This window comes from Cupressus sempervirens, chromosome 7 (assembly GCF_028749045.1).
Source record: "Cupressus sempervirens isolate cs-2001-9-10 chromosome 7, ASM2874904v1, whole genome shotgun sequence".
NCBI classification, from domain to species: Eukaryota; Viridiplantae; Streptophyta; class Pinopsida; order Cupressales; family Cupressaceae; genus Cupressus; species Cupressus sempervirens.
The window spans coordinates 614,855,567-614,927,655 of NC_143124.1; the positions used below are offsets into that span (position 1 = coordinate 614,855,567).

The 72,089-nt window shown below is 34.4% G+C and overlaps 1 protein-coding gene and 1 long non-coding RNA gene across 2 annotated transcripts; one reads left to right on the forward strand and one right to left on the reverse strand.

Moving 5' to 3' along the window:
• Positions 1-21,789: 21,789 nt before the first annotated feature.
• On the reverse strand, positions 21,790-25,925 carry LOC149548215 (cytochrome P450 86B1-like). Its single transcript, XM_089792259.1, has 2 exons — positions 24,849-25,925; positions 21,790-23,135 (listed from the first exon to the last, which is right to left on the reverse strand). Exons 1-2 carry the CDS (start codon positions 25,607-25,609, stop codon positions 22,310-22,312), a joined length of 1,587 nt encoding a protein of 528 aa, XP_089648385.1. The 5' UTR covers positions 25,610-25,925; the 3' UTR covers positions 21,790-22,309.
• LOC149548216 (uncharacterized) lies at positions 21,924-27,075 on the forward strand. Its single transcript, XR_016354003.1, has 2 exons — positions 21,924-22,177; positions 26,289-27,075. It is a non-coding gene; the product is annotated as an uncharacterized LOC149548216 (long non-coding RNA).
• The last annotated feature ends 45,014 nt before the right edge of the window (positions 27,076-72,089 follow it).

Sequence of the window (72,089 nt, forward strand, 5' to 3'; positions counted from 1 at the left end):
GATTTTAATAGAAAACTCATTAAGGTCCCTCATACATCCTTGAAAGATCTCTTCATTTCTCTTCTTCCAAATGAACCATAAAACCTCATTAGAAAAAATAGACCAGAACTTATTGAATTAAGATCAAAAGAATGAACAAATTTAGAAAGGATTTGAATCCAAGTAAAATTGCAAGGCTTTTTCCAATTCACAGTTCTGCCAAAAGAAGAGGACCAAATCAACAAAGCAAACTTGTATTCAAAGAAATAATGTTCAATGGTTTCAAGGACAAAGAAGAGAGCACAAAGTACTGGGGGCAAGCCAAACTGACAAATATAGTTACTGACAACAAGCTTTTCTAGTAGAAGGCTCCACCTAAAATAGACTTTTTGGGGCTCTTTAGTCTGATGCCATGAAAAATCAAGGGTAACATGCCAATTAAAAGTTGGCCAATTGAGAGACTAGTTCCTAGTTAATAATTCAAGAATAGATGGTTCCTCTTTCATCATGCTATATATCTTTTTAGTACTTGTATCAGAGAATGCAGATCCATCATTCCATTTAATCCTATTGCACATATCTGAAGAGTATATCAATTCACTTGGGACGAATGCTCCAATAACTTTATTAATAATAGTATAAGTTTTCTAAATATCAATTTACTTTTGAGCTCCTCCCGTGTTCCCATATTACCTTTAACAAGAAGGTCACCAATTAGATTGATGTCTTTGTCAGCCCACCATTTTACAAAGAAACTCTGAGTAAGGGCAAGGGATTTATCATTTAATTGAATGCCCCACCATATAGACCTATCAATAAAAAAGAAGCAAGGAGGACCATCCACTGCACCCTTAAAATACAATAATCTCCTTACTTGAGTCCAAGCTTTCTAGATAGAACTAAAAACATTTAAGCCAAAAACCTTAATTTCAAAATTACTCAAAATAATGTATGTCAATGGAATATCTCCCTACTTCTTTCCCTTTTTACTAGTGGATCTCAATATATTATTTCTTCCTAGAATCTTCCAAGGTTCCTTCCCATGGAGAGCACTAAGAATCCATTTTTAGGCTAGGGCTATACCATGGCCTTTCAAATCCCTCAAGCCAAGACCCCTCCATGTTTTGGACATGCAACACCACTTCCAATTGACAACATGTCTTTTCTTATTCACACTACTATATGACCATAAGAAATCCCTCAAAATTGTCCCAAATTTTGATAGCTATTGAAAAGCCATGTAGAGGCAAAGTAAATTGAGTGGGAAGAAGGAACTTTTCGAAACAATTTGAGCTCTACCTGCCAGTGAAAGATGATGAGATTTCCACTTATGATGCTTCTTTTCAATTTTAGAATACACCAAGTTCCACATGTCCTTTATGGAGGGAGAAATAGAAAAAGGGATTCCCATATATCTAACAATACTGTCAGGTCCTTCCCAAGTCCACCCTTTGGGTTCAAACCTTGAAGGACTCAATTCATTCCAACCAATTATGATAGACTTATGAGGAACAATTTTGGTACCAGAGGCCAACTAGAAGAATTGAAGTCTATTAACCATATTCTCAAAGTTGTTCTCTTTGATCTCAATAAAGAGAGATGTGTCATTAGAAAATTGAGTATTGAGAAGGGGTTCTAGATTGGGTAAGGAGATGCATATGAGGGGAGGGCCAAGAGATGGAGCTCTCAATATATAATATATGGCATCAACAACAAGGAAAAAGAAGTTTTTATAGGACATCCCTCCTAGATAGATCTTTCGAGGACAATTGGTTCAGAAAGATCACCATTAATATCGAGAACAATAGAAGAGTCTTTAAAGAGGACTTTAATCCAATTGTAGAAATAGGGAGGGAAGCCAATGATATAAATCATCCACAAGACAAACTTCCACTCAATCTAATCATATTCTTTTTCAAATTCTAACAGGATGATAACAACCTCTCAACCACTCTCCTTGGCCCAGTAAAGTGCCTCCCATCCTGTTATCAAATTTTCTAAGATGTATCTTTCCTTAATGAAGCCTATTTGATTTTTTTCACTACCTCAACAACAAGTCTAATAATTGAAGGAGGCTCTGGGTAAGATCTCCTTTAGTAATATTATGGCTGGTGAGGCCATGGATTCTGAGGGGGCATCAGGAGGTTTGCTTACTCTTTTTAATAATAAACAATTTAAAGTTACTCCCTTGTATAATGAAGGTAATACTCTTTTATGTAAAGTGTTTCATATGAATACCAATGATACTTGGTTTCTTTTGAATGTCTATGCCCCAAATACTAAAAAGGAAAGGAAGCATTATTGGACTAAGCTGGGGGCTTTAGTCCATAACAGTAATCTTAATAAAGGTATTATTATGGGGGACTTCAACACTCCTCTCACTGATGAGGAAAAATTAGGAGGTTTGGCTTCAGAGCTGGAAAGTAAATTGGACCTTTCTAATTTCATAAATAGCTTGGCTCCTTTGGATATTGATCTCGAAGGTGGAGACTACACTTGGTCCAATAAAAGAATTGGGAGTGAGTGTATTCAGGTTAGATTGGATAGAGCTCTCATTTCTCTCAATTCATTGAATTCTTTCTCTTGTAGGCTATCCCTTCTCCGTAGAGTGGGATCAGATCACTCCCCCATTTCTCTCTTAGTTGATTCTCTTGAGCCTAGGAGGAATTATCCTTTTCAATTTGAAAAGATGTGGATCTCTCATCCAGATCTATTGAATAGGACATCCAATTGGTGGAGCATGGAAGTGGAAGGAACTGCTATGTTTAGAGTTGCTAAGAAGCTGAGTAATGTGAAGTAGATGATCAAAATCTAGAATAAGACAGATTTTGACCATATCTTTTAGGAGAACGAGGAGATCTCAGATGGGCTTTGTTCTATTTAGGATTTAATTCAGTGGGATGGGTATAATGAATAGTATAGAATATTGAGATGTCAATTTTAATTGATTTGCATAATATTATAAGTAAAGAAGAGAATTTTTGGAGGTAGAGATCAAGGATTAATTGGCTTAAAGAGGGTGATTAGAACACCAAGTTTTTTCACCTTTCCACTCTTAAGCACAGAGCTAATAATAGGATATCAAGAATTAAAAAGGGTTAGGATACTTTGACTAGGGAGAATGATATTTTTGCTAAAGCTATTTCTTTTTTCTCTTCCCTTCTTTCCTGGGATCCCTTGTTATTAGTGGTGGATCAAAATGAAATTGTGTCTTTTCTCCCTCAGATAATCCAGCCTCATCACAACAAAATGTTGAGGGCAATTCCTAATGCTTTGGAGGTGAAACAAGCTTTGTTTTCATTACCAACTAATAAAGCCCTTGGGCCGAAAGGATTTCCTACTTTCTTTTTTTAGGTATATTGGGAGGTGGTTATGGAAGATGTGGTCAAGGTTGTTCAGGAATTTTTTGGGGCTAGATGTTTTCTTAAAGAAATTAATTCTACTTTCCTAGTTTTAATTCCCAAAGTTCTAGGCGCAAACACTATGAAGAAATTTAGGCCTATTAGTCTCTGTAATTCTTTTTACAAGATCATTTTAAAGGTATTAACTATTAGAATTCTAAATATTCTTCCTTTGATCATTTCTCAGCAACATACTAGTTTTGTCCCTGGCAGGCAGATTTTGGACACTATCATGATGGTTCATGAAGTTATTCACTCCCTTGAAGTAGGTTAAAGGGAAGGGTTGCTACTCAAGCTAGACCTTTCAAAGGCCTATGATCAGGTGGACTAGACTTTCCTTGATTCTATCCTCCAAGCTTTTGGCTTTGATCAAAATGTTCACAAGCTTATTTCTCAACTTATTTCTACTTCTTCGCTTTCCATTATGGTCAATGGGGCTCCTTCTAACTTCTTCAAACCTTCAAGAGGTTTAAGATAGGGTGACCCTCTCTCTCCTATTTTTTTCATTATTATGGCTAAGAGTATTGGTAGATTGATTGGGAAGAAAAGACAGGAAGGGAGATTAAGAGGGATTAGGCCCTCCTCTGGGAATGTTTCTTGTTCTCATCAACAATTTGTGGATGACACTATTATGGGAGGGGAATCTTCTGTTAAGGAGGCTAAAGCAATGAAGGATCTTCTAGATGTGTATAGCAAAGGATCAGGTCGGCTAATTAACTAGGAGAAGAGCTTTGTCTTCTTTATCAATACTCCTGTTCATAGACAAATGAAGATAGCTAGGATTCTTGGGTGTGGGATTGGTAAGCTACCCTCAAGCTATCTTGGTCTCCCAATGGGAACTAAGCCTCCTAATTCCTTCTGGAATGGGATTCTCGACAATTTTAGAAAGATGTTGGCTAGGTGGAAAGGAACCACACTAAGTCAGGCAGGTAAATTTCTTTTGGTTAAGTCCACTCTTCAAAATCTCCCGATGTATGCCTTTAGCCTCTTTGGGATACTAGCCAAATTTGCTAACAAAATGGAAAAGATCTAGAGAAAATTTTGGTGATCTAGTCTAGAGGAATGTAAAAGATATCCTCTAGTGACTTGGGATAATGTTTGCCTATCTAAGTGTTATGGTGGTCTTGGTATAAGGAAATTAAAACCTCTTAATAAGGCTCTCCTAGCCAAATAGATATGGTGCATTTTCAACAGTAAGGGGGAATGGAGAGATGTTTTAGTGGAGAAGTATATTAGAAGACCTTTTCTAAAGTTCTTGCTTAATAATGATGACATACCAAATGATTTAGTCATTTGGAATGGTATCCTTAAGGCAAGAGATTTGGCCAAAGCTAAGACTAAGTGGAAAGTGGGTAATGGTGATGACATTCTCTTCTGGCATGATAACTAGTTGATTCAGGGTCCTCTAATTAATGATCCTATTTATGGGAATTGGGAAAATGTTTGTATCAAGCAATTTGGATTAAAATTTAGGGACTATAGAATTGATCAAGGATGACCTATCTTCTATCTTGAATGATCTCAAATCGATAATGTTAATGTTGAACTCAATGATTCTTAATAATAAGAGGGATGAACTAATATGGGAAGATAATCCTAATGGTTGTTACTTGGTTGCTTCAGGATATAATTCTCTCTGGAGCTTGAAGGAGAAACCTCCTTGGGCCAGGGCCTGGGTTCCTGGCCTTACTCAAAAGATTAATATGTTTTATTGGTTGGCTTTACAAGATAAAATCCTTACACTAGAAAACTTGAAGAAAAGAGCCCATTATATCCCAAATAGATGTACTTTGTGTAAACAACAAGAGGAGTCTATTAATCATATGTTTATCCATTTTCCCTTTTCTAAGGAAGTTTGGGATCTTATTACTAAGAATTTTGGAGTTAGCTAGTGAAAGCCAAGTAATGTGCTAGATTTCTTTTTTCAATGTAACAACATGTATAAAAGCTCGAACTTGTAGGATTTAAGCACCTAGTCTTTGCCTCACTTCTGTTGGGGAGTTTGGAAGGAAAGAAACAATAGGATATTCAAAGATAGAGAGGAACCTGCTTATGCTTTGGTGGATAAAATCAATAGACATATGAAGAAAAATTACCAAATTAGAAAAGGGAGAGACATTGAAGATGGGTGTAAGAAAAAGAAGAAGGAAAAGGATATGTGCTCTAAAAGATAGGAAGTGAAATGGAAGCTTCCACCTGAGGGATGGCATAAAGCAAACTTTGATGGTGTGGCAAAAGGGAATCTTGGTCCCTCAGGATATGGAGGTATTATAAGAAACTGCTATGGTGAAGGGATTGTTGCTTTATCTTACCCACTGAGACATCAAACAAACCATCATGCCAAAGTTAGTGCAACTCTACATACGGTGAAATTAGCTTTGGATAAGGGAGTTAAAAAACTATGGTTGGAGGGGGACTCAAATAACATCATTAGATGTATTAAAGGGGATATCCAACCATCATGGACAATAGCTAACATTATTGAAGAAATCTGTTTAACATTTGGTAAATTTGACAACATCCATGTCAGTCATGAATATCGGGAGGCGAACTTGATGCCTGATTGGTTGGCCAACGAGGTAGTAAAGAATGACATGGTGATGATTTGGAATATTGGTGGGAATATTTCAGTAGGTGCAAAAAGCCTAACTGAACTGGAAAAAATCTAGGGAGGTATAGGGGAAATCCACAGATAATTATGGATATTAATGTGAATATGGGTGTAAGGAAGTGTAATAATGGTAAATACAAATAGAATAGGTGGATTATGTTATCAGTGTCAAATCAACACATTTTATGGGTCAATTTTTGTATATACCATTTTAGTAGTATTGAAAGACAAAATGGAAAAAATCAAAGTGGTTTCCTTCAAAGTATTCACAAGGTTGAGAAAGGGTTTTAGAGGAAGGAGTTTATTAGAATAGTTAGTGCTGAGATTATAGAGATGGTGGGGAAAAGAAGTAGGAAAGAACCAATAGGCAAGGCCAAAAAATGGAAGAAAAGAACTAAAGTGTGGGGGAAGTTAGAAAAGGGAGGAATTGTCAATTATATAGCCAAGCTCCATGGTTACGACCCAACGATTACTAACCTTATGGTGAATTCATGGAACGATGGAAGGGTTAAAGTCAATGGGGTCTCATATCAGGTGACTGTAGACATCATTGCTCATATAACTAAAATTCTGGATGAAGGACTAAATTTTTACAGAGATAAGAAGGTGTTTGCGAATGCTATGAAAGATTTTGCAAAAAATATTGAAGAAAAGAAAGAACTAGTCAAGAGCGAAACAATCTACAAGATGGATTTGATGAAGAAACTATGGAGGTATTTTTTGAGGGCTATTATCGAGTATATATCTTTAGACACGAGATTTGATAGAGTTAGGACACACCATTTTGTTCTACTCAATCATTTTCGTTATGGGATTAAGGTCTCTTTTCCTTTCTACTTATATACTTCTATGCATAAGAATATTTCAATGCACAAGAAAAAGCCTACTTCGAATCCAACCCTGCATGAGGGTTTGTTGCTTTTGATTTATGAGCATTTCAAGGCTCAATCTTGAAGCAAAACCCCCACCCAGGCATATGCAGCATCTGAGGAGATGGGGAGTCTAAACTTCTCGTCTAACTCGGATGATGTTCAGAGTATTAGTTTGGAGGATGAAGATGTAAACCCTTCATCTGGAAAGAAGGCTAAAGAAGAAATCGCCTTCGTCAACTAAAACCCCGTGCAAGAAAAGTCCTAGGGGGATAGGGTTTAAAATTGCTCGATAAGGAGAGGAGGAATATAATGAGGATGGGGATGAGATGGATACTGATGAAGAGAATAAGGAGAAGGAGGATGTTAAGGGGGAGGAGCCAATAGCTTAAAAACAAAGGAGGTCTAAGGAGGAGGACGTGCCCCCAGTGGGGAAAATGGATCTTGGGCCGGAGATCACAACCATTCCTCTTTCCCCAATTTCCACACTTGAGGAACACGATAAGGAGAAGACAGAGGATGACAATAGAGAGGCAGTTATAAAGGATAGGTGCATTGCTTGGAAAAAAATTAATGTTAAACATCAAAAATGGGAATAGTGAGAGAAACCATGAACCCTCAAATCCTTGAAGGTAAAGAGGGAAAGCTCCAGATGGAGGAACTCATTGGTCTAGCCCTGGTGGCTATTACTAATAATGCAAGGGAAATTGGCATGAATTTGATAAATAATGCTAGAAATAGTATGATAGACAATTTCAGATCAATTAAATGGCTCTACCATGAACTGGAGGAGGTCAAAGAAAGAGTGGGTTAGTTGGAAAACTAAGGGAAGAAGTTAGAACATGGAAACTTGATAGATAAGGGGGATTGCCTCAGATTGGTGGAAAAAAGAATTCAGAATCTGGAAAATTACAATCATAATTTGGCAAACCAGATGATTTCAACATTGTCTTCTCTTAATGAAAATATCTCTTCTCTTGTTGGAAAGCTAAAAGCCAAGGGCTTCCTAGAGGATAATGAGGAAAAAGACAGAGTCGGAGATAGGATGGATGAGGACATGATTATGGGCATTACCTTTAGCAACTTGGATCAAACGGGTCACAAGAAGCAGGAACATATCGCTGAGGAGATCCAAAAGGCCTATGAAGCAGCAAAAATGATGCAGGAGATAGAAAGAAAGGAGTAACAAAGGTTTTTCATTTCCTATCTTTTGGTTTGTCTAGTTTCTATAGTGTTTGGCTTTTAGCTTTTTGCTTGTTCATTGTTCTGGCCTTTTGGTTAGCCGTAGTATTATGTCTAGACCTTTGTGCTTATTATCAACCTTTTGATATGTATGGACTGTGGCTAGGCTTTTGTTGCTTATTATCAACCTTTTGATATGTATTAACTTTTGGGTTTCAGGATCCCTATAAAACCTATTTTTCTAATAAATAAAAAGAAGTTCAATAATTCTCTTAGGAAGCAACTTTGCAATAATTTTGTAAGATAGGTTAAGTAAAGTAATCGATCTCTAATTACCAATTTGAGATTTGTCCTCTTTTTTTGGAATAAGCTTGATTATGTTAGATTAATAAGATATTGCCTTATTAATTAAATCATTTTGATTTAATTATTAAGTCACTTATTATCTCTAGTTTACTTAAGCTAAACTTTAGACATATAATAATTAATTATTTTATTAATTATTATCATGCAACCTAGGTTTTACCCTATTAGGGTTTTGATCTCCATTTATAAGGATTGATCTCTTTGTAATTTATTAATTCACTTTTGATAATAACAATTTCTCTTTTTGCTCATAAAAAATGTCTCATCTATGGATTTGGGAATTCTAGCCTCCATAACTTTTTCTTCTCTTTCTGTGATAGGTGTTTGCATGAAGGAGATTCTTAGGAGTTGTGGGGTTGATCTTTCATCAACTTCAACATGGTATCAAAGCTTCAGATCTTCATGCCCTTGTTCTGTTTATGAGAAGTTTGTCTTGACTTTCAGATCTGTGCTTTTTGATCAGAGGGTTTCATTTTTCAGAGTTTTTTTGTATTGAATCTAGGGGTCCACCATTTTTTAGTGCAGTTTGAGCCCAAATGGAAATCATTGTTGAGCTCAGAGCACCCAAAAAGCCCTATTTTCATATAAAATTTTCCACTTTGGACACAATTGGAATTTGAGGCTAAAAATTTTGCTCTTAGATTAGACACGTTTCTCAAGCCGACAATTTTCTAATTTTTGGCACATTTCTTGAGGTGGAAAATTTCTAAATTTTGCACGTAAATCAAATTTTTAAAAAAATTGAGATTTTTGGCACATTTCCCGAATAGGTGATTTTGTATTTTTGGCACACAATTCAAGATTTTGGAGCACACAAATTGAGATTTTTTAAAAATTCAAGATTTTTGGCATGTTTCCTGAGACTATGATTTTGTGCTTTTTTGCACAAAAAATGAGATTTTTTTGCATGAAAATCAAGATTTTGGGGCACACAAATTGAGATAGTTTTGGTACATAACTGACATGCTTCCCAAGGCAATTTTGTACTATTGAGTACACTTTTTGAGACATTTTAGTATGCATCCTAAGGTGGTAATTTTTTTTGCTTTTCCAGTGCTTTTTTGACCTACACGTGTTATTTTGGCCATAACTTGTTCATTCAGACTCTGTTTTTCGATCCAAAAGAGTGCCAGAAAGATGATTCTGAGCCCGTTATGATTGTGCAGCTTATTTGGATTTTTGATGCTAGTTGGTGGCTTATTTTGGCTATCAAAGTCAAATTTCTACTTTGCACTCCAAGAGACATATTTTGAGATATTCTATTTTTCAGATTTTGCTCCACATCCCATTCATTTTTTTGTTTTTCTTCATTCTGATGGATATCTTAGTTGTTTTAGGTCTGAGGATTGATTTTTTTGTTTCAAATAATTTTTCTTGAGTTATACTATCTATTGTATCGGCCTTATGTCTCTTTTGATCTTTGTTGACATCCTTTTGTAGTATTTTTGCAAACACACTGAGATAAAGTGCCACTCTATTGCATTTCAAGATCTTGGACATCTTTGTGTTTTGTTGAAATCACAATACTTTATAAAGTGCCTTGGGGGGTTTTATATTGGCCATATTTGCCATCTTCCTTTATCAAGTGAGTGTTCCTTCCATGATGTTATCCTCATTATGTGTCGATGACACATTCTAGTAGAAGTGTTTGTACTTCTTTTGCAGTCTTGATGTTCCTAGTTTTGCTTTTTGCATGAGATATTGCATTCAGTTTTAGTGTTCATGTCTTACCTCTCAGCATTAGAGGGGGATTATGTTGGTTCTATTGCTTTCTTGATTCGATGGAGTGAGCTATGTATTCAGTATTTGATCCTATGTTCTAGGTGATTGCAGTGGTTGGATACTTATGCATTTCAGTGAGATGGATCATTTACCATATAGACATTCTGTCATTCCTATTTTTGGAGGCCATGAAGATACCTTCAATCTTCAATTGATCATCTCTTCAAACTTATTCTTCTCCACCTAGTCATGTTCTATATAGTGGAGGTTCTTCATAACAATAGTTTGGCAGTGTTTGCAACTTCATGATTCAATGGTGTTCTTCATGATCATCTTTTGTTCCTATCTTTTGGAACATTCTTTCCATCTCTTTTTGGAGTAGGGTTTTTCCCATGTAGTTTTCTCTATTTCTCCTCTTTACAGATATTTGGTTATGCTTAGGTACCTCATCAAACCTTGTTGTCAGGACCCAAATTTGCTTTCAGCAATAGTTTCTAGGTTTTTAGCTAATTCCTAAGTTTATCTTAAGGGGGGGTGTTAGAGTAGAAATTAATTAAATCATTTTTATTTAATTATTAAGTAACTTACTATCTCTAGTTTACTTAAGCTAAACTTTAGACATATAATAATTAATTATTAGCATGCAACCTAGGTTTTACCCTATTAGGGTTTTGATCTCCTTTTATATGGATTGATCTCTTTGTAATTCATTAATTCACTTTTGATGATAATAGTTTCTCTTTTTGCTCATCAAGAATGTCTCATCTGTGGATCTGGGAATTCCAGTCCCCATAGTTTTTTCTTCTCTCTCTCTATGACAAGTGTTTGCATGCAGGTGATTCTTGGGAGCTTTGGGGTTGATCTTTCATCAACTTCAATAGATTACTCCTCTATTTGTGTTTTCTCCTAGAGACCCCTTAAAACATGGCTCATTATATAGATTAAACAGTTCCAAGGATATCCACTCCATGTTCTTGTAAAATTCTGTTGGCAAGCCATCAATGCTAGGTGATTTGTCATTGGCCAATTCCTTGAGGGTAGATTTAATCTCCTCGATATAGATTTCACACTTAACTTCCTCTTCCAGTCCCTAGAGACCTTATCGAGGATTAATCTTAGACAATTGATAAATCTTCTTCCTGAGCTTCATTGAAATCAGATTTAAACAACTTATGATAGTAATTTATAAATACTTTTTTGATCTTGATAGGCTCATTGGTGGGAATAATTGGTTCTAGGGAAGGAAAATGAGAAGCAATGAGTTGCTTAGTAGGGGTCTTCTTAGTCGAGGCAATGAGTTCTCCCTCTGTGAATGAATTGCTTAACTTCTCCTTCAAAATTTTAGAAAGATATGACAGTAAACTTCTCCCTCTTTGACAACACATACCAAGACAATTTTGATTAGTATTAATGTACCTTGAGTACAGATTCATCTACAATATGTCCTTGTCAATACTGCATCAACTGATTGATCTTCAACTTGGTTCATTTTAATGCATCATTAAACTTTAATTAGTCAGCTTCATATAGGGGAATGACCCCTAGCTCACCTCTTAGATACAAAAATTCATGCTTAGGTAATGGCTTTGTCAATATATCTACAATTTTTTCTTTTGTATGCACATATTCTAATCTGATTTCTTTGTCTTGTACTGATTCTCTTACAAAGTGATATTTTATAGAAATGTGCTTTGTTTTGGAATGCATTACTAGATTCTTACATATGTTGATTGCACTGGTGTTATCACAATACATCACTATTGGCTCTTTGATTTCAACCTTCATTCCATCCAACAACTGTTTGAACCAAACAATGTTAGAGAAATTCACTGTTGCTACTGCATATTTTGCTTCTGTTGTAGATTGCAACATGTAGTTTTGCTTCTTGCTTATCCAAGATACCAGCCTTTTACCAAGAAAGAATGCTCCACCACTAGTGGTTTTTCTATCATCAAGATTTCCTATCCAATCAACATCAATAAATACTTTTAGGTCAAGGTTGCCTCCAATTTTGTACCATAAGCCATAGTCTCAGTACCTTTCAAATATCTTAAGATTCTTTTTATTGCCATCATGAAGTTTTTTCTAAGTTTAGCTAAGAATCTTGCCACTATCCCAACCGCTAAAGCAATGTCATGCCTTGTATGTACCACATACTATAGTTTCCCAATCATTGATCTACATAAGGTCTGATCTACTTTTTTGGAGTCATCATCTTTTGTAAGCTTAAGTCCAGTACACATGGGGGTTCCAACTGATTTTGAATCTTTCATTCCAAATTTCTTGAGTATCTCTTTGATATACTTAGATTGAGTGATATAGATACCATTTATGTTCTGATGTATTTGCAATCCAACAAAGAATTTTTATTTCTCCAAACATGGACATCTCAAATTATTTATTCATTTGTTCTGAAAATACTTTGCACAAATCATCATTTCCTGTGAATAGAGTATCATGCACAAATATTTCAGACAACACAATCTTCTTATCTAGTCCTTCCTTGATGTATAGGCTGATGTTATCATTTGTTATTTGAAAACCAATCTGTATCAAGTAGTTATGTAGTCTTGCATACTAGGCTCTAGGAGCTTGTTTCAGACCATATAAGGCTTTCTATAATTTGCAAACCATGTCCCTTTTTTCTGGATCAACAAAACTTGCTGGTTGTTCAATATAGGTCCTTACTCATTAAGAATTCTATTTAAGAATGCATATTTAACATCCATATGATATAGTTTGAATCCTTTGTGAGCTACATAAGCCAATGAAGTCCTAACACCTTCTAATCTTGCAACAGGGGAAAAAGTTTTGCCATAATCAATACCTTCTTCTTGAGAATAACCTTTACATACCAACCTTGCTTTGTTTCTTGACACCTTTCCATCTTCATTCAGCTTATTTCTAAATACCCATTTTGTACCAATTACATTTTTATCTTTGGGCCTAGGTACAAGAGTCCAAGTTTTATTTTTTTCTATTTGTTCTATTTCTTCATTCATGGCCTCAATCCAACTTTCATTTTCCAATGCATCTTTAATACTTCTAGGTTCAAATTCAACAAGTAAACATGTATCTTTTAGTTTGCTTCTTGTCATTGTTCCTTTAGATTTATCTCTAATGATTTGATTAGGTGCATGATGTCTTCTGACATATTTAGCCAATATAGATTCTTTTTTTGAATGAACTGCATTGTCTTCATTTTGAATTTCAACTTCTAGCTCAGGTCCTTCTATCTATGGCTCAGTTTCTTTAGACTCGATATGCATTCACTCAGTAGCCTCTAAATATGACTCGGGTCCCTGTAACTCAGTTTGAACTTCCTACAACTCAGTAGCTGATGGAGATTTGGTCAGCTCAAGAGATGAAGTCTCCTTTTTGTCAAATGTGTTTGGAAATTTATTAGGTTCATAGTAGACAAATCTTCTATAATATTATGGTTCCTTTTTGTTTTCTTCTTTAGTCTTTTCTGCAAACTCATCAATTCTCACATATGCACTTTCTATGATTTTGTGAGTCGATAAATTCAGACATTTGTATGCTTTACTTCTGTAGGAATATCCTAGAAATATACCTCCATCACCTTTTGCATCAAATTTTCCTTTTCTAGATTCTTTCAAGATATAACATTTGCTGCCAAGTACTTTCAAGTAACTTACATTAGGTTTGTAGCCATACCATAGCTCATAGGGAGTTTTCTTTAAGTCCTTCTTCAACTGTACTCAGTTCAAAGTATGAACTATAGTGCTAATAGCTTCCTTCTAGTATTTGATAGCAACATTATTCTCAATCATTAGTGTCCTTGCACAATCCATGATGGATTTGTTTCTTCTTTTAACTATTCCATTCTGCTCAGGAGTACCAAGGGCTGATACTTGTCTTTTGATTCCTCTTTCAATGCAGAAATTGTTGAATTCATTTTAGATGAATTCACCACCTCTATATGATCTTAAGCATTTTAATCTTTTTCCAGTTTCCTTTTCTACTCTAGCAAGATAGCATTTGAATTTCTCAAAAGCTTTTGATTTTTCTCTTAAATACATAACAATCATCATTTTAGAGTAGTTGTCAACAAAAAGAATGAAAATATTTTCTCCACTATAAGTTTCTATTCCAATGGGTCTACACAAATCAGTATGTACAATTTCCAAGACATCTTTTGACTGATAATTTTTTCTTTTAAAACTAGTCTTTCCCATTTTACCAATTTGGCAATTCTTGCATAATCCAATATTAGGTTTCTTCAAATTAGGAAGACCTCTTACTCTTCTGAGTTTTCTAATCTTGACCATATTATCAAAGCTTACATGACATAGCCTTTTGTGCCATAACCAACTTTCTTCTATTCGAGCAATGAAACATGAACAATCACCAAGATCAAGATAAAATAGGTTACCTTTTGTTTGCCTGCCTGATCCAATCAGATTTCCTTGGTTATTCAACAATCTTGCCTTGCCATTCATGAATTCTACCTTGAATCTAGTGTTGTTCAGCTATACCACACTCAGTAAATTATGTTTTAGTCCTTCAACCCAATAGGCATTGTCACATACAAGTTCATTAATTAATGAGATTTGGCCTTTCCCTTTTATGCAACAAGGTTCATTGTTTTCAAACCTTACACTAACTCCATCATAGTGTTCAAAGTGTTTAAACTTAGTTTTGTCTCCAGTCATATGATGAGAACATCCACTATTTGTGATCCATGTGTCATTCTTGCTAACATGAGAGACAAGTGCCATCTTATCTTCTTCATCATCAGATTCAACTTTAATAGCAATATACACTATTTCATCTTTATTATTATCAGAATCTTTAGCCATAAAAGAAGTTTTCTTACCTTTGTTTTTGTAGGATTTGTGACCTTTGAATTCCTTCTTACCTTTGTACTTGTGGCTTTTCTTCTCTTCCTTGTCTTCTTTGTTTGGACACCTAGCAGCAATATGACCAATCTCTTCACAAGAAAAACATATTAGAGGGATTTTACCTTTGTACTTTCCTCTGCTCCTGGACCATTTCTTTGCAAGTAAAGCTTCAACAATTTCAAGATCACTATCTGAACTTTCTTTAGTTTCTTCTTCACTTTCTGATTGACTATCTTTTATTTTCTTGCCTTTTTCTTTGAGTGGGAGTTTAGCTTCAAATGCAAATTCAATATTCTTGGAAGCAGGAACATAGTTGTCAAAGTTGTCTAGTTCAAAAGTTGTTAATCTTCCTACTAGGGCATCCAAACTTAACTTGTGATTTAGATCACATTTCTTTTCTTGAATAGTAGATACTCTAATTGCATAGATAGGAAGCAAAGTTATGAGTACTTTACTTACAACAGTTTCTTCCTTGATTTCTCCTCTAGATGCTCTGATTGCACTAACAATGGCCTTGATTCTTTCCACATGTTTTGCAACATTTTCGTCCTCTCTCATCCTCATTTGATCAAATTATCCTCTAAGGATTTTTGCTTTGGCTCTTCTGACATTGTCATCTCCTTCATAGATTTCTTTTAGCTTGTTCCACATATGAAAAGCAATTTTATAATCTTTGACCTCATCAAATTCAACATAACTGAGAGCAAATGCAATGTCAATCATCATGATGTTATGGTTCTTCTTCTTAGCAGTATCATCAACTGATAATGTTCCAAGGAAATTTTATATTCTTCATCAAGATATTTGCATCATGAATCACTAATGGTAGCCAGATGAAGCCTCATAAGTTCTTTCCATGCTGCAAAGTTATATTTGTTCAGCTTTGGAATCTCTCTCTTGTAAGACATCCTGATCTTTTGCTTAGGTCCTTGAAACCTTCTCTGCAAGCACCAAAAGCTCTAACACCAATTGTTGGAAATATAAGAGAACTAACTGAGGGGCAGGGGGGACTAGGGGGGGGCGTGGTGGTGGTGGGGTGGTGAATCAGTTACCACTAAAATAAATTCAAATCCCTTAGATGTCAACTATAAAATTCAAACTGGTTATTGCTAATACTTGGTAATCACACAAAAAATTGTTATAACTCGATAAGTGCAGAGTGTAAATTACTTTAATGAATCTTAAGATGTTATCAGTAATTATTTTGCAAGCATGAGAGAAATAACATGAACACATGAGATACCATGATTTAACTTGGAAACCCAATTTAGAAAAAACCACCAATGTAACTGGTTGCTATTTTTCACTCTTATGAAGTGAGCCCTATTAGAAGCCAACCTTGTTAAAGGTTACAAAACACACTATTAGGTGTGACCCTGTTAAAGGATTTAATCACCCTGTTAGGAGTGGCCTTGCAAAAGGTCTTGAAACAATTCAAAGGAATTGCCACCTTATTAGAGGATTTACAAATGGATGTTAAACCAACTCTATTAAGAGATTTTAGATCACTGCTATAATGGTTAGAGAGTAACAATGAAATGACTTGATTATGATGCAACTAAATTGCTGATTACAAATTTTTGCTCTGGTTTATACTTGATCCTTCCTAATCGAATAATACTTTTCTGCACCATAAGGATATCTCTTTATCCTTCAAGTTCACTTCCTCTTCTTATCTTTTTCAACTTATTCAACTTGCATCCTGCACACTTTGAAATCACAACTTGACCTTCTACTTATACCTTCTAGATTATCAAGTTTGCTCAAATACAAGGGTAAAAGCACAAACCTGTGTCACCTTTTATAAAGGAGAAGTGATATCAGAATTTAAAGTCTTCAACTTTAATGACATAAAAGTGGCATTTGTGCTTAGAATTTGAAGATGATGTAAACTAATGAAATGTGTAAAATTAGATGAAGTTTATGTCTGTAATTTTTTTGAAAAAAATTGAGTGAAAATTTTATCTATTTTTAAATTTTTTAAGTCTATTTTTTAATTATTTTTAAATGTTGAAAATATAGAGTTTTGTTCCCGTCAAACAAATATATGAAAATGTTCATATTTTGGTCTGATTTTGGAATATGTTAGAGTCAACATGTATACCTAGTGCACCAATAAAGAAAAATTGAAATTCAACTAATATTTTTTAAGTTATAACTGGTCAAAGTCAAAGTTATCAGAAATTGACAGTTTTTTTCTCCCGTCAAACTTTTTCCATCAAATCTACATATTTTTTAAAACAAATCGCATATTCTTGAAGAAGACTCTCTCCTCTAGTGCAGCATTAAAAAATAATAATTTTTGAACATGATTTAGTATTTTTTTCTTATTTTTTAATAGACATCTTCCTGAATCTTAAAATACCTACTTGTACTATTTTCAAATTATAACATATTATCCTTAATCAAAATTTTAAAAAAATTATATAATCATAATCTTGAATCCGAGACCTACAAAACTATATTTTTAGTTTTAAAAAAAACTTCAATTTAGTAAGTCAAATTGGCCTTCAAAGTTAGAATTTTGCAGTAGTTCTTATTTTTGCTTGTGTGGCTGCCACATAGGCAGTTTCGGCCGAAACAGTTTTGGCCGTAACAGTTTCGGCCGAAAGGGTTTCGGTTGTAACCCCCTAGTGTATAAACTTATCATCAATCACTTTTTGGCTACTTTTATGATATTTTGAGTCATTTGAAACATGGTGGTTACAGACAAAACTGTTTCGATCGGAAGTGTTTCGGCCGTAACTGTTTGTGCCATGTTGACAAAAAAATTTGCCACATATGTACGGCCGAAACTTATTCGGCCATAACAATTACGGCTGAAACTATTTCGGCTGTAACCTCTCCAAATATCACAAATGGTGACACAGGTTTGTGCTTTCACCCACAAATTGGACTAACCAATATTCATCACCTCAGTTGGCTAGAATCAATAGGCAAAATAATCAAGCTTTACAAGAAAACCCTTGGTAGCTGACCCACCTCGGTAGAAACTGATTCTAAAGCGATTTCTTGTGTTAACGAACAGAAGCTCGATTAACACTGCGAACTTACAAAATTCCTTTGGTAACCAAGTGAACTCGGTTAGCACTGACTTTGTTCAACTTTCCCTTCGTTAACCAAGTGAGCTCAGTTAACACTCTTTTTTTCTTAACTTCCTTCAACGCTCGAATGAGCTTGATAGAAACTGCCTTTTGTATAGAGTAAACTCAAGAACGCTTGGTAGACTAGGAAAACTGTCTACATTGACCAAGTGAGCTCGGCATGCACTGTCTGTCAACTGATATGACATTTGTGTAACATCAAAGAAAATACACAATTAATCAATTGTATCCAATAGATACCTTCCATATTGATCATCTCTTTAGACTTAGTCTTCTCTACCTAGTCATGCTCTATATAGTGGAGGTTCTTCAGATCAGCAGTTTGGCAATGCTTGTAGCTTCATGCTTTAGTGTTGTTCTTCATGATCATCTTTTGTTCCTATCTTCTATAGCATTCTTTCCATCTCTTTTTGGTGTAGGGTTTTTCCCATGTGGTTTTCTCTATTTCTCCTCTTTATAGAGATTTGGTTGTGCTTAGGTACCTCATCAAACCTTGTTGTCGGGACCCAAATTTGCTTTCAACAATAGTTTCTAGGTTTTTACCTACTCCTTAAGTTTATCTTATGGGGGGTTGTTAGAGCAATAAGGTATTGCCTTATTAATTAAATCATTTTGATTTAATTATTAAGTGACTTGTTATCCCTAGTTTACTTAAGCTAAACTTTAGACAAATAATAATTAATTATTTTATTAATTATTATCATGCAACCTAAGTTTTACCCTATTAAGGTTTTGATCTCCTTTTATAGGGATTGATCTCTTTGTAATTTATTAATTCACTTTTGATAATAACAATTTCTTTTTTTGCTCATCAAGAATGTCTCATCTATGGACCTGGGAATTCCAGTCTCCATAGATTTTTCTTTGCTCTTTCTGTGATAGGTGTTTGCATGTAGGTGATTCTTGGGAGCTATGGGATTGATCTTTCATCAACTTCAACATATTACTCCTCTATTTGTGTTTTCTCCTAGAGACCCTTTAAAACATGGCTCGTTATATAGATTAAATTGTTCCAAGGATATCCACTCCATGTTCTTCTTGTAAAATTCTGTTAGCAAGCCATCAATGTTAGGTGATTTGTCATTGGCCAATTCCTTGAGGGTAGATTTAATCTCCTCAATATAGATTTCCCACTTAACTTCCTCTTCCAGTCCCCAGAGACCTTATTGGGGATTAATCTTCGACAATTGATAAATCTTCTTCTTGAGCTTCATTGAAATCAGATTTAAACAACTTATGATAGTAATTTGTAAATACTTGTTTGATCTTGATAGGCTCATTGGTGGGAATAATTGGTTCTAGGGAAGGAAAAGGAGAAGCAATGAGTTGCTTAGTAGGGGTCTTGTCAGTCGAGGCATTAGAAGTCTCCCTTAGTAGATTGGGAACAAATAGAAGGAATAGTGTTGGAGGCATTTTGGGCATAGGTTTAGATCTAGGGATGGATAAATAGAAATTACAACAATTCTTCTTGTTGTGGTCATTCTTCTTATAGTTGAAGCAGGCATTCTGGTTACCAAGAAGGTTAACATCCCACTCAAAAAAACCCATCAAATGCCATGGAAATCTTTTTAGGAATATCCACACTAGGGGTAAGGGTTATAAGGACTCTCACATTGAGATGAGGGAGAATAATCTTAGATTCCTCTACTTGAACCACCAAACCCAATTTCATCAACATTTTGGGGCAAGAAGGGCTAAAATTCTAGTTCGAGATTAATAATGTCTAGCCACTGGGGTGAGGATCTTGCCATTATCTGTTCCATCTTACCATCGGTTGACCAAGGAAATGTCCTAAAGGTGGTTTTACCCACATTCTAGAATTTTTTTTTAGCACATTTTCTTGCATAAGTGGATTTTAAAGAAAATAACAAAAAAACCTATTTGAAGAATATGACAAAAATTATTTTAAATACCTAATTTAACACCCCAAACATTGTTCATCCGATCATCAAGAAAAATTTTTGAGAGTAAAAAATCCCCATCAATAGTAATAAAGGAAACAACCACATTTTTTAGTCTGGGTCTCTCATTTCTAATGGTAGTTTTCATGCCATCATTGGGAGCGAGAATAAAAGTCTTACAATCAATTGTAGGGGCCTTATCACATCCTTCTCTAGAGTTTCTAGAGGGAATTTTGTTACATTCTTTAGTTCTATTGGCAGTTTCCCCCAAAAGTTCTCTGATTATGAACTATCCATCAAATCTTGTTGAGGGCAAGCAAATAGTCTCTAATTCCTCTATGAGCATTGCTTTGTAGAACGATTTTGTTCTTATGATTGCTTCATCTGAAGAATGTTTAGTAGATTCTATACCATCAACACCTTTACTTCTTTCTACACCTTTATTAATTACATTCTCTTCCTTATCAATAACATCCTTATTACTACTATCCAACAAATTTGTTCCAACACCCGTATAACCTAGAGAAATAGGCCATATCTTCTTAGCCTCATTAAAATAAACCAATCCTCAAAAGCCACTCTAAAAGGCAAAGAGCAAAGAAAGTACGAGAGAGGGAAAAGAACCAGACAGGGAGTAGGAGAAGCAACTGCATGCCAAACCAACAAAAAACCAGAAGCAAAAATCGAGAAATGACACCACAAAAAAAGAGAACTAAAGAACGATGAAAAAAAACAAAGCAAATGAAATAAAACTATAATATGGGAAAAAAGATGGTGCGGCTCCCAAAGATTGACACTTCAGGGGTTACACCAAGGACAAACTACTCACGCTCTGCTCGAGCAAATTGCAAAGCCTTTCGTTCCCAATCTCTATTTGTTTTCTAAGGATGATTATTCATCATTTAGAATATTTTCCATGGTGCACTTTACTTCAAAAGAGGAGGCATCTATTGCAAACATTAGATTTTTGTAGCTAACCTTTGTGTTATACCTACTTCGCTATTTCATAGGATTCAAGGTTCACCTTGTTGCCCCTTGTGAAATGGCAAAAACTGTTGTGTTAATTGCACATGTAAGAGTTGCTTGTAAGTAGTTGAAACATTTATTACAAAGTTTGACTTTGTGAAGCTTCCAGATGTTGGTGCCTAGTTTAGACTTTCAGATTGGTTTTTCAGTGCCATGTTTCTATTACTCTTGTATATTATATCATTTGTAAAAGGTAATGTAAGAATTTAATGTGTTGATGTTGTCGATAACTATTGGTGGTTGATTAATAAAAAGATAACCAATTTCTTCCGGGGTTTTGTGTATTCTATAGATTGTTGCAATGTATTCTCATATTGTTGTTGTATGTTCATTGTATGCTTTTTTTTTACTCCTATCTCTGTTTATTTGCTTTGTTGTTATTTCCTAACACATACTACTGAAATCAAATTGCAAATTTTATATCAAGGTTATAAACATCCATGTGATTATCAAGTAGATGAAAGATGACTATGATTGGTACAAGTAACAAGATTCCAACTATGATATTACATTAGTCTTTAGGTTTTAAAAAAATTTAATAAAAAAATTATCTATATTTTGTTCCCAAACAAATAAGTTTGTTTTCAAGTTTTTTTAATATAAATAAAATTTAATATTGTTGTTGTTGTTGTTACTATTATTAATATTATTATTTCTATTATTATTACTATGATTATTATTATAAATTCTAATTGATTACTATTAATAATTTGTATTTTACAAGACAACTTAAAATATGTGTTTCTATGAATATAGATGCTAGTTTATGAAAAATCAATTAATAAATATATATAAAAACTCATTTTAATAAAGACAATAATTGAAAAATTCGACACTGAAAATAGATGGCATCCTTTCGTAGATGTCTATATAGCCACTTATTTAGATAACTTACGAAGGAGAGGCCTCTTTAAATAACTTGCTGCATAGCCATCGCCCATCCTTCCCCAACGGAACAATCGGGACAGAATCAACATGAAGTGCGCAACTATACAAAGTTGGATCAACAGAGTAGCAAAATCAGCACAGGCGTTCGGACGTGACGGCAGCCCAAATGTTATTGCTATGAAGATTGATGTCGATAAATAACTACTTCTACAGATCTATAGAGTCGACTGATTTAACATCAAACCGACATGGAAATTATGCAGGTAAATCAATCTATTCAATATTTAGTATATATGAAATTGAGGGATTTCATTTTTCATGGATCTCGTCCCTCTAAAACATATATCTATATAAATTTTTCATGGATCTCGTTTCCCATTTATATACAAATGCAATCAAGGGCGCGGGTGTATGGTAACTGGCAATCCCTTGGCGAAACCAAGCGTGATCCCCAACTGAGGCCGATAAATTTGATCGTTATTGAGCAACTGAACTCGAAATCGAGGAAGAAGAGAAGCCACAACCCATTTCATTTGCAGGAACGCGAAATCCTTGCCAAGACACACTCTAGGGCCTGCATTAAAGACGGGATATTTAAACCCCCCTTCACCCTCAAAAACGCCCCCCTTTAGCCATCTCTCGGGCTTGAAATCAGCACAATCCTGGCCCCAAATCCAGTCCATCCTTCCCATGGAATAGATGGGGAAGATGAGATTACTGCCCTTCTTGAGGCGCGTGCCATCGGGCAAAACCTCCTCTTGTGTTGTCTGTTTCCAGTTAATGGGGAGCGAAGGGTAAAGCCTTAGGGTTTCCGCCAATGCCGCTTGCAAATAGTGCATCTCTCTCACCTCCTCCACCGACAATTTGCCCCTGTTTCCCCTGATTCGCCTGATTTCGGCCAGAATGTTTTCTTCTGCGTTTGGGTGTTTTGCAAGCAGGCAGAAAAACCAGCAGAGCGCTATGGAGGTTGTGTCCCTCCCTGCTAGCACGAAGTTCAGTGTCGCGTCTCGTAGGGCTTCGTCTTTCATCTCACACTCTGTTCGCATCATTGTCGACAGTATGTCGTGCCCTTCGAAATCGCTTCTTCTGAGTTCCTCCCGTCTGGCCGCAATTACACGGGAAACAAATGCATTAATAATTTGCAGGGATGCATTCAGTTTCCCTTCCGTTCCCAGACCCAGATATCTCATGCTCTTCCATACAAAAGAAGGTAGAATGAACCTGCAGGTTTAAACAGAATGTTATAGATGGATTCTGTTTAATAAAGTCTTGATAAATATAGATGGTAAGTAGGAGACATTTTGTATAGTAATTTAAGTCAAATTGTGATATTGTTCTCACGATTTAACTCTGTAGTTTTTGAATCAAACTTAGTGACCCATGTTTCATGAGTAATAGTTTACACAAACCCATTTCTCATGACAATGAATAGAATACTTAAGCAATATCACCTAGTTCCAATGAGTGATAAGAGTTCTATTGGTCGTTATGAGAGATGAGTTTCTGTAAACCACTACTGATGAAACATGGGTCAATGAGTTTGACTTAAAAACTACACGGTTAAATTCTGATAGCAATATCACAAAAAATATAGAAAGTTGAAAATCTGTGTAAATTTTGATTAGCTTGGACGATTTGTCAGAAATTGCACTTTTTTCAAAATAAATCTATGTAAGCATATATAATACAATTAAAATTTGATTCAATGTCACATTCATTTATTTGTATGGTTTGAGTTGGAACAAGTAAAGAGAGTATGCTGTTACAAATACTATTTATTCATTTTCAAATTGAATTATACATTTTTGTTTTTGCCTGGTGTATATGATTCATCTGAAATAACATACATTGTCTAATATTAAAGAATGTCAAAACTTAAAATTATGTTGATCAAATAAAATTGTAAGATCCATATGTTATTATGGTACAAGTTAAACCTTTTAAATAAGTCAAAACTTGAGTGCGTAATGCAGATTCATCACTTCTATTGATTCATCTCAAATTGCACAACACCCTTTTAAGTTTCGACTTGCTTTGGTGACACATCTAAGAATACGTGTCATGTGAGAAAGTCAAAACTTAAGTGTGATTTTTAAAGAACACTATAGGATCTATTTATTATTGTGATTTTAAGTTGAGCTATCTGGACAAGTTAAAACTTTCAGTATGTATTATAGATTCATCATATCTATTGATTCATCCCAAATCATAGAACACACTCTTGAGTTTTGACTTGTTTAGATGGTCCATCTGAAATCACATCTATTGATGAGTCATGTGATGAAGTCAAAAGCAGGATGTTGTTTAAACAAGATTGTAAGACCCATCTGTCACTAATTTGGAACCATCTAAACAAAGTCAAAGAGTATGTTTCAAGCAGAATGGGGTTGCAACCATCTATCAATGCTTGCAATTGGGGTTGCAAGTAGGGTGGATTTAACAATTGAGGAAACTCTGTAGTTAAGTGTGCTCATGCTGGAGTAGTAACGGGATAGGTGATCTTACTTCACTTCTGTGATAGTATTGCCTAGATCCAATGAGTGCTAAGTGTTCCATTTATTCTCATAAGAAATGAATTCGTGAATCATTACTCATAAAATATAGATCAATAAATTTGACTTAACAATATATGTTTTAAGTCAAACAATCTCTAAAAATCAAAGCTCAAATATGTTGTTGCATATACATCACACCTATCGATTCATTCATTGCAAATCACAAGATACCCTCTAATTTTTGTCTTGTTTAGATGGCTCATCTCAAACTGATTTATTGACGAGTCCTCTCAAAGTTTTAAAGAATGTATGCAGTTCAAACAAAATTGAAAGACCAAACTATTTATTAAAACGATCTAAATTCTAACTACCTCAAAACTTAAAATATATTTAAGTTGAAATACCACATACTCATAATTAGATTTGAGAAGATGTTCACCTACGCACTGTTGCATCCAAGGCTTCTTCAATGGCTCGCAAAATCTCCGAATGATCGGTTGCGGTTGTCAAGCTTCCCAAATCCACGCCCAAGCTTAGCATAGTCATGTTATCCAGGCCAAAACGCACAAGAACATCCTGAAGATCCACCATCTTCCCTGTCTTAGAGAAGGTATCCACCACTGGAAGCAGCTTGCTCTCAACAGATTGGTGGATAGTGTGGATCATCATGTCTTTGAAAGTGGGGGAATGGATGATGGAGCTCATGCTCTTCCGGGCAAGCTCCCATCGAGACCCATCTATGTTGAGGATGCCATCACCGAGAAGATCATTGAAAACGGATTTGTAGCGGGCACCCTTTGGGAAGCTCCTAAACTTGGTCTTGAGAATGTACTCGATGTTTTTAGGATCAGCGGTGACCAGCGAAAGCATGTTAGACATCCATGGAGGGTTGAACCTCAAAGTTCCCTTGCACTCCATCAACATTTGGGTTGTCCAATTGTAGATATCATTCAAGTGATAAAACACAGAGGGAAGCATTCCGAGTATTGGCCATGCACGAGGTCCACAGCTCCTTGCCCCATTGAAGGTATGGTGCCAAAGCCAGAGTAATGATAAGCTTAAGATGAATGAAATGCCCACAACAGGAGCCTTGTCACTCAGGGAAGATGCGTCCATCTTCATTATCGTCTGCAGGACATTTTGCATTGTCCTCCGGCGTACCAGTAATATAAGGCCATTAGGGAAGGCTGTTGGAATCATTAAAGAATGGAGTAAGTGTTATTTCTAATCTCTCGTGCCATCTTTACAAATTGTCATCCACTAGTAATCCGCTTTCTAAAAAGTTGTATGCCATTAAATGAAAAATCGGTGGATTGGTTCGGTTCATTTGGTACTTGTGATATTTGTTTGGTAGCATATCAATAAATATCTGTCTGAAAATGGTTGTAGTGGAGGAATAAGTCACAGGAAAAGATACGGAGGAATCAAATTATATATGGATCAATTAAGGGAAATATAACTGGCTACAGTGTCTTTAACATTCCTGAATAAATATATGATAGAAAAAGTACAAGATTATATTTCGCATTTGTTGGTCTCAATTTAAGTGTTTTACCTAATTAGTTCTCAAATTCATTTATGTCATTTATTTATTTTTTTAATTAACGTCAGGTTCTAATTGTCTGTATTTCATCTTTGTCTATGTATTCAAAGATTCATTCATTGTAATTAGATAGATAATTAATTGTATGGTTGCTTCTATTTTAATCTGGAGAGTGATTTTTTTGTTACAAGGGATTTTTGGATCTTGTGGGTTGCTCAAAACTTTTACATCATAATAGAAATTCAAGATTCTTACTGCAAGATAAAGATAAATTGGTCAAAAGAAAAAGTATTTATGTTATTGACAACATGATGAAAACTATTATTTGGCAAACAGAATTGTAATTACAGAGTTGAAGATCCACCACCGGAAGCAGCTTGCTGTCAAGTGATTCTTGAATGGTGTGGATCATCTCGTCTTTGAGAGTAGGGAAAGGGAGAAAAGAGGTCGTAATCTCTGGGGCACATTGCCATTGACAGCCATCGACGAGAAGATGAATGGAAAGGAATCTGTAGTGCGCATCCAATGCGAAACTCCCAAACTTTGTCTTGAGAATGTTGTTGGGATCAGTAGTGACGAGAGAACGCATGGTAGACATCCATGGAGGCTTGAACCTCGAAATCCCCTCGCACTCATTCATCATCTATAAATATCTTTCATTGGCCACTCTTCTTGTCCCATTCGAGGAGTTCATGATTGTAAAACCATAGCAATAATAAGCTTACAATGAATGAAATTTCCATATGAGTAACATCTCTCATATGACGGATGTGTCTACCATCATCATTGTGTAGGAAATTTGGCAGTTTCTTAAGGCGGGCTGTTAAAATCATTGAAGAGGTGAAATAAGTGTCCTAACTTCTACCTCAACTCTCCAACGCTCCACCTACTATTGGTTCGGTTGTTAAAGACTTGTATGCCGTTAAAGGAAGGAAATTTTGGTGCTGTTTCCTAGGTGGAAGAAAGTTTCATACAATGCAATAACTGAACGGGGTCCAATATGGGGAAGCGTCTAATGGGTGTAAATTTATTATTAGTCCCCATGTAATAGTAGCGTACCACCTATTAATTTTTTCGAAACAGATATCTATTATTCTAAGGTTTGTGATGATTTATTTTTAAATATTTTTAATGCATTATTTTCAAAACATCTCCAAAGTTCTATATCCATCAGAGAGTGCTTCGTGGCAGCTCTGCCATCAACTTCAGCTTCTACAACTGAGTTGATCTAGAACCTCACCCTTGTTTGGCAAGCAGTGCAATCTGCAGTGATGGAGGGCCTGCTGACGCGGCCTTAGTGCAGGAAGACATCTGGTGCACAGCAATGAAAGTATAAGAACTTTCATCATCTCTTCCTTGCAAGATTCAAAAACCCTCTTCTCCCAAACTGCTAATGCACTTTCTCTAGAGGAAATCTTGTGAGAAATCCAAAGTACAATTCCCTCGTTCTCTCGAAATTCAACCTCCATGAGCTATTTTGCCAAGCTCCATCAGCACTATCTCAAAGTTGTACACTTCGCTTTTCTCGCTCATTTTAAATGTGTATACATACTTTGCAAACATTACACAAATTTCATTCCAATGTCCAAAGAAACTATATAAAAAATAATTAAATTTCCTTAATGGCATTGATTGCATACTTGGAGCAATGTAGCCATGAGTGCTTGCAATGACAGTTGTACAATCCCCCTTTCCATTGACTTCAAGACAACTTCATAAAATTTCTACTGGAATTTCTAGAAGTGTTTGATTTCAAGACAACTTTATAAAATTCCACAAAGAAACTATATAAAAAATAATTAAATTTCCTTAATGGCATTGATTGCATACTTGGAGCAATGTAGCCATGAGTGCTTGCAATGACAGTTGTACAATCCCCCTTTCCATTGACTTAAAGACAACTTCATAAAATTTCTACTGGAATTTCTAGAAGTGTTTGATTTCAAGACAACTTTATAAAATTCCACAAGTTTCCATGGGAATTCAGAAGTTCTATATTGAATGGCCTGAAGTTTTAATTAGGATATAAAATAGGTACATAACTAACATTTTTCAGACGACAAGCAATCTATTTCATCATGCTCAATCTTCTCCGATAAGAATCACATTGTTCAATGTTTGGAACTTTTGTAGGCCATGACATAACCTCCTTAGTGGAATTACTTAAAGATTGAATTTTTGGATCAGGTGGAGTATTTGCTCTTCCTATAGAAGATCTTACCCTAACAACTTTTGCAGATGTATTTTCATTCCAATCTTCTTCCCTAAAAGTAGCACCATAGTGTTCACCAATTTTGGGACTAGGGCTACTTCTCTATTGACTCACAAATTACACACCAGTCCTATAGCTACAAAAGGAGAAAAAAATTAGCTATTCAGTTGATATAATAGCTATTATCTGCAAATGATTAATTTCATAAAATCACATACTTGTGACATTTTTCATTGATCTATGGTGATCACAAATCAATCAAGCCACCACTTGAAGATGAGAAGCGTTAAACATGATCTCATGCAAAGAACTTATAAGAATGAACTCAAATACTAAAAACTCCTAATAGTTATCAAGTTCAATTCAAAAACACTATCCACTATATTCCAAACAATTGATGTTGCTCTTGCATCAAGTCCCAATTTCTACAAAGGATGTGGACTGAACATTTTTAACCAGAAACTTAATAACTACTTGATTCCAGTTGATGCTACGCATTCATCCAACACGTAGCTTCTTTGGCACTGTCTTTGAAATAGTAAAAGAAAGTGATGTAGGAACACTAGATCTAGATATATACGCATATATAGTAACAACTAGGCGCACCCACCCCCAAATATTGGAATATAAAGAAATAAGCTTGGAGCATACAATGCCATTCGAATAGAGCACCTCAAGTTCAAATATCTTCTACTCATTTGATGTTGCAAGAGTGCATGTCATAGTGCTCGGCTCCTATGCCAGGTCTATGCACCCCTATTCTCATTTTTTTAGTCTACTTAAAAGGGGCTATCAAATTAGATTGCAATACATTCCATTGAAATGATAGGGCTTGTGGTTGTTATGAGATTAGGTGGATCTTTGAAGGGTGGATAGAAAAAGAACATCACGGCTTATAAAATTGCTACCTGCACATGATACAACACTATCATTGCTCATAAGGGAGATAGAGAATGGAGACAGAGAAGACATGAGGAAAGCCATGGAGAAAATGCTCTATTCTGTTAAAGTAGACTTTGTATTTTTAGAGCATGTTTACCCATTTAAACACTTTGTAAGCATTTCAATGGAAGAAAAACCTTAAGTTTCATATGTTAGGAGTTGTGGATAGTCATGATCATATTCTAAAATTTATTTATTGATCTGTGTATGGCAACAAAGACACTCTTGGGGAGCTCTTGACATTAGAATTAGAGATGGAATAAAGGTGACTTGTGACTTGCTACTTGTATGAAAATATTTGATGTCACATTTAGAGGACACTGCAAGATGTGGAAGCATAAATAAGAAACACATACATTTTATCAAATGCCAAATGTTTTACATTTACCTAAAATTGTAGAAGTGTGTGATCCAATAGTCATTCTTGCTAAAGTTTTGTTGCAGGAGAATTAAGTGTTGTGATCCTACAGGAAGGTTAAGTGATGTGTCCTACTACTGTGTTTATGATAACACCCATTGATGTGAAGAATTCAATAAGATATGAATCATATAATCAAATTGGGAAATTGTTAAAGGCAGACAATGGTGAGCAACTACAACTACAACTAAATGATTTGAACATCTCTTCAAATCTATAAGGAATAAGTTGGATTGATCATTGGATATGATAGCGGATGATGTAAAGATGACAGTTAATATAGCACCATACAAATTCACTACATTTCTCCTCTTGATACATCCCAATATTTCAAATTGGTCGTTTCTTAATGCTTCCTCTTTTGATGATCAAATCTCACAGTGTTGCTATTCCACAATTACTTCACTGCAATTTCTTTGATGCTTGTCTAGATCAAATCTTTTCTAAATCAAGCCTTTCATACACTATAACTTCTCAAGCACAATAAATAATGTATCTACAAGCAATAGCAAGTCTTTAATTGTAATACAAATCATTAAAATATATCATATCAAATTTAGATTTTTATATGTTTTAATTTAATTTTTTTTACTATAATATAATTAAAATTATTTAATCTTTTAAAATAAATCTTCATTTCTAGAAATAGTATTTCTTTTTTTCTTTTGAAGTATTATTTTTATTATTATATTTAATATAGAAATTACAATTAAAACTTTAAATAATATATTCATCTTATAAATTAATATGCATTACAAAATTTTCTATTTGCAATATATGGTTTTACTTGTGTTTGTTTTTGGGTTGGTTTCAAATTGATTTGAATTCATTTTCAATTAATCAATATGACACATTCTCTTTATACTCTTAAATATGTTAATCTACATATTCAAATTTTATAATTAAGTGTATTTATTTTTTCTAAAACAATAAGCATGGACTCTAGCTCTACCAGAGCTCTTGTTTAATATTAAATTAAAATAACAAGTTGAGTTTTTTGTAAATTTCAAAAGATTAATAAATTATAATATACAACCATTCTCTCAGATGCATAGCCATTTCATCCAATATGCTTGTGGAGGAGGACTTTAGTGGATTAAATTTAATAAAATAATAATTATACGATAACAATGTTTTAATAGAATTAAGGAAATATAGAAATATGTGATAGAAAATTAAGATTATTATATGTACATGTAATTTCGATATAGATATTTTATGTAACTAGTTTTTTTCTTCTTTTATTACTCCTATTCGTTTAAGTTTACTTATTTATTATTTATCAAGACTTTTATCATTATTTTAATTTATTTTGACGTTTCACTCTTGTTTATAGATTCAAGAGTTCTTTGTTTGCAAACAAATAATGTATTATACCATTTTACATTCATCAAGTCAACTTCATGGTTTTGCCAATCTGTTTTGTCTAAGGTATTTAATTCATAGCATTTTTGTGACCCTTCTTATATTGAAGGTTATTAGTTCTTGTGTCATTGGTTGAATGCATTTTAGTTTATCCTTTCATTCAATCATCTTTATGAATTTATTCAAAATTGTCTATGTTTCTAATGTTTCAATTATTTAATGATTTCATCTATTTCTCGAAAAATTATTTACTTCATTCCCTTTAACTAGTCCTTTGAATAGTTAGTGCAAAATTTAATCATGTTATCATTTCTTTTAAGAAAGTTATTCATATCTTCCTGAACTTAACATGGAAACAAAATTAGAATAATTTTGAAAGCCTCATAATCCATTATTTTCATTAATGCAAGTATAGATAACCCCAATTGCATGTAACCATTTGTTCTAAAAATCTTAAGAATTATGAAGAAATTATGTTCAAATAAAATGCAAGTAGGTAAATAATAAAGAGTTGTCCACCCAAACAATGAGATTAGTAAATTAAAATAATTTACTCATATTTTTATAGTTTTATTTCTTGTACATATATTTTAAATTAAAGAATATTTTTGTCTATTTATTTATGAAACATTATCTTTGTTAATGCAACGACTAATAAATTAAATTGTATGCAAACATTAGGCACTTATTTGCATTGGTTATTGTTTTTCTTTGTAATAGAAATATCTTGTGCTTGATTTGTGAAATGAGAGGTTAAATAAACTTAATAATAATAAAAATTGTATGCAAACATTTGTTTTAAACAAAATTTGATGTAGGAGCATCTTGGGTGTAAGGACAATCTTGCATCAACCAATTTTATTTTGTTTTTGTCCTTTCAATAAGGGCTATTTTAATACATAGTTACTTTTTTAAGTAAGTGGGTCATACAATTGCAGAATGTTCTGATTTCATGGGCGGAGGTTCATTTTAGTTATTTTAGCCTACCAATGGAGTTGCATTGTCATACCATATGTATTGCAAAAGTTATTGAGGCTTTTGGGTACAAAACCTTTGAGCTCAAGTTTGAAGGCCTCAATGGCTCTTGAAACAAGGTCAAACCCCGTTTGATGGACGCTTGCATCATTAGTAATTGTAGATCATGAGATGATGATTTTGAAAAGTATTTATTATTTAAAATCAAAGCTTGTATGCAAAAGTTATGGCCTCTTAAAGTTGGGCTACCTAAAATTATAATTCTCAACTTGTTTTGGGTTGAATTTATGAAAATAATTATTATTTGGGGGTTTGGAAAGGTTAGGGCTAAATGTCTAGAACCTTCCAGGCAATGGAAAATAACCTATATAAGGAAGACCCGTAGTTTGTTTAGGGTGGTAGTTCCATGCTCTATCTTGAAGAATATTGTAAAGAAAGTGCCCATGTGGCTTGCATATTGTATTTTTGAAAAAAAATGTTCTTCAATATATCAGTGAAGATAATAAAAAGCTCACTTTTTATTCTAGCAAAATCTCTATTATTTCTCTTTTTTTGTGTTGTTTTGTGGTATTAAGGGAAGCACCCTTCATCAAAATTATAAGTGCTAACAAATCTCATTTTAATTAAAGGCAAACCTTGTATGTAAATGATAAAGATTGGTCCTCCCAAATAATGATTCAAGGGTTCATTAAAGAAGGTCGTTGGAATAATTAAAGAGGTGAAATAAGTGTCATAACTTCTCCTAGCTCTTATGGCTGCATTAACTCTCCAAATACTCTACCTACGATTGGTTCAGTTCTTAAAGACTTGTATGCCATTAAAGGAAGGAAATTTGGGTGTTGTTTCCTCTGTTGAGGAAAGTTTCATAGCATTCAATAACTAAATGGGGTCCAAAATGGTTGCGAAGGAGGTATTTTGTGGATTGAACTCAATAAATTTTGTTTGATTGGTAATGGGTTGAAGCCTAGATTATTTATTATTAGTTGTTGTAATTAATTATTAGTATGTATTTTTTATTAAGCTCAATTAGACTTGAACCCAAGACCTCCCACATGAGAGGTTCACAAGTTATCATTGTGTTATTGACTCTTGCCTGATTGAATTCAATAATTAATGTAAGAATAAATGTATTAAATTTTAAGAGCATTTTAATATAATTAAGGAAACAAAGGAATATGTGATAAAAATTTAAGACTATTATTATGTGTACATGTGATTTCAACATAGATATTTTATGTAACTACTTTCCCTCTATGCCATGTTATTTTAGCCTACTAGTAGAGTTGCATTGTCATACCATATGTATTGTAGAAGTTATTGAGGCTTTTGGGTACAAAACCTTTGAGCTCAAGTTTGAAGACCTCAATGGCTTTGAAACAAGGTCAAACCTTTGTTGATGGATGCTTGTGTCATTAGTTGTTGTAGGTCACAAGGTGACAATTCATAAAAGTACTTATAATTGGAAATCAGAGCTTGTATGAAAAAGTTATGTCCTCTAAAAGTTGTGCTACCTAAAAGTATAATTAGTAATTTGTTTTGGGTTGACTTTTTGAAAATAATAAATTATTTGGGGGTTGGGTAGGGGTTAGGGCTAAATGTTTATAACCTTCCAGGTGGTGGAAAATAACCTATACAAGGAAGACCCATAGGTTATTTAGGTCAGTTTTGGGTGGTAGTTCCATGCTCCATCTTGAAGAATAGAAAATGCCCATGTCACTTGCATATTGTATTTTTGAAATATATATAACTCCATATTTGTGGAGATAATGAGAAGCCCATTTTCTATTCTTGTGAAATTTTTGTTATTTCTCTATTTTTGTGTTGTTTTGTGGTATCAAGGGGAGCACCCTTCATCAAAATTAAAAGTCATAACAAATCTCATTTAAATTAAGCATAAACCTTGTATGTAGTTGATAAAGATTTGTCCTCCCAAATAATGATTCAAGGGTTCATTAAAGGAGGTTGGAATAATTAAAAAGGTGAAAAAAGTGTCCTCACTTCTCCTATCTCACATGGTTACATCAACTCTCTAAATACTCAACCTATTATTGGTTCAGTTCTTAAAGGCTTGTATGTCATTAAAGGAAGAAAGTTTGGGTGGTGTTCCTCTATGGAGGAAAGTTTCATAGTGTTCAATGACTAAATGGGGTCCAAAATAGTTGCAAAGCAGGTATTTAGTGGATTGAATTCAATAATTAATGTAAGAATACATATATTACATTTTAAGAGTATTTTGATAGATTTAAGGAAACAAAGAAATATGTGATAAAAATTTAAGATTGTTATTATGGTTACATGTGATTTCAACATAGATATTTTATGTAACTACTTTCCCTCTATGCCATTTTCACACTTCACTCTTTTAAATTTACTTATTTATTTTTAATTAATACATTTATCTTTATTTTTTATCAAGGCATTTATCATTATTTTAACTTCTTTTGGTGTTTCACTCTTGTCTATAGATTTAGGGGTTCTTTTTTTGCAAACAAATAATGCATTATACCATTTTACATCCATCTAGTCAACTTCATGGTATTGCCACTCTATTACATCAAAGTTTTTATTATTATTTCATAACATTTTTGTTACCTCTTTTATGTCAAAGGTTATTGGTTCCCGCTAATAGGCAAGTAATTGGCTAGACACATTTTAGTTTTTTGTCTCATCTAATCATCTTTGTGAATTTATTCAAAATTGTCCATGCTTCTAATGTTTCAATTATTTATAGTTTCTTTTATTTCTCAAAAAACATGTGCTTCATTTCCCTTTATCTACTTCTTTTGAACAATTAGTGCAAAATTTAATTAGTTTCTTTTTCCTTTTAAGAAAAATATTCATATCTTTCTAAACTTAACATGGGAAAAAGAAAATTAAGAAATATTATGAAAGCCTCATAATGTCTTATTTTCATTAATGCAAGTAAAGACAAACCCACTTGCATGCAACCATTTGTTCTAAAAATCTATAGCATTATGAGCACATTTTATTCAAATTAAATGCAAGTAGGTGAATAATAAAGAGTTGTCAACCCAAAATAATGATATTAGTAAATTTCAAAGACTCGTATTTCTATAATTTTATTTCTTATTTATGTTTTTTAAATTAAAGAATATCTTTTCCTATTTATTTATGAAACATATTGTCTTTATTAACCTAATGACAAACAATTTAAATTGCACGTAAACATTTATTTTAAATAAAATTAAAACTCCTAAAAAATCTTATTTAAATTAAATGCAAACATTATATGTAAATAATAAAGATTTTTCAACCCAAATAATGATATATATCCATTTCATAGGGGTCAAACAGGAGTGCCCATTATCTCCTACCTTGTTTGGCCTCTATATTGACAAGATGGAGGAATGACTAAACAATGCTAATGGAGAGGGAATTCATCTAGTTGATTATGTGATTAGGTTACTTCTTTATGTTGACGATCTTATTCTCATCGCTAAAACAACACATGGGATGAAGGAACATTTGAGTAACTTAGAAACCTTTTGCACAAAGGTAGGGATGGAGGTCAACATAGATAAGACCAAGGTCATGGTCTTTTCCTTGAGGAAAAGAAAACAAAAACTTACTTTCATATTTAAGGGAAAAGCTTTAAAGATTGTCGAAGAATACAAGTATCTAGGGATCAATTTCCATTACCAGCTAAGTTGGGAGACATGTAGAGCAAAAAGGATATCGGGTGGGTGGAAGGCATCTTATCTTCTTTAGAATAGGTCCCTCTTTGGGTTGTTGGCGATTCTGGTTATTTTGTATGGCAATGAGGTATCAGGGGTAGTGTATCAAACCACAAATGGCAACAAATTGAGAGAATTCAAAAGCACTTCATTACAACTAGCCTTAAAATCAAATTAATAGTTCCTTATGGGATTATTTTGGCAGAGGCAAGCATGTCCCTGGTGGAGGCCTCAAAAATTGTTCAGTTGGTGAGCTATCTAAACAAAGTGGGTAAAATGGATGCACATCATAGGTGTAGTAAGGTGGTTGATGAAGAGCTTGACCATTGAAAGAGGACATGGAAGAAACAAAATGATAAGTGTTTCAACAAATGGAACATTGACTACCAATAGTGCCTAGAAAATAACTTTAAAATAAAAAATAGGTGGTAGAAAAAATCAGATCTACCATGTGAACAAATAAGTTAGGTAGAAAAAAGGCTTACTATGTAACCCCACATGCAAGCATGGTGGCAAAGAGTATTTAGGAGCTGAGATCAAAGGAAAGGAAAAAATCTTAATTGCCCAATTGAGGTCTAGATCACACCGTTTGAGATGTGAAACTAGAAAATGGAAGGTCCCTAAGGAAGAGTGGGAGGACAAAATTTGTAGGTTTTGTAATGAGGGAGTTGTGGAATCAGAGTGGCACTATGTAAAAGATTACACTGCGTACGAGGATATTTAGAACCATCACAAGGATACTTTAAAAGTGAACAACATAAAAGAGCTTTTCGAAGGGCCACAACTTCTCAAGGGAGCCATCTTACTTACGCAGATCCACAACAAAAGGGGCAGCCTAGAGAAATCTCAATAGATGGATTAAGGGGTCTTATGGTGGTCCCTTAGACTGTTAGTCTCGTGGACATCATTAAAAACCTTTTATTTCATTTCATTCATATGTGTAAATTATAGGATGTAGTTGAGCACTCCTGTCATCATTTTGTATATGCATTTGATGAAGCACATACTACATGATGAGATTGTTCTTGAGATGTGTTAATTAATTCCTTGGTGAAAATTTCTAGGTTTGTACTCAAATTAGTGAGTGTCAAATCCTCCTTGCTGCTATAGATGCACACAAGATATTTAAGTTCAAATTTTCTCATGGGATTTCTTTGCAATTAGTATGATATACTACATTCATTATTTTATATTTTTAGTCAATAATTGCTTTTTTAATATTTGTTTCCCTCTTCAAAATGCAAGTTTGATAAAGAGATAATTACATGTTTATACTATAAAGTGTTCTTTTTAATATCTATTTTCTTCTCCCAAATCAGAGAGGATTGCATATTTTTGCTACAAGGTTTAATTTTCTATATATATGTGTTTTTATTTCAAAAAGTAATGACAAAGAAAGCTTCGCATTTAATTTAGAAGTAAATTAAGCATTTCTCAACTTTTGTTATGGAGTAGATTCCATGAATTCTTTAATCACAAAAACTAATTTGAAAAATATTTAGATTACTTAAATGCAAAGTGTGGTTCTTTTGAAACAAATAAAAAGCTATAATTAGTATATGGGTGGTAAATCATTTTGGAGGATGTGACTACTACCAAGTTGTAAAAGGTAGTTGTGGTTTCTTTTGTCAAATTTACAAGCCTTTTGTCATGAGAGATGTTATTGCAATTCTTTTTTATATTAATAGAAACCAAAATAAGGGATTTGGCCCTTAGTACATTACCATGGACAAACCATTCATTCACAACACATTAACAACAAGACATTACAAGCACATTAAGTGTCATTAAGTGTCCTTCCATTAATATTAGAAACAAATTACCTAACCTGGCAAAATTAAACTAGATTCTAGCAAACATGTTATCTCATGTACTAGTAATAGACACAAAATTATTAGCAGAAGACTTATGATCCCATCTACAAGTACAAGAGATAGAATTGCTAACAGACAACATAATGTTCATCTAGCTTAAAACATATTAGCTATACTACTAAAACTATTGCTAGTATATCTACTAAAATTTTTTAACCAAAATAATAAGTCTTTGAGGCCCAATAACCAAAGCAGAAAAGTAAATGCTAGATAATTACAATAACAAAGATTCATTTATAAACATAAAACAAACACAAAGGAATTTTCCTTTCCCTTCTTGGCCATCATATTTTTGGCTTGTCATTAGTTGGAAACCCATAGAGTTTCTCATAATCATTCGCACCAAGACCATCCTCTTCATTCTCTTGATGCAATAACTGGAGGGTAGTGGCGGTAGCATTAGTCACTTCAAGTTTAAAACTTGAAGAGAGTCATGAAGCTCTCATACATTGCATTCAACTGAGCATTAAGATCATCTATCTCTTGCTTCATGTCCTTGACCGGCCTAGACAACTCCTGGCACCCAACACAATTCCCTTTCATTGTCTCCATCGTCTAGACATGCATCACCATTAGGTTCATGGAAACCATGTTCTTTTATGTTTTCTACACCTACACAGGGGAAGTAGCCATCATCGATGAATTCTCTTTTTGTTTCCCCGCAGAAGGGATAGCTTTGGAGGTGAAATCCCCTATATTCATTGTAAAGATTGCAAACACATGGGTTGTGTTTTGGTTGACTTTTTTCTTCTTTTTATTGTTTATTTTAATCTTCTTTGAAACAAAGCTATTATCTCTAGTCCTTGTCCCCACATCATCTTCCTCCTTCCCCATTATTTTCTTCTCCTTACTCCCTTTCTTCTCACTAGCTTTTGAATATGTCTCCTCATTAATCTCCCAATTTGTTCAAGCTTTTTGTTTCATTCTGGCCTTACTTTTGGCTAATCTCCCTAATCTCCTTTGACCCCCATCATGATCATCCCTAGAGTCAACAAGGTCAATTTCCTCCATTATTTCCATTTTTTTATTTTTGCATTTTTAGGTCCCTTTCTTATTAGGGTTTCTGAAAGGTGTGGAAGAATGGGAAGGGTAAGTAGTGGGGGTCAAAGCAACCCCACCATTGCCAATAGAATAGGCAGGGCATGGTTAACAAAGTATTTCTATATGACCACTATGAAACATAGAATGGTTAACAAAATTTCTAGACTAAAAGTGAATGTTGTTATTACCGAGGATGATAAGGCTATTAAAGGGGAAGCTATTAGGTTTATTAGTGGACTTCTGAAAAAAGAACCTCAACTAGACAAGGAGAAATAGAAGGAATTCTTGCATTATATTCCCAAGAGCATTATTGAAGATTAGAATAAAGGTCTCACTACTATTCCTTCTAAAGAGGAAATTAGAAAGGTTGTCTTTTCCTTTGATGGTGATAAGGCACCTAGTTTGGATGGTTTTCCCTTCCATTTTTCCCACACTTATTGGCACATCATATAGGAGGACGTTACCAATGTGGTTAAAGAGTTCTTTGGCTATAGAAAACTTCTAAAAGAACTAAATGGTACTTCTATTGCCCTGATACCCAAAAAGCCAGGGGCAGATAGTATGGACCAATTTAGACCCATTAGTTTATGTAACTCTTTTTATAAGGTTATATCCAAAGTTCTCACTCTCAAGATTTTGACATTTTTACCATCTTTGATTTCGAGACAGTAGAACGGTTTCATCCTAGGAAGGAAAATTCTAGACTCTATTATCTCAGTGCATGAAAATATTCACTCTCTTACCAAATCTAACAAAGAAGGGATCTTTTTGAAGCCTGATTTGTCCAAGGCCTATGACAGGGTTGATTGGGACTTCTCGAGGTTTGGTTTGGAAGCCTTTGGTTTTAATAACATATTTCTGGATATGGTTCACATGTTGGTCTCTTCTACCACATTTTCTATGTTGGTTAATGGTTCACTGACTCCTTTCTTCCATGCCTCCTAAGGCTTAAGAAAAGAGGACCCTTTATCCCCTATCTTATTTGTTTCAAAGGCTTAATGTTTGGTAGATATGTGGATAAAATGGTTCGAAAGGGGGATTTTGTAGGGTTGATACCCTCTTAGAAGGATCAAACTTGCTCACACCAACAATTTTTTAGGATTTAACCATGAACAAAAATAAAAATTATATGCAAATATAAACAATATCAAAAAATAATAGATCACACAGAAAAGAACACAATGATGAGAGCCAAGTACGACCCATTTTATGACATATTTTAATCCCTTTCATACAATTTCTTGCTTACTTCTCTATTCCATTTCCATCCCATTTCATTCCATTTTACTATTTTATGTTGCATATGGTTTAATATTTATAAGTGGTATTTAATATTATTTTGGGATTAAAATACGGAAAATACATTAATTGATTTTTTTTACTAATCTTTACTACTACAGCATGTTGATTTGTCGCTATAGATCTTCCTATCATTTAACAAACTTCTTGTCACCTGTTGGATAGGAATATATACTATTTTCTACTCAATTCAGAATAAAAAATGTTGATTGGATATCGTTTCTTGTCAACATAGATATACATTTGTCTTACTAATATTGGGTGCAAATATTTTTTAAAACAAACGTGCATGTGTGAGGAAGATATCATAATGAGTTAAATGCCAACACATAAATGATTCAACATCAGCAAATGTATATGCATGTCTCATGTGAACCATATTCTATTATGTAACAACCATTTCAAACCATTAATCAACAACTACAAATAATATTGTTTTGTTAGAACGATCAAAACAATTACCTATTCTTGGCATGAGACCGAATTTTGCTATATTGCTACACATCTGTTATTGTTTGTATGGAGTATGCTACACAAATGGTTGCAAAACCTGTTATAGTTGTGCCTATAAAAGAAATGTAAGATATAGAAGAGGGCAGATTTTTATATATATCCCCACTCCTAAAGAAACTATTGTATAGTCATGTAAAATGCACAGTAGTGTGCAGAGATTGTTATTATTCCAAATCAAAAATTCTATATTCATGTGCATGGTTAAGAAGTTGTAAAATCAATTTTGTCTCTTCATCACTAGAAAGTTGAGGAGGTAGGCCCACTCTAAAGTCACCTGGTGATTCTTTATTTTATGGAGTGTGTTTAAGTTTGTTTTTATTTGTAGTTTGATTAGTTTAGCATTGTACAGTTTGTATTTAATCATAACATATTAGACTATATATTCAATATTCATGCTTGATTATGTAATAATATCTATTTTATTTTATTTTATTAATTAATAATTTATTTTTTTGTGAGTTGTAGCCATTTTATCACATATTAGTTTTGTTGAGTTTTTTCTATTCCTAATGTTCCTATCACCAAGAAGTGACAGTTCATGTCACTGGGATTTACTTGGTTTTTCATAGATTCAATTTCGTGTGTTATAAATGCATTCATAAACCCTCATCTCACAAATACCATTCCTTTATAGCATATTGCTCGGACGCCTTTCACAAGCTTACGCTCTCAAATTGACACTTATAGACCAACCAAATTCTATCATAAATCATTAATTTTTTATTATTATTTTCCCCAATGTTGGCCTATCATTTTGGCACCATTGTCAAGGAAAGGTATCAAAGTCATGTTATTTTGATGAGTTGAGTTAGGAACAATGTGTTAGGATGAAAGCTTTTGCAATTGCTAGCCTTGCTTAAGTAATTACTCTTAATTTGCGTTGCATAAATCATATAGATGCATTGCTTTAGAGTTTGCAAGTAGGCCTTAGAAATTAGATTCATTAGTTGCTTTAGAAACTAAATTCAATTTTATATTATCATTAGTTGTTGTGAGCTATTGGTAAAGAAAATACACTTTTGAAGAAAAATGTAAAAAATAATGCATTTTCAAGATTGTTCAAGTATATCAATTTTGTTTGAAAATTGCTTCAAAAATACAAAATTTGAAGGGAACAAAAGAGGAAAAATGTGCTTGGCATTGGGGGCACGCTACCCCAAGACCTTGCAAGGGGTGTTGACCCTTGACCCCACTGGTGGCTACCGCCCCCAGACCCTCGCTTTCAAATTTAAAAACAAATGAAGAAATTGGTGGGGAAATGATGCTAACCAAAGGTGATGTTTTAAAATACCCTCTCTACCTAGAGAATGCATCCTAAAAGATATTGATCTTCCATCATCACAGTAATGTACAAATGGTATCTTTATGTTTGACCAAGAAAATATTATTGATGAATTCTTAGAACAATGTGATTTTGATGATGAAAATCTAACCACTTGTTCTAATTGCTATAGGAAAGATGACCAATGTTTATGCTTGAACAACCACAAGCACATGGTGAATGAGGTGGAAGCTATTTCTGATCCTTACCATGATAAGGGTGGAAGTGACCAAGTATTCCTTATGATGGATGAACAATCTCAAGCACCCACTCAAGAAGATTACAATATGCATTATGTTGGTAACATGTATTGTTGGGAAGATCTAGTTGAGATGAAGAACAACTAAGCAGAGTTTTATTAATTTATGAGTTATAAGTAAAGATCTTATCTTGTGTAAATAATGTGAAATGGACAAGAGATACAAACTATTGTAAAGAAATATTATATGATATGCAAGCCTTATGTGATGTGTAATCCAATGTATGATTAGAGAAAGTGCAAGATACAATAGCAAAACATTATTGTATGTATACCTAATCTTGTGAAGAACGTAATTGTATAATTGCATGTTAGGGTAGTAAGCTCTTCTTGCATACATTGTATTTGGTCTACCAACTCCTAACAGGGTTATTTAACCCTGTTAGGAGTTGGTAGACCAAATACAATGTATGCAAGAAGAGCCCAATAACCCTGTTAGGAGTTGGTAGACCAAATACAATGTATGCAAGAAGAGCCCACTACCCTAACATGCAATTATACAATTATGTTCTTCACAAGATTAGGTATACATACAATAATGTTTTGCTATTGTATCTTGCACTTTCAGGTGAGGCAGAGTCTAACATCACCCCGATCTCTTGATTTTCACTGCTCAAGTTTTCCTTCAAGGAAGACACTAGCAAGGATGTTATGAATGTAGAGGAAGATACAAGGAAAGAGAAGGATGAGTCTATTGGTAAGGAAGAAATGGGGAAGGAGAAGGATGAACCTACTGGTCAGGACACTATGCTTTCTTTCCTACATATTGCTAAGCTTAAGGTTGATTCCTCACTTCAAGGTGACTCCTAGATGTGTAATGAGTTAATGAATTTGAAAAGAAAAGTGGGAAAGATGCAGCAGGACCAAGAAGCTAACTGATCAAAGATCATTCAGATGGCAAGGATGCTATGAATGTAGAGGAAGATGCAAGGAAAGAGAAGGATGAGTCTATTGGTAAGGAAGAAATGGGGAAGGAGAAGAATGAATCTACTAGTAAGGACACTATGCTTTCTTTCCTGCATACTACTAAGCTTAAGGTTGATTCCTCACTTTAGGGCAACTCTTGGATGTATAATGAGTTAATGAATTTCAAAAGAAAAGTGGGAAAGATGCAGCAGGACCAGGAAGCTGACCAAGCAAAGATCATCCAAATGGAAGTTCAGGTTGGTAATATACTAGATAAATTAAAAGAATATGAACACAAACTTCATCTTTTGATCAAAGAGAGTGGCAATAAGATGGAGTTGGTTACTTCCAGCATTTGTGCAATTGCTGCAAGCTTAGGGAAGAGAAATAATGAAGAAATCATGTCCCCTGGTGGTCCAAGTAAAAGAACATGACAAAGCTCAAGAAAGAAGGCGGCTGAGGTTATTGGGGGAATCTACTGTTGATACCATCCAAAGCACCATGGAGGTAGGTAAAGAGGTGGTGAAAATGATCAAAGAGCTACAATAGAAGCTAGTGGTGTCTCTGGTAACTGGTCTCTATTTTGGTGGTGGTCCTAGTAACTGGTCTCTAGTCTAGATTTTTTTATCTAGTTTTTGTTCATTTTGGTTAAAAACTAGGTTCCAGATCCTTGTAAAACTTGGTTTTGTTTTATGGTCTTATTTTGTTGTTTCAGGTCCCTATAAAACCTAATTTTGTAACTTTTAAACTACAGGTTTCACGTCCTTGTAAAACCTAGTTGTGCTTACTAGTTTTTCTTTTTCTTTTTTTGTTAAGGGTTTTGGGTCTCTTCAAAACCTATTTTTACCTTAATCTAAAACATGTATTGTCATTCTATTTCATTACACAGCCAACATGTTTCTTTAAAACACACTTCTTTAGATATTATGCACGATGAATGTAATCATACATGCTCACAACAACCCGTATATCCCTCTTATATTCCACCATATCCATCCTTACCATCTTTATTCTACCCATTCTACTTATTCCCATCTACTTTATCTCCTCCACACTTCTTACCATATTCATTATTCCATTCATGTTGCATTCCACCCTATCCACCAAAGGCAACTATATTGCCTCATATAATGCTTCATAATAAGGTGCTTAATAGTACATATAAACTTTCATGGATCCCTTTACCATCTAATAATGTGCTTGAATTTGGTAAATCAACATTAAAATTTATTAATGCAATTAAGGAAAGTGATTTTGGTTTATTTGACTTAGAAGAACAATATTATTTATTGGATAATCAACTTTGTTCTTCTTTTCCACTCAATGCATTCCAAATACCCACAAATGAGCTTGTACTTCAAATTGCATCAATTTTAATTACTGGACTCATAAGTAGGTGTATTAATATTAATCATGCACTCAGTTATATTAAACCACATACATTCCATATTCTACAAAAATGTTGCCAAATCCTCCAAGATCTATATTTTATTTTTATACTTATACATATTGATATTTGAATGTTCATAGTTATAATGTGCATCCCTTACATACTTGTTGTTTTAGGACCAATAATTGATTAAGCACAATTATACAGGATTCTATGCATTAATGACTAGTATGTTAAAATTGGATGATCATTATTCCTCATTGTTGATTCTTTCCATTATCCTAAGATGACCAAATAAGCTATGGATGATTCATTTATTTAATAAGGATCAAGGTATTAATATCCATATATTCTTCATTCTTGGTTCTTATATCTCCATAGCTCATTGATTGATTACAAGTACTAAATCCATTTCTTGATTCCTTGGATAATTCAAATTCCCTATGCTTTTATGACCTACAATTAATTTGGGAGTACATCCATTGAATTACTGAAATATTTAATTTATCTATCATTCAAAAAGGCTCACAATATTCTAATGATGTGTTACTCTCTTTGGGTTACATAATTTCTTTGGTTATCCTAATGATTTTGTGACCTTGTAGCATGAAGTTAAGTTGGGGGGAATCCCTCTAATTTTGTGGTTCTTGGATGATTTCCAATCAAGATTCAATGATTGTTTCGTTGGTTTTTTTAGCAAACCTCGACATGCAACACCTCAATAATTCAAGGTATGCATTCTTATGTTGATTGACATTGGTATAATAATTGTAATCACATTATTATTTTTTATCAAGTGTTTATTTATATTAATGACTCTACCTATCATTTGTTAAAAACATTACTCACTTAATGATAGGGTTATTAATTGGATAAAGATTACTTTACTATACTTGATATGCTTGGTTTTGAGAATATGGTTATAGGTCTCTTGTTGGGGTGACATGCTCTTAGAAATAATACCAGTTGATGATGTTTCTCTACACCAAAACTGTATAACACACTATGTTGTCTTTGTTAACATTGTGGGCTTCCTAGCTATTTGGTGCATGTCTATTTCGCTTGTACTTCACTATTCAAGATCACATAAATTTTTTGGAATAGGTTATTCACCTCCTTGAGATGCGATTTATTTTCTTTGGTTATTTATCACATGAAAGAAAATATGCATCTTGGTTTACGAGATTCATGATTCATTTTGAGCTACACATCCAAAAATAGTTTGAAGACATTGTAGATCATCATACTCCTTCCTTGAGTCGTGTCTCCTCTTTGAAATTCTATGGGCACATTGGAGACCATCATTGGTATTTCACTCTATGACCTTTTCCTTGATAGGAAGGTGTGTTTATTTCAAGAAATGGATATCTCTCATTCTATACAAGGATTGGATATGTAGCACAACTTCATGACAAGTGATCCAATTTTCTCACTATTAGAGCACTATGTCATATACACACCATCATCCTTGTGAGTAGCTCTTTCATCCAAGTTTGCTAGTATGTTCTAAAGTTCTCCAAGAAGATTTCAAATTCAGTGGTATGTGACACATAGATCAAGGTTGATTTGTACAGTGTTTGAATATTCCCATATTCATGGAGATCATTCGGAGTCGTCAGTCTAAGTTCCTTCGGCAATCAAGTTTGAACATTGCCTTATGTGTGTTCATGGACAAAACTCAAGCTTTGGGTGGTATCATTTTTCATCATCCATATTAGGATTTCATTTCTTTGGTCATTCTATGTAGTTATTGGAAAAATTAAAAAAATTTGAAAAACAAATTTATAAAATGAAAAGGAAAAAAAAACAATAAAAGATCCAACAATGAAAACCTTCAGGTGTTGTTGACCAATTAATGTCTGAAAACCAATTTCTGATGGATGTTAATTGCAAAATAAATTCTTAGTGGTGAAAATTGTTTTTACAGTGCCATTAAGCAGTGGATGATTGAAAACTAACTTGCCAGCGGTCACTTATCGTTATCAAAATTGATCAATTTTTATTTTAAAAATAAAATACAAAAAAAAACATAAAAAATGCAATAATTTGTGGAACACTCCTTGGCTTCAATGGTTCTTTTCATTCTTGGCACATCCTATCACTCACTTCTATAGCTCTACTCCTCTTCGGCGTGATTGTCAAATCTTTGATCACCCATACTATGTGTTTCTTGTTCAATTAAGGTGTTTTAGTAGAATTTTCTACCTACTATATGATCTCTAGTACTTCAATTGATGATGGTGGTCCCTCAACTTGTCCTCTTTGTCCCTATTTTATGGTTCCTTCCAATGGTCTTCTCTTCGATACTTTTAGCCAGATGGTGGTCTTCCGTGGTATTGCAGTTTTGGATGCCTCTCTTCATTCATTATTGATGATTCATCCATTTTGGTGGTCCTAGTTGCTAAGTTGCTCTATGTTCCAACTTTGGTCTCTCTACACATGCATGTTGGTAAATGAATCAATTTTGTTTTTCATTATTTTCTCTCTTAACTTTATTTAAATTGCTTATTATGTTAGTCACTATGCAACATCCCTCCCTATCCTCTCCTTGTTTCCCGTGGACGGTCAACCTTTAAGTTGGGCAAAGGAATGTCATCCTATTATCTTCCATCCATCACCCTTAATAATTCCATCATACTATCCATCCTATCCATCATGCAATAGCCTTTGTTTTGTATCTCATCTCTCCTATTTCACCCCTTTTAAATAAGCTTGTGCATCGTTTTCATGAACTCTCCCTTATGTAACTGTTTAAACCATGACGCTATACAAAAAAAATAAAGGAGAAAAGAGAAATAACTTATGAAGAGTTGAAAGAGATATCCCTATTGAAGAATAAAAACTCATAAATCTTGTCATGTGAAGCAAAGAAAGCGATTTTTGTTTATATATGAGTCATCATGGTTCAGGGTGGAGACAAAGTCTAAAGCCATAAATCCAAGTTCTTGTAATTCAAACCAAAGACCTCTTGATCATAATAGTTGCACGAGGATGTGCAATATGCTAAGTTGGGGGGAATGATGAGAGCCAAGTACGACCCATTTTATGCCATATTTTAATCCATTTCATACAATTTCGCGCTTACTTCTCTATTCCATTCCCATCCCATTTCATTCCACTTTACTATTTTATGTTGCATATGGTTTAATATTTATAAGTGGCATTTAATATTATTTTGGGATTAAAATACAGAAAATACATTAATTGATTTCTTTTACTAACCTTTACTACTACAGCATGTAGATTTGTCGCTATAGATCTTCTTATCATTTAACAAACTTCCTACCACCTATTGGATAGGAATATATACTATTTGCTACACAATTTTGAAAAAAACACATAGATTGAATATTGTTTCTTATCAGCAAAGATATACATTTGTCTTACTGATATTGGGTGCAAATATTTTCCAAAACAAATGTGTATGTGTGAGGAAGATGTCATAATGAGTTACGTGCTAGCACATAAACGATCCAACATTAGCAAATGTATATGCACATCTCACATGAACCAGATTCTATTATGCTGCAACCATTTTAAACCATTAATCAATAGCTATAAATAATACTATTTTGTTGGAATAATCAAAACAATTACCTATTCTTGGCATGAGACCGAACTTTTTTATATTGCTACACAACTATTATTGTTTATATGGAGTATGCTACACAAATGATTACAAAACCTATTATAGTTGTGCCTATAAAAGAAACGTAAGATATAGAAGAGGGAAGATTTTTATATATATCCCCACTGCTAAAGAAACTATTTTGTAGTCTTGTAGAACACACAGTAGTGTGCAGAGGTTGTTATTATTCCAAATTATAAATTCTATATTCACGTGCATGGTTAAGAAGCTATTAAATTAATTTATCTCTTCATCACTAAGAAGCTTAGGAGGCGGGTCCACTCTAAAGTCACCTAGTGATTCTTTATTTTATGGAGTGTGTTTAATTTTATTTTTATCTTTAATTTGATTAGTTTAACATTGTACAATATGTATTTAATCATAATATATTAGTCTATATATTCAATATTCGTGCTTGATTGTGTAATAATATCTATTTAATTTAATTTAATTTATTAATAATTTTTATTTTTGTGAGTTGTAACCATTTTATTATAGATTAGTTTTGTTGAGTTATTTCTATTCTTGAAGTTTCTATCGCCAAAAAGTGACAGTTCCTGTTGCTGGGATTTACTTGGTTTTTCATAGATTCAATTTCGTGTGTTATAGATGCATTCATAAACCCTCATCTCACAACTACCATCCCTTGATAACATATTGCTTGGATGCCTTTCTCAAGCTTCTGCTCTCGGATTGACATGTATAGACCAGCAGAATTCTATCACAAATTGTTAATTCTTTAATATTATTTGCCCCAGTGCTAGCCTATCACACAAGACACCAAGATTTAACATAGTTCACCCAATCCCTGGGCTACGTCTGCCAAATCGCAAGTCTAATATTATTATGATCTAGTGATTACAACTTGATTACAATCTGTAATCCCTTACAACTCAATACCACCACCAAAACCAATTTTTGCATCACACCTTATAAAATAGTCCCTAACCCTAAGCCCTTTAAACAAATATTTTTTCGCTTTAGGGTTAAAATTAGTTACAACATGTTGGCCATAAATTAGTGAATATAAACAATAACCACTTGGAAAATATTAGCCATTGGCAAATAGTATCCCACCATTGGTGAATCGTAGCCTTGAACCCTAAAGAATTTATGAAGTATGTATAGTACTTCCCTGATTAGTCACCACATATAGAAGATCAACCAAATTTGAAGAGGAATTCAACTTCTCCCTTATCACTACCTTTGTAAACATATCTGCTAGATTGTCATTGGTATGTATCTTATCCAACTTTAACTATCCATCATCCAAAACTGATCGAATGAAATGGTACCATAACTATATGTGTTTTGTCTTTGAATGTAGAGAAGAATTCTTCACAAGATGAATGACACTCTGACTATTTGTACACAAATAATTATCCCTCTGAGGGTGTCCTAATTCTTCTATGAAGAACTAAAGTCATATCATCTCCTTAGTTGCCTCTGTAGTAGCAACATACTTTGCCTCTATAGTGGACAAAGCATTAACCTTATGTAACCTAGAAACCCAGCTCATTACAACCCCACAAATAGTAAATACATAACCTCTAGTACTCCACTTGATATCAATATCCCCTACCAAATCTGAGTCAACATATCCCTAAAAATTAGTAGTAGAATCCCCAAAGTGTAAACACTTACTGGATGTACCTCTAAAATATCTGAGAATCCATTTTATTGCATTTCAATGCTCAATTCCTAAATGACTCATATACCTGCCAACGATTCCCACTGCATGTGCAATATCTGGCCTAGTACATACCATAGCATACATCAAGCTTCTTATAGTTGAGGCATAAGGTACCTTAGACATCTTGTCCTCCTCTTCTTGTGTCTTGAGACACATCTCTTTAGTTAGCTTCAAATGACCAGGTAAATGTGTGTTGACAACTTTAGCATTCTCCATAGAGAAATGTTGCAACAACTTTGCAATATAATCAGCCTAAGATAATGTTAATTTCATGGTCTTCCTATCTCTGAAAATCTTCATACCAAGGATTTGTTTTTTTGCCCCCAAATCTTTCATATAAAATGAATGTGCTAATTGTTCCTTTAACCCCTTAATGTGATTCATGTTATACCTAGCTAAAAGCATATCATCAACATATAAACATAAAATAATGTAGCTGTCATCATCCAACCTCTTAAAATAAACACAATGATCTAAATGACACCTACTATATCCATGCTCATGCATAAACCTATCAAATTTTAGATACCATTGTCGAGCTTCTTGCTTCAAGCCATATAAACTTTTCTTCAATCTGCACACTAAGTTCTCTTTACCTTTGACCTCAAATCCATGTGGTTGTGCTATATATATCTCTTCATCCAAATCACCATTAAGGAAGGTTGTTTTAACATCAAGCTACTCCAAATGCAAATCTTCAGTAGCCACAATTCTTAAAACAATGCAAATAAAAGTCATTTTAACAACAGGTAAAAATATCTCATCAAAATCTATGTCTATTTTTTCTACAAATCCTTTTACAACTAACTTGGTTTTAAATATTTTCTTACCTCCATCATCTTCTTTTAACTTGTAAACCCATTTATTTTGTAAAACTTTTTTTACCTGCAAGCAACTTGCATAAATCCCATATCTTATTTTTCAACAAAGAGTCTATTTCTTCTTTCATTGTAGACTCCCATTGAATCTTTGTATCCACCTGCACAACTTCACCATAACATTTAGGTTCACCAACATCACTAAGTAAAATAGAATGCAAGGAGAAAATCTTTCTGGAGGTCTACTTATCCTTGTTGATCATCTAACATTCACTAGGGTGTGTGGTATTTGTTGTTGTGGTTGTGGCAAATCATGAGGAATTGCTAGAACATCATCTTTTAGAGTATCATCCAGCATTACATAATCATTTTTTTTCTTCTCATGTTTCTACAACAGATCTTTGTACAACATTTCTTATTGAATATGACATCCCTACTTCTTACAATTTTATGATTTTCAAAATCCCAAAGCCTATAGCCAAATTCATTAATGCCATATCCAACAAATACATGTTTCTTTGACTTAGCTTCCAACTTGGTTCTATTTTCAAAATCTATATGAGCAAATGCTTCACAACCAAAAGTTTTGAGAAAATAATAACTCACCTTCTTATCGAAAAAAATTCCATGCTTCCTATGGAATACCACAACCCAAAGGAGTAGAGAGACCTCTATTAATTAAATATATAGTAGTATTGACAAGCTTCACCCACATGTTTAAGGGCAACCTTGCATGCAACCTCATACTTCTTGCACACTTTATTATAGTCCTATTCATGCATTCAGCCACTCCATTTTCCCATGGAGTCCTTGGAACAATTTTATGTTGATGAATACCATTAGTGGAGCAATAATCTTCAAGTTCATGACTACAATACTCACCGCTATTATCAGATTTGAGACATTTTAATTTCTTACCAATCTCATTTTCAACCAAGCATTTTCATTTCTTAAAAGTTTATCAGATTTCTGTCTAAGGAAATAAACCCATACTTTTCTAGTTGCACCATCAATAAATGTAACATAATAATGAGATCCACCAAGGGAAAATACTTGAGTTGTTCCCCATACATCTATATGTAGAAGCTCTAATTTCTTACTTTTATTTTTCTTCCTAGTCTTCACAAAAATCACTCTTTATTGTTTTCCATACATGTAACTTTCACAGAAATCCATATTGACACATTTCAAACCTAGTAGAACTTGTTTTAAATGAAGTACTTTCATATCTTTCTCACTCATGTGCCCAATTTTGTTGTGCCACATCACTATATCAGAATCTACAATAGTTATTTGTTCTGCCTACTCAACTGTAGCAATTGTTCCTAAACATATTTTTCTCTAAAATAATCAAAGTAGAAGGAACAATATGACTTGTACAAAGATATAAGATGCCTACTTTCACACCTTTTTCCACTAGAAGGGAACCTTTTGAAACCTTCTAATTTTTATCATTAAAAGTAACTAGATAACCCTCATCACCTAGTTGCCCTGTTGAAATTAAATTCTTACCTAGTATTGGAACATGTCTTACCTCATGTAGTAGCCAATGATTCTTATTCTGCAACTTAATCTTAACATTTTTCTTTCCAACAATCTGACAGGGTTCATTAGCCCCCAAATAAACAAGCCCAAAATCCCCTTGGACATAATCAATGAAATAACTTCTATGAGGTGTAGCATGAAATGAAGCACTAGGATCTAAAATCTATGAATCAACAACACTTTCTAAAGACAGAAGCAAAGCATCCTCTTCAAATTTTTTACTTATCACATTTTCCTCCTTGTTCTCTTCTGGTTTATCTCCTTCATTGTTCCTTCGAGTCCAACAGTCTTCTTTCGTATGCCCTATTTTACCATAGATTTAGCAATCTCTCAATCCTCTAGCTTGAGACGTCTTCCCCTTTGACTTTTCTCTTGATTTCCCATGATTTTCATAATTATTGCCTCTCTTAATCATTATGCCTTTGCTTTGTGTTTTTAAAGCACTTTCTAATGTAGATCCACATGAGGTTTCTTATGAGTTTCCTCACTCAATTTAACATCAATCACATTATCATATTTTAGGGTATTAGATCTAGAAACAGAATTACTCACAACCATTACCAAGTCATTCCAACTTTCAGGCAAAAAATAGGAAATCAAGAGAGCCCTAATTTCTTCATCAAAATTGATACCCATAGAAAATAAGTGACTAGTAATAGTATTAAACTAATTTGAATGATCCACAATAGATCCATTTCTATCATTTTTCATATTAAATAAACATTTCATGAGAAGTACCTTATTTGAAGCGAAGGGCTTTTTATATAATTTTTCTAGGGTTTCCATCAACTCTTTCATCATCTTCACTTTTGTAATGTTAAATGTCACTGATGGTGTCAAGCATAATCAAATGCTTCCAAGTGTCTTTATGTCTAAAATTTCCCATTCCTCATTTGTCAAAGTTCTTTAGTTTTTAGTTTTTCCTACCAATGGCTTCCATAAATCCTTCTAATAAAGATAGTTCTCCATTTGCATTTTCAATAACTGAAAGTTATGCTCATTAAACTTGTCAACCCTCAACTTACCCTTGTCTGCCATAGCTCCCACTCAACTATGAGACCTTCTTGCAGAGGATCATAAAAAAAAGGACGATAGTCTAGCTAAACAAAAATGACAACCATCTGGCTTTGATACCAATTGTTAGGATTAACTTCAAACAAAAATAACAGTTACATGCAAATATAACCAATACCAAAAAATAATAGATCACACAAAAAAGAACACAAGACACCAAGATTTAACATGGTTCACCCAATTCTTGGTCTATGTCCACCAAACAACAAATCTAATATAATTACAATCTAGTGATTACAACCTAATTACAATTTGTAATCCCTTACAACTCAATACCACCACAAGAACCTATTTTTGGATGATTTGATTGTGATGGGAGAAACTTCAATAAAAAATGCTAGGAATATTAAAAAGGCTCTTGAAAACTATGGCCAAGCCACGAGACAACTCATAAATTGAAATAAAATCTCTATTTATTTCATTAATGTTAATATGAGAAGACAAGCTAAAATCCAAAGAATTATGGGGTGTGAGGTGGGTAGTCTTCCAAAGTCTTATCTTGATTTACCTCTATGCTTTGATCCTCTTGGGTCTTTTTGGAACTCTTTGATTGATAAAATCCATACTAAGCTGGTTGGTTGGAAAGGTTCCCTCCTTAGTCAAGCCAGTAAGATAACTGTGCTAAAATCCATTATTCAAAACATTCCACTTTATGCTCTGAGTATTTTTAAGATTCCCAGAAAATTTGTTGTGGCTATTGAATAGATTCAGAAAATTTCTTATGGATAGGTATGGAAAAAAAGAAAAAAATGACACTTATTGCATGGGACAAGGTTTATAAACCCATTAAAAGAGGTGGTCTAGGGACAAGAAAGATTAATAATATGAATAATTTCGTAGTTTCTAAGATCATTTGGAGACTCTATAATGATGTTAGAGAATGGAAGGATATTTAGAATAACAAATATAACATGGAGAACAAAAGCTTTCATTATTTATTTTGTAGAGATGATGTGCAAGGTGGTTCAACTATTTGGAAATAGGCTAATGCTAGGGCTATTCAATTCTAGGATGATATTTGGATTTATGATAATGCTCTTAGTTCTGATCAGTAGTGGAATGGCTATATGATGCAATGCAATACTTCCTTTGGGTCATCGATTGCTGATAACTAGGATGGTGAAAAATGGGTGGATCTAACTAGAGTCGATGACTCTTTGAATGACCTTAATAAAATATTGAATGATGTCTTTTTAGTCAATGAGGAGGACTCTCTCATTTGGAAGTTTAATCCTGATGGATTACTTTCTTGTCAACTCTTTGTATGGTAATACCTTTGATGATTGTTATGAACCTTGCTAGGCTAAAGCCTAGTTCAAGGGCATGACCCCAAAAGTTAACATTTTCTTTTAGATTTTATCGCAGGACAAAATTCTCACTATTGACATTTTTAAGAAAAAAAGAACTTTGTCTTGTTAGTAGATGTTATCTATGCAAGGAGGAGGAGGAGTCAGTGTTGGTTAATCACTTGACCATTTATTATTCCTTCATTAGAAACTTATGGGAAATGATCTTTAGGCTATTGGATATGGAGTGGGTTCTTCCCTACAATATCCAAGATTTGTTCTTAGCTTCAAAGTCACCATCCCATAATACCTTGATTAACACTTTATGGATTTACATTTTACCTTTTTTATGCTGGGATGTCTAGAAGGAAAGGAATGATATGATCTTAAAGGGGAAGGAGTAAAATTCCAATAAGATTTTTCATAAGATCAAGAGGTTGGTAACTGAGAATTTTAGGCTAAGTGGTAAGTTCCAAGAGACTAAAGATGAGTGGGAAAGCAAAGTCATTAAGAATCGCAATGTGGAAGGGGTTGGTTATCCTCAAATTGAAAGAAGTTTGAAAAGCTATGCTAAATGGGATTGCCCACCCAAGGGTTGGTATAAGGGAAATTTTGATGGGGCCTCAAAAGGAAAGCTAGGGATTGCGGGTTATGGGATTACTATAAGAAATGATAGTGGATATAGTATTGGTGCAATGGAAATTCCAATTGGTAACCTACCTAATAACATAGCGGAAGCTAGTGCTACCCTTTATGGACTCTTATATGTTGAGAGTATAAATATTGAGAAAATATGGGTGAAAGGGGATTCATTAAATATCATCAATTGTCTTAACAAGATTACTACCCCCTCATGGAAAATTCATAATATTATATGTAAAGATATTAATTTGATCAATACCTTTATTGAATGTGTTGTTACACATAATTATAGAGAAACTAATAGAGTGATTGACTGGGTAGCTAAGGTGACTTGTAAAAGTCACATGAAGATGATTTGGAATAATGGCAATGATATCCCAACTGATGGACTATCTCTGATAGAGTATGATAGGATTGGTAGTAGGAAAAAATGTTTTAACAATGATGGTAATGCTAATGAGGAATAACAATGAGACATGCTAGAGGGGGGGTTTGTGGATGAGTGATGTGACAATTTACTTAGTATCATGCAGATTGTGGGTATTTTTGCAAAATAGAAAATTATACTATGACATTGAAACTAAGAACCTAAATTTTTTCAAGCACATTGGGAAGAACATAATTTTTTCCAAAATCATAAACATGGGAGGCAGGAGAAAGAGGTGTGAGCTTAGGAATTGTAAAGAGTGGAAGAAAAACCAAAAGATTTGGGACATTCTAGATTAGGGTAAGATTACAACTTATTTGGAGACACTGGAGGGAAGTAACTTGTCTATCACCAAGAAGTTTCTCAAAACCTAGAAAAATGGTACTGTGCTCATTGGAAATCAAAGAATGGAGTTTACAGAGGAAATCATTATTGAAGCCATAGACCTGGAAATGGAGGGGATTAACTTCTATAGGGATAGGAAGATCTTTGACAGAGCTATGGATGAATTCACTGTGTTGGCTGATGTGACAACCAATCTTGCTTCTTTCCCAAGCTCTCTTAGAGTCTCCTTAGGTCATACACTTGACCAAGTAGGGCTTCTACTCACCCTAGGTTTCTTAGGATACTAACCAGTAGATCCTAACTATTCAATTGGTGTACATCAATTAGGTAGAACACACTTGCTTGCTAACTCTCCAACAACATAGGCAACCCCAAGCCTATAAGTGACTCCCAAAGGGATGATTGGTCATCTAGGAGTGCATTAGACATCTTCAAGATCCACAAGAAAAAATAATACTGAAACCCTAATCGAGTTTCATCCATCAAGTAAAAAATGCATCCAAATGCTTATAGAAGGGCTACAAGAATTAGCCCTCCAAATTTAGTAAAACCAAATTATATTGCAAAATTCCTTAACAAGGGGTCAAATAAACCACCATTCCAAATACCATTTTCAAAGACCTTAAGGATTTTGGGGGCCTAGGGTTTCCAAATTAATTGTATTGTACTAGCACAATTTTAGCCTTAAAACAAGGGTTTAAAGGGTTTGGATTATTGTCTAATGGAAAAAGTGTTTTTCCTACCTTAGAACTACCAACAAGGCTTCCCACTTGGTTTGGGTTACTCCACAACTCCTTCTAGCATATTCAATTCTCAAGTTGAAGTATCAAACATGTTCAACCAAACTAACTCCTCTTTCTCTGCTCTGTGATCCCTAACCAAGTTACTAGGACTTGCTTAAGGCATCACTTCATAATTAGCTTCCTTGCATTCTAGTTCCTCATATCCACTATACACAATGTACATGGAGTCATGTTCCAAATCCCAAAAGGTTGTACAGTTTTATGATGGGAAATGGCCCTATGACTCCATTTGCACAAACACTCTGATTTAGAACAACAGACTAGAAGAAAACAAAATATCTATCTCAAGCACACTAAACCTTACAAAATCAACAACTAAAATTGTACAAAAGCTTAAATCGATCCACTCTAACACTTCCAAAATAAAATGTCCCAAATCTAATCCATCTACATGCCAAATTAGCACAAACTTAAAACTGTCAAAGGAAACTTGCTACTCAGTCCGTACATTGCAAATGCCAACTCTCCAACCCCTTGTATAGGTTGAGAATGGCCTCATATAGGCTTTCCGTGAGCATTCCTAATTGTTTTAGAAAGTTAGAGTTCTTCAATCAAAAATTTTCTCAATTGAAAGAAAAGTTGTTAATGACAACATTGCCAATTTTGAGTAATTTTTGCAATGTTGAGCCTTTGACTTTCAAACTTCCTCCCAATGATGTCAAGCCATGCCAAAGACCTTAAATAGTTATTTAAAACATAATAAGTCCCTCCAACAATTGGTTGACCATTCTAGCCTTCAAAACCCAAAAATACTCTAAATAGCCATATTGAGAAACATTGAGCAGCTATGAGAAACCTAGCCAAACAACCACACCTTATCACTAGACTAGCCCTATTATTCACCTAGTGGTGTGGATAACACCACTAAAAGCCAAAAACTCAAAGGGAACCCTAGGTCTTCCTTAGCCCACCTAGATGCCCCTGCACCATACTCCCCCATAGAGAAAAGCTATGCCACTCTTGTGGATAGTAGGTCTTTATTGATGCCTAGCTTGTGGAAATCTTCCTTTGCAATCCATGTGGCTTTTGAGTTTGTTTTTCCTTTCCACTTGAGAAGGTGCTCTAGGTACACCTTGTTTTTAGTTTCTTTCTTAACTCTTAAGTCTAAGTTTTTTTCAGCATCCAACTTGTTGGTGGAAGGGACTAATACAGGGTCCAAGTCATTCTGAGGTCCTTGATTGTTGTGAGAATTGGTAGGTAATGGTCCTTTAAACTAAACCAAATCTTGCACATTAAAGATTGGAGATATTCCCAAATTTGGTGGTAAATCAACCTTGTATGCATTTGCCCCATATTTTGCAATGATCTTGCAAGGTCCTACTCTCTTCATCTACAACTTAGTAGGTACACCTTTCTGCAACCTTGCCTTGTTTAAGTGCACCATGACATAATCTCCAATGGAAAAATGTATATCCTTTCCCCTTCTATCTACTTTGGCTTCCAACTTTTGGGTATTGTCTTGAATAGTCTTTTTGACTTGCTCTTGTATTTCTTTCATGGTTTGGGCAAAATCCATAGCATGTCCACTCCTATGCTCCATTCCTCCAAGATCCCTCAAATCACACACACCTCTAGGATGCATGTCATAAACAATTTCAAAGCGGCTTCTACCTATGGTTCTATTCTTGCTATCATTGTAGGCATACTCTACTTGGGGAATGATGGCATCCTAAGTTTGTCCATACTCCTTAGTTAGGCATCTTAAGAGATTACCTAGCACCCTGTTGACCACCTTAGTCTAACCATCAGTTTGAGGGTAGTATACTGATCCAAATGACAGATTTGTTCCACATTTTCTCCACAAAGTTTTCCAAAAGTGACTCATAAATTTCACATCTCTATTTGACACTATGCTTAATGGAAGGCTATGAATCCTCACAACCTCTTTGAATAAAAAATGGGCAATGTGGCTTGCATCATTGGTTTCTTTACAAGGGATGAAGTGCCCCATCTTGTTGAACCTGTCAACAACCACATAGATACTATCATAGCCTTGTTTAGTCTTGGGAAGTCCTATTATGAAATCCATGCTCACACATTCCCATGGTCTATAAGGGACTAGAAAGGGCTGATAAAGACCTACATTACTCATTCCTCCTTTAGCTTTCATACGCACCATGCACTATTCCACATACTTAGTCACACCTCTGACTAGTTTAGGCCAATAATAGAATCTTTGGACCAGTTCTAAAATTTTACTAACCCCAAAGTGTCCACTTAGACTCCCATTGTGTTCCTCCTATATTAGGTTCTCTCTTATTGAACCCCTTGGTACATAATTGATTACCCTTAAAGAGCAATACATTTTGCAAGGTAAATTCAGAATACTTGCTATGGGAGTGGTTCTCAAAATCTGAACATACCTTGTGTGCTTCTCCAAATTCTTCATCTTCTTTATAGAGACTCTTAAAGCTTTCTATTACAATGTTATGTAGTTGTACCTCCTGCACTATGAACACTCACATGCTTAATGCATTTGCCACTTTTTCATTAGTCCTTTCTTGTGCTTGATTGTGAAAGTGAATGCATACAAGTACTCCATCCACTTCAAGTTCCTATTACTCAACTTTTCTTGAGTGTTGATGTAGCTTAGGGCCTGATTATTAGTAAACACAAAAAATTCCTTGGGCAATAGATAGTGCATCCACTTCCTAAGGGACTGAACTAATGCATAGAGTTCAAGGTCATCAGAAGTTTTTTTTTGGCCTCATTATGTTTTTCACTAAAGAAGGCAACCAGCCTACCTTCTTGTCTCAACACTCCCCCTATTGCTAGGCCACTTTCATTACATTCTAGGGTGAAGAGTTTTTCAAAACTAGGTAGTTGTAAAATAGGTTGGGTAGCTACTTGCCTCTTGATCATTTCAAATGACTTTTTAGCTTCTAAGGTCCACCTAAACTTGGACTTGACCCCACCCTTTATGGTCTCTAGAAAAGGTTCACATATGCCACTAAAGTTTCTAATAATCTTCCTATAGAATTGAGTAAGACCGCAAAAACTCCTTACCTTAGTTTAAGTAATGGGTGGTGGCCAGTTGAGGATTGCAACAACCTTCTCTTAGTTCATATTCAAGGTACCCTTAGACACCACAAAGCCTAGATACACCAATTCTTGCTTGAAGAAGTCACACTTCTCAAGATTGATGGCAAGCTTATCTTCATGCATCATCTACAATACTCCTTCCACATTCTTGATGTGCTCCTCCTTAGTCTTGTTGAAGATGAGGATATCATCTAGATACACAACTATAAAATCTACTTTTGAGGTCTTTCAACACTTCATTCATGAGCCTCATGAATGTGTTAGGAGCATTGGAGAGATCAAATAGAATCACTAACCACTCATATAGCCCATTTGTAGTCTTAAATATCATCTTCCATTCATTTCCCTCCTTAATCCTAATTTGGTGGTACCACTCTTTAAATTCAATTTTGTGAAGTACATTGCTCCTCCAAGGCAATCGATGAGATCCTCAATCCTAGGTATGGGAAACCTATACCTGATTGTGATCCTATTTATGGCTCTTGAGTCTATCCACAATCTCCATTTTCCCCCTTTGTTGGATGATAATACCATAGGAACTACACATTGGTTTATGCTCTTTTGTATGAAACTTTGGTTTATTAATTCTTGCACCTGCCTTGCCACTTTCAAGTTCTAGTCTGGAGTGAGCTTGTATGCTACCTTGTTAGGTAGGGATGTACCTAGAACAAAGTCAATTTGGTGACTTATAACCCTCTTATGAGGTAGTATAGAAAGATCTCCATCACTTACTATATCCTTGTATTTCTCAAGAAACTCTTGTACTTCCTTTGGTAATGGTTCCTTGACTGTATTATCCTCTCCAGTAGACTTCAACACTATTGCATAACTCTATCCCTCCTCGTCCTTGAGGTCCTTAATAAATTCCTTACCACTACACAACAAGACACTAGGTACCTTGGTTTGTAGCTCTTCCAACAAAGATTGGATTTTGAATGTCCTACCTCCCTTCGTAAATGAGATGGAATTTGTCCTCCCATCATACACTACTTCCCTATCAAATTGCCAAGGTCTGTCCAACAACATATGACAAGCATCCATGGGTAGGATGTCACACAACAATCTGTTCTTATAACCTACAATGGAGAAATCCACCCATGTCTACTCATTCACCAGTATTCTTTGACCCTTCTTGAGCCAAGTCACTTTATAAGGATTCACATAAGGTATCTTAGTTAGCTTGAGCTTATTGACTGCCTCCTCTCATATGATATTGTCATTAGATCCAGAATCTACTACTACTTTGTACACCTTTCCTAGGATCTTACATCTAATCCTAAATAGAGCTCTTCTATGCTTAGGCTCATTAGGAGCAGGTTGTTTAATCAAAACCCTTTTAAACATAAGATTATCTCCTTGTTCTGACTCTATATGGTCCACTTCAAAATCCTTTCTACAATTGTCCTCTTGAACATATGCCATCCTCTTGTCAAGGTTAGAAGAAGGCTTGAAGGCTTGCCAGGGCATCTATATGTTGGATGGCCTAGTTGTCCACAATTAGAATGCTTCATAGTAGAAAAATAAGAACTACTTCTGCCTAATCCTCTACCTCTGTTTGGGCCTCCTTTGTTACCCCTACCTCTTCCATAACCTCCTTTAGAAGTACCTTCATTAGTTTTCTCAGTGAGCTTGTTCTCACCTTCATTCCTCTGATCATTACCTCTATTTTGGTAACCTCCTCTTTGTCTTCTCTAATTTTTTCACTTGCCTTTGTCTTTGAAATTGGAATCCCCTTTCTTCTTGTTCTTTTCCTCTACCTTAAGGGCTAGTTGATGGAACCTTTGGACAGTGGTAGGTACCCACAAACTAATCTCCTCTTGGATATTCCACTTTAAACCTCCTAAGTATCTAGCCACCTTTATTGGCTCCTCTTCTTGCTTTTTGGATTTGAGACACAACCTTTGAAACTCCTTTGTATAAGAGGTTACATATAGGTTTTTTTGGCTTTAGTCCTTGCCTTCTTTTATGGAGTTGGATCTCAAAGTCTTTTGGCAGGAATTCTCTTTTAACTTAGTAACCATGGCATTCTAGTTGACTATAGGATTCTTGCCCATGTTGATTCTCCCATCTTATACATACTTCTACCATGTCAATACTAAGCCTCTAAGTCTTGACTTAGACACTTTAACCTTTTGTGCCTATCATACCCCTTCACACTCAAAATGGTTATCCATGACATCTAACCAATCCATCACTACACCAATGTCCATCTTTCCACTAAAAAGAGGCACACCTTCAAAATATTTTCCTCCTAGGGCTTTGATAGCCTTCAAGAAGGGATCTTCATTCAAGACATGGTCAAGTTTAGGTACATCCTCTTCTGCTAGCCCCTTACCCTTCTCATTGTCTTCTTCTTCCTTCCTTTTAGCTGCATCAACTTCCTCTAATTTTTTCTTCACCTCTTCCAAGGCTACTTCAAGCAGTTTATCCTTTTCCTTTTTCTCATCAACTTCTTTGGCCTATTCTACATTAGCTACCATACTGGACTCACTGATTCCCTAGTAGTTGCAAACATTCGCCACCTTTTCCCAAGTCTTTAACTTGCTCTAATACCACTTTGATGTGACAACCAATCTTGCTTCTTCCCCAAGCTCTCTCAATGTCTCCTTACGTCATACACTTGACCAATTAGGGCTTCTGCTCACCCTAGATTTTTTAGGATACTAACCAATAGATCCTAACCATTCAATTGGTGTACATCAATTAGGTATAATACACTTGCTTGCTAACTCTCCAAAAACATAGGCAACCCCAAGCCTATAAGTGACTCCCAAAGGGATGATTGGTCATCTAGGAGTGCATTAGACTTGCTTCAAGGTCCACAAGGAAAAAATAATACTAAAACCCTTATCAAGTTCCATCCATGAAGCAAAAAATGCATCCAAATGCTTATAAAAGGGCTACAAGAATTAGCCCTCCAAATTCAGTAAAACCAAATTATATTGCAAAATCCTTAACAAGGGGTCAAACAAACAAACAAACCACCATTCCAAATACCCTTTTTAGAGACCTTAAGGATTTTTGGGTCTAGAGTTTCCAAATTTTTTGTACTGTACTGACACATTTTTAGCCTTAAAAAAGGATTTTAAGGGTTTGGCTTGTTGTCTAATGGAAAGAGCATTTTTCCTTCCTTATAACTACCACCGAGGCTTCCCACTTGGTTTAGGGTTCTGCCACAACTCCTAGTATATTCAATTCTTAGGTTGAAGTATCAGACACGTTCAACCACACTAACTCCCCTTCCTCTACTCTATGATCCCTGACCAAGTTACTAGGACTTGCCTAGGGCATCACTTTATAATTAGCTCCATTCCATTCCAGGGCCCCATCTCCATTGTACACAATGTAGATGGAGTCATGTTCCAAATCCCAAAAGGATTGACAATTTCTACGGTGGGAGATGACCGTATGACTCCATTTGCACAAATAGTCTGATTCAGAACAACAAACTAGAATAAAATAAAATATTTATTTCAGGCACACTAAAACTTATAAAATCAACAACTAAAACTATAAAAAAGCTTAAATTTATCTATTCTAACACTTCCAAAACAAAAAGTCCCAAATATAATCCATCTACATGTCAAATCAACACAAAAACTTAAAAATGTTAAAGGAAACTTGTTGCTCAGTCCATACAATGCAAATACCAACTTCTCCAACCCCTTGTATAGGTTGAGAATGACCTCATATAGGCTTTCCATGAGTGCTCCTAACTATTTTATATAGTTAGAGTGCTTCAACCGAAAAGTTTCTCAATTGCTAGAAAAGTTGTCATTCCCAATGATGTCAAACCATGCCAAAGGCCATAAATGGTTATAAAACACATAATAAGACCCTCCAAATACTTGGTTGACCATTATAGCCTTCAAAACCCAAAAATACTCTAAATAATCATACTAAGCAATATTGAGCAACATTGAGCAACCTAGTCAAACAACCACACCTTATGACTAGACTAGCCCTATTATTCACCTAGTGGTGTGGCTAGCACCACTACGAGCCAAAAACTCAAAGGGAACCCTAGGTCTTCCTTAGGCCACCTAGGTACCCCTGCACCATCAACTAAGGAGAGAAAAAGGTTCGTAAAAGTGAGCAACTCCTACTTTTTCCTTAATAGTATTTCCATATTGTGGAGGGTAGTTTAGTTCGCTTTGATAGAGTATATAACACTAAATGGCCGCTATACCAAGATTTATGGCCACCTTTCATGTTGGTTAATCACTTTAGGCATAGGGTTAGGATTAACTTTCCTTTCTATCTTAGGCATCATCTAGAGAGTACCATTTTAGCCCTTCAGCATGACCTAGATGAGGATCATGCGTGCCATTAAGGTCTGATGGTTCTGGTTATGAGTTTGCTAAAATCAAAGAAAGTGGACAGACTACATCTGAGCAAAAAGACTTTGGATTGTGAAACCGAGGGAAATGACTCAGATGAGGCCTATGATGGGGAAATCAAGGATGAAGAAGTGGTGCCAGTGGAGAAAAACAGAAAGAATCTAACCCCTAGGGGCTTGTCCTCAAAGAAAAGGAAAATAAATGAAGGGGATTATGAGAAGGATATTGACACTAATGAGGAGAGTGCAGAGGAGAAATGGAAAAAGAGAAAGGGCAAAAATATTGTCAATGAGACAATTGGTAGCAGAATAAGCACCAAAAATAGAAAGAAGAAAATTGAGAGAGGTATCAACAACTCCTCGGATGATGATCCCCTGACTCAAAAGAATGAGAAGGACATGAGAGATAAGAAGAATATGCCTCATGGGGAGGCTGAGGATAAAGATAATTATGATATTGATGTAGAGAAAGATAATTTGAATCTAGATGAGGATAATAAAAATTAGAGTTCTATCTCGAAGAACCATGGGTAAATGAAGGGTGTCTTTAGAAACCCTGGTGAGATGATGAAGGAAATTAACAATATGAAAGAGAAAATCTAGGATCTGAGGAGGGAGTTTGATCAACTGAGTAATACCAATAGGGGTGAGAGGACTTTAGGCTAGCATTTGGATGGGCTCATGGATCTGATTGAGACTATTGAAGATGTTACAATATCATGAAGAAAGTCCCCACTCTTGAAGGTAAAACAAGAGTTGTGGATCAAATGGTGAAGGACATGTAGAAAAAGATTGATCTATTGCATAGTAGAGTTGAGGGCACTGAGAGTGTTTTGAGGAAGATTGTTGATTAGAGTTGCTCCATTTTGAAAGGTATTGGTGATAATATCAAGGTTATGTTGGATAGGCTAGAGTAGGGGAGAAAGAATCAGAGCACAAAGGAAATGAAGGAGGGCCAAGGCCCTAGCAAACACACAAGGGAAAATTCAAAGAAGACTAAGGTCATGGATGATAAAGAGATCGATGAGCTAAGGGCTTCTACTGTGAACATGAACATTCTGGCTGATCAGGCTGTTGACCTGCTGAAGACCTTATAGTTGTCATGTTGTTGTCTTTCTATTGTTTTTTCTGTTGTCTTTATCTTCTAACTATTTTTTTAGGGCTTTTTGTTATGGCTTGTTTATCTTTTTGATGCTAATGCACAATTTCTCTTAGTCTTTTCTCATTTCATTGTAAAAGGTTTTTGTTTGTTTCAAAAGTTGTTTTTACTTAATCAAAACTAAGATAGCATGAGGAGGAGAAAGGGATAGGTGAAAACTATAGATCCAAAGGATAAGACCCTGGTATAGAAAGTAAAACTTTCCCTTTTTTCCTTCTATCCCTAACATTTGCAATAGTGGCTTCCAGATCATGTACAAGAAAAAATAGAATGGAAGCCTCATCACGGTGGCTAAAATGATTCAACAATAGTAAATAGTAGCAATAGTAAACACCAAATCTACCCTCTAGGGTCAAATATTTTATGAGCACAAAACATACCTCATTCCAAGGAGATGAGAGGCTCTCACGGTTAAACCCACATTTGAATCTCATAGGCTCTTCATCCTTCTCAAAGAACCTATTCATGCTCATTTCATCTATAACCTTTGTGATCTTTTTCCATTTTTAACCATCCATTGATAATCCAATAGTCATGGTGATAATTTCCTCATTCACATAGAAGGAAATGCCATTAATGATGACTCTTCTATCAGTCTAGGTATGAACAAATTGTGATGAAACATTATCATTATAACTAGACATGGCTTCTATAAAAAGAACCAGACCTCCCTCATACAGAGTCATCCAAGTACATGGCTTCTTGGCATAATCTTCTATCTTAGATGGTTCAATACGGACCATGTCACCCCCCATTCCAAGCCCTACTCAAAATTCTTTGAAAACTCCATATTGCTAATATTAGAAATGTCCTTGCTCTCGTGCTTTGTCCTTAGAAATACATTTCTCATTTTTTGCCTTGAAATGAATTTAGAGGATGTGCTACTATAATTATTACAAATAATGCTATTAAAATATTCTTCCCTTTGGTGGTGAGCATACATGTGTGTATTGTTGTCCTTTCCTTCACTTAAATGCCACCTAAGCCTCTGAGGTTCATACTCCATAAATAAATTTGAATGGTTAATGAGTATATAATAAATACTCTTTCCATATCTTACACTGACATAATGATTTAAAATCTCTACTAACTCCCATCTAGTAAATCTCATTATAGAAAAATAGTGCCTTTTTTGATCCCACATCTCATCATTAAAATTACATCCATCGTAATCTTTTTGGTTTAAAATCAAGTTTAAAACCATATCCCGCCTCAACGTGAACATCGCCCACATAATCCAATAAAAATAAATAATTTTCTAATTAATCATCATTCCCCTTGTTACCAATTGTTACAAAACATTACCATGCAAGTACTAACTACCATGTTGTAGTTGCTAGAATTAAGATTAGCAAGATTCCACATTTGCTAACATCAAGTCTTCCATCATGATGAGCCTCCAACTAGAATTAGCGATTAGACAATAAGTTTCCACTCAACATATGTATCAACAAGAATTGGATGATATTCTTCTCTTATTTTGGTTGAAAACCATTCTTGGTTCCAAAGTGTTTCTCAAAACTCCACAATAGTAAAGCGTTAGAATTTTTAAGTAAAATAGTTGAAAAAAGCTTATTGTATGAAAATGTTTGACCTCACTAGAGAACAAAATGAAAGAAATTATTGGGGATCTTTAATTTAGGTGAAAGCATAGCTGTTTATTGCATTCTTGAATATTTAATGATTTTTTCCCTTCTTTAAGATTCTAAAATTGGGGTCTACACTGTGTCATTTATCATTAGTTTTGGGTTTATTTTGAGATGGCTATTTTAATAATAATAGGGCATATGACTCCATATTAGTCCATTTAATTTTTTTTATTCACATGAAAACCTATAATGTGCAATATTAGTTGTAAACTTTATATTTTTCACTAGCAAATGTACATAATTTAAAGTTTCTTCCCAACCTTTGTGCCTTTATGAGCTAGTCCATAAAGGTAAGAGAAAAATAAAAAACTTGCAATGTGTTAGGATTTCATATTACCAAGAATGAATTGATAGCCATGCTAAATTACTCATATTTAGTTATATAATAGATCAATCAAGGGGCTAAATTTAATGAGAACTCAAGACAATATCATTGAATTCACTTTAGGAAGGATTCTTTCAATAGCTGATGATGTTGGTACTTGCAATGAAAGAAAATAGAGGTATGAGGATGGATTACTCAGATGGATAGACAAGCTAGAAAACATACACCTATCTTCTATCATACATTGGAATGCAGATGATATTAGGTTGAAGGAGGCTCAAGTGCTACGTGGATGTATCTATCTTTTAATTTTGTGGTAGATGAGTAGACAAATGAAACTAGGAAATGAAAGTTCTAAGGAAAGATGGATAGATGATTTTCAATAAGTATAGATTAATTTCAAACTTCACAAATGGTTAGATCTAGACTTTACTCCTTGTCTTCCATGCTTGATGCTTGAATCAAACTCAATGATTGTTGAATTGCTTAAGTTTCCTTAGTGTTTCTTTAATTGACTAATTAATTGCTTACTAATTAAATGCTTCAAGTTAAGATGAGTTTTCAAATTGAGGGAGGTATCCTTGCTTATATACCTCACCTAGCCATTTCAAGGTCCAATCCTCAAAGCAAGCTGACATGGAATTGGGGATCTCGCTAAAATCAAAAGATTGTTACATAATTTAAATTTGGGCCCATGTTTTGAGGTTAGAGGTGATCCAACTCACCCTTTTCCCACCAAGTTACCCTAGACTATGAAAATCGTGCTTAAATTTGGGTTAGGGGTCTGATTTGATGTGGGGATACCAAAATTATGTGCAAAATCAAAACTTAATCAAGCATAATGAGCATGGAAGCCTTGGATACTAAAATGAGGCTAACCAAGGAGCAAAATTGTATATGGATGCAATTTAGGACATTACATTTAGCCCCCACCTTAGCGAGAACATGAACTTACTTCATACTTTCAATAAAATATATCAAATGATAGGATAAAACACCTATCAAAAAAAGATATAAGGAAACAACAAGCCACTAAGTGACATAGGTTCTCATCAATCTAAAACCAAGATGAAAACTATTTATATGAAGATAGAGAAAAGAACAACGTATAGCCTATTAGATAATGATTATAATTGTTGTTTTTTGGGATGTTGGCATTCAAGTTTTGTCATTGATGCCAACATATGTATTAGTTATGTGTTGGTTGTTTGAGGATGACAATGATTTAGGATGTTACAGGTAGTTGGACTAAGTTGTACAAACAAAGTGTAACACTTCAGAGTAGGCGAGCCTGGTTATATCATATTGAGTAAGTATAGAACTTATTTTTGAGGTTTCATGGTATAATGTGTTGATTTATGAGATTTATAGTTGGCTTGGTAAAGACTAGTTACAAGCCAATAATAGGAAAATATGTGTAATGACCCCAATTTTAGGGTTGGCATAGGACAATTAATACATGCAAAAATAAACGTTAGAATTAAATAATACAAGTCTAACTTAACAATTTTACCCTCTATATTAACCCCAACCTTAAAGATGTCTCTAGATTGGGTTTCCTAACCCTTAGTTATTTGACTATCTTCTCTAGAGTGCACCCCTTAAGGTTCTTCTTGGATGAGACATCCTCTATTCAAGGCCATTCACATATGCATATGTTAACATAATCAAAATGTTCCGGCCATTATCCATTTCTCATCTAGCCATTCATACAGGGTTACTCATCTCTCACACTGGCACAATAGTTATTCATACAAGTTAGTTTGTGGTGATTGATCAGGGAAGTACTATACATACTCCATAATTCCTCGACATTTTTGGGCTGACATGTTGTAACTAATTTTAACCATAAAGTAACAAAAATACTTGTATAATAGGGCTTAGGGTTAGGGATTTTTCATAAGGTGTGATGCGAAAATTGCTTCTTGCGGTGATATTAAGGTGTAAGGGATTACAAATTGTAATCATGTTGTAATTACAAAATCGTAATAATATTGGACTTTTTATTTGGTGGACGTAGCCCAAGAACTGAGTGAACCACCTTAAATCTTGGTGTTTTGTGTTCTCTTCTGTACAATTTATTATTTTTTGATGTTGTTTATATTTGCATGTAATTGTTATTTATGTCTGTGGTTTATCCTAACAATACGAGGATCTCATTTCTTGCATTGGCACTATAAGGTTCAATTTAACTTATCTAGTCATTCATACATGGTTATTGATCTCTCACACTAGCATGGTGGTCATTCATACGAGGATCTCACTTCCTCCACTAACACTATGGAAATTTTAATTAATTTACTTAGACTCATAGAATATTATATTAGTACCTTGTAGCACACCCATTGATTCTTATATTTAACAAATTAAATTATTTTCAAATGAATATAAATATCCCAATGCAATAATACGTATACAAATGCAAAAACTAATAATTAATAATTGTAATAAAAATCCTAACTATTATTAATAAATTTTATTTATTAATAAAATACAATAATATTAATATCACCTACCTTAAAATTGCTTTTTTCTTATTATTAAAAGATATTTCTTTAATGTCATAAACCTCTTCTTATTAAATCCCTATAATTTTGGGTCTCTCCTCCTTATTTGATGCATTTTAATTCTCCCCACTTAATTTGTGCTCACTTTTTAAACCTTACATAACCTTCTTTATATAGTTCACAATGCATTTTCCATTTATTTGTCTTTTTTCTAAGGTGTCATCTATCCTGATGCAAAAAAATGCTCATGTTACATGAGGAGCAAGACAAAATGACATGCCTTGACATGTATGGCCATGCAATGTGCATCCATTGGGGGTGGGGTCCAACGAAGATGCCTTATGGCGAAGACAAACAACATTTGTCAATGAAGGTGGGAGGGGTCATCGAGAAGAAGAATGTCGAAAAAGAAAATTTACAATGTGCAGTTTGGAAGAAAGGGCGAGAATGGTTCAAATATTAATTGTGTGGTCTGATGCAGTTAGAACGTTAGTCTCCTGTCTAGTTCACTATGTTATAATATGTAGCCTGTCAACTAGTTACACCAACCTCACGTCTCCCTTCCTTATAGCATTAACTCCATTAGGAATTTTGAACAGATGAAGGTTCTAGATGTTGGTGAGAGTTTTGGATATCAAACTAGCCTCTCGTATGGTTGTGGCGAATAGTTTAATATAAAGTTTTCTCTAAGTTCTTTGATGTAAAGTCCTAATCTCATGTTCTGTATGTTATAAGACATAAGCTCATATTATATGTCACCACGTCAGGTTAATTAGGAAGTTGTGTTAATGTCTTACGACTTATTTATTACAAATTTTGAAATCAATGACTAGTCTTGTAAGCATTAGCTATTCAAATGCAAAAAATGACATGTGACATAGGTAGAATGATATATATCATACTTGCATGATGTGGCACAATAAGACTAGGTAACTTTCATGTCAAGATAGACAACTACCCAGTTTTGTATTTCAAACTAGTTTTTGGTGCTCACATTTCATTACTATGTATATATCCAATATATCTATTGTAGGTTAAGAAAAGTAAGATGATTTAATGTAATAGAACCATGGTTATTAGGCACAAAAAATAATACACTTGGCTAAAACATAAACCAATACATAAATCTTACCAAGGGTCATACTTCAAAGTTTGAAAAAAAACTATCCTCCTTGGTAAGATTCATGCCTTAGATATTTCTATGGCACAATATGATATATCTCAATCCTACATGATGTAGTGCCTGTGATAAGAAAGAAAAAGTCAAAGTTATGATAACATCAATATTAAAATCATGGCAAGACACCAAATTTAAAACACTAATCTCGTATCATGTATGCTATAACACAAAAAATCTGTATTATATCATCACATTATGAACTATATTCTCTTCATTCTAAGTCAATCTAAGGAGAAATATGATACATGTCACGATAGAATTTGTGAAAACAAATATATAAACTAGAATCTATTGAAATAGTTATATCAAACAATAGGAAATAAAATTGAAATAATGATTATATGAGACCAGTTTTTGATGTAAATGCTCGAAGGCATGCTAACATCAATATTTCCTAATGTGTTATATGATATATTTGATATATATCCAAGATATAAAATACAAAGGCCTAGCCTATTTATATAGGCTTGAGCTAGGAGGAAACTTGGACAAGATTGAGACAAGGATATCAACTTGGAGGGAGTAGAGCTGTGATGGAATTAACCACCTACCATTCGCCTGCAATCTAGAAGGGTGGTGTCCAAAGCGGTGTGACATTTTGGGAGTAGTTAGAATCAAAGGGATGACTCAATAATATCCTCCTAATGATAATGTCTATAATATATAATTCTCCCTAATTTATGAGTTCATCTAAGTAAACTTAATAGAAGAATGAAATAGAAAAGAACCATTTAATCTAACACCCCCTTAAGTGCAACTTAGGGAGTACTTTAATGCAATATATAGCTAATGGGTCCTGAAAACAAACTCATGTTAGGCACCCATGTAGAACTAAAACCATGCAATCTCTCAGAAAAAGGAGAGAGGGAAAACCACATGGGAAAAACCCTCCCCCAAAAAGAGAGAACTAGAAAAAGTAAGATGTATGAATGGAAGGTATAATCAAGACCCCCTCATTATGACATACATCATGCATATACTATCAATAATTATGAGAAGAGAGACATAATAGCCCTTCTTCAATATAGAATGTCAATTAGTGGTAGATGTTCTAGGTTTGATGTAGAAACTACATTTTGAATGAAGAACAACATTCCTTCCCTTAGGATTATTGTTCAACTACTAATAAAAGTCAGCATTGGAGAATGGTGAGCGGAAGCAAGAGCAGGAGTGGTACAGGTGTGGTGGGCGGAAAAATTGGATTCAAAATTTTGTGGGGGAATGAGATAGATTCAACTGGATCAAGAGTGTGATTAGAGTCAGAAGGGGACAATATTACAAAGGTGAACGATCTTGATGATGGTGGTACTATGGAGGATCTGGGGGGGACGAGGGGTCCCAAGTAGACTATTGTTATACAAAAAAAATGGGCTAGTCTGTTTGGTATCAAACCGGTTGGCAAGTTTGCCTTACCGTCGGTCAAGAATATTTTAGACAAGGATAAATGTATGTTTACACTTGAGAT

Bases quoted from the DNA above. Each gene is read 5' to 3' on its own strand.
- LOC149548215 (XM_089792259.1), bottom strand. From the start codon at position 25,609: ATGATTCCAACAGCCTTCCCTAATGGCCTTATATTACTGGTACGCCGG. The intron at 23,136-24,848 runs GTGAACATCTTC...TTAAACCTGCAG, and splicing joins TTGGATGCAACAGTGCGTAG to GTTCATTCTACCTTCTTTTG.